The 72,089-nt window shown below is 36.6% G+C and overlaps 1 protein-coding gene across 4 annotated transcripts; it reads left to right on the forward strand.

The window, feature by feature from the left end:
- The first annotated feature begins 2,820 nt into the window (after nt 1-2,820).
- Nucleotides 2,821-54,686, forward strand: EIF4E (eukaryotic translation initiation factor 4E). Of its 4 annotated transcripts, XM_047855778.1 has the most exons (8): nt 2,821-2,909; nt 3,882-3,928; nt 28,468-28,574; nt 39,559-39,654; nt 42,836-42,899; nt 43,609-43,722; nt 45,064-45,203; nt 48,017-54,686. In XM_047855778.1, exons 2-8 carry the CDS (start codon nt 3,911-3,913, stop codon nt 48,129-48,131), a joined length of 654 nt encoding a protein of 217 aa, XP_047711734.1. In that variant the 5' UTR covers nt 2,821-2,909; nt 3,882-3,910; the 3' UTR covers nt 48,132-54,686. The 4 variants fall into 4 exon arrangements, with proteins under 4 accessions (XP_047711734.1, XP_047711733.1, XP_047711730.1 ...); XM_047855777.1 differs by lacking the exon at nt 2,821-2,909 and having other exon boundaries at nt 3,032-3,928; XM_047855774.1 differs by lacking the exons at nt 2,821-2,909; nt 3,882-3,928 and adding an exon at nt 4,545-4,616.
- Nucleotides 54,687-72,089: the final 17,403 nt, after the last annotated feature.

Raw genomic sequence — 72,089 nt, forward strand, 5'->3', positions numbered from 1 at the left:
TTTAATTCACCTAATTGTTGTAAAGGTCAAATGAAATAATTGATATGAAAAATACTTGGTATGCAATAGGAAATCAGTAAATGTTACTTGACTTTGAAAACTCGGAGTATCCTTAAAGATAATGGGCTGTGGTTGTTTTTCTGCATAAAATAATTCTTAAGCATATTACACTAAACTAAAAAGTATAAATAAGAAATTTATGTAACTATAAAATTGTAGTTAACATTGAATTCTTACTATGTTCTAAGAACTATTCTAAGCATGTTACATGGGTTAATTTGATTATTTCTCACACTGATCAAACAAGATAAGTACTATTATTCTGCACATTTAACTCATGACAAAAATAAGGCACAAAGATGGGGATCCTGGCTAATTCAGTTGGTAGAGCATGCAACTCTCAATCTCAGGTCATGAGTTCAAGCCCCACATTGGGCGTGGAGCCCACTTAAAAAATGAGGCACAAAGAGACTAAATAATCTGCATACTGTCATACAGTAAGTGGTGGAATTGGGATAATAAACTAATAAATGCGATAATTAAAAGATTACTTATCCTGTCCCAAGCCATCACCTAGGTCTTTCCTTTTTAAAAAAAATAAACTTTTTTTTTATTTTTTAAAGTTTATTTATCTTGAGAGACAGAGAGAGGGAGGGAGAGAGACAGGGGGCGTGCAGAAGGGAGAGAGAGAATCCCCATGCTAATGGTGCAGAGCCTAAACCCAGGAACTGGGAGATCATGCCCTGAGCTCAAATACAGGAATTGCGAGATCATGACCTGAGTTGAAATCAAGAGTCAGATGCTTAACCAACTGAACCACCCAGGCATCCCACCTAGGTCTTTCCTAAAGGAACATACCTGTAGAAAGTGACAGTAACAAAAAAAATAGAACTTAAGGCACGATCAAGTTTAAAGAGGGTGAATAAGTTAAAAAAAAAAAAAACTCACTGTTAATGTTAATTAAAGGTTGCTTTAGATTATATCTAAAGCTAATAAATAGCCAACCCTGTAATATTAAGGATCATTTATTATGCAATTTCATATCTTCTTTCATCTTCTGAAGATCTACTCATTTTAAGAAAAACGGTTGCTTAATATTGATCAGAGACTAAGAAAGACTAAAAAAGGCACCTAATAAGAACAGATTACCTAAAATTCCAAGGCTTTTAGAAAAAAATCCTAGAGAGTGCAGCAATAATATTTTTGAGGGATTGATTGTAACAAATGTGATGGGTTTGAACCATAGTTGAACAATGCCCAGCAAAACAATGACTCTGGTTATCTAGAAACTGAAAATTACAATGACAAAGAGGTAAATAAATGATAAAAACAACCTATGTGTTCTATCAAATTATTTAAAATCTTTTACCATGAGTTAAATCTATAAAGGCTAGTAGTAATATGCCAGCTTGAGAAATATATTATGCAGGGAAAAGATCATGACTATACATGCTAAATGATAACCAATCATCACAGGCTTACAAATAATAATTACCATGATACTATACTGAACCATTAGTTATATATTAACTAACTAAATGAAGTAGAATATATTTCAATACCATATCCCATTTCATATATCTTTTTATTGCCCTTTTCCTTAAGAATAAGCATGAATATGGCAGTAAGATGACAAATGGAATTTTCTGTAGATTAACAGAAAAATAAAGTATAACATTTCTTCTCCGCATATTTCAAGCCGGAAAAAACAAAACCACATAAACACATGGATAAAAACTTAACCACCAAATCAGAATCTAATGGAGATGTATTAGGTGGAGACCCATCAATGTGCCATAAAAACACATGCAACAAAGTGTATACAAAAAGGAGAGAAATTAAGCTACAAAGAATAGAAGCATATACAAGTATTATAGAAGTATTAGGTTGACTGACAAAAGTGGGTAGTTTTTTAATCAAGAGAAAAGTTAATAAAACAGAAGCTATCATTAAAAAAAGTTTTAAGAACATCACTGGATTTCAGTCCCATATGGGGACTGAAATTTCCTTAATTCTTTGCTGTTTTCTAGCAACACTGTGAAAATACATCTATGTTATCTCCTCAAAGAAGATAACCAGACACTACAAGAAGATACACTGAGATCAACTGTAATTACTTTGGATAGTTTAACAGTAGATCGTCTTTGTAAGTAGAAATTCATTTACCCTGTTTTTGTTTTGTTTTGTTTGTTTTAGAATTCCATCTACTTTTAAGCCTACTAGAACTAAGCTGACTGGAAAAAAGCTTTCATTAATCACCTCTGACATCCAGGGAAACCAAAACATATGAACAGGCAATGGTTTTGAGTTCTTATACAGTCTCAATTATGTGTTAGTCAACTCAAGCAACCATTATGTACTCAATAATAGGTATGACACAGGTCTGGACATCAGCAACACAATAAGTGGGCAGGCACAGGCAGCCTACTTATACTGATATTTTAGTATTAACATTCTTAAGAAGTATGGAAGATAGTAATAATATGTCTTCCTAACTAGAACTTTATAGTAGTGCTCTACTAGATTTCTATTTTATTAACATCAAGACTGCAGAATAACACTGTCTTAAGAAATAACAGCGTAGTGTCACAGAGGGAAAGGAAATGTAGGATGCCAATGTGGGGATAAATTTCTAATTGCCAATGATTGTTGTGAATATAGTGATATTTTCCTGAACATTAAAGCTTCTGTTGTAGGTAGCTACAGTAATAAAGAAAAAAGTTGTCTTGAAACTTTAAAATGTCATTGTTGTACACGATAATACGACAAAGTAAACAAAAGAAAAATTTTAAATATTGTTTTAAAAAACATTAGGGGAGAGGCACGAGGTTGCTTATTATTAAGTGCTTACAGAGTCGGATGCATTTTCAAAGCTGGTTACAATCATTACCACAGCACACCCTTGTGAGGTAAGTGTATTATCATCTGTGGTTCATAAATGAAAATGCCAGGCACTGAATCACTTGCCTAAGGAGAATGAGTCAACGTCAAGAGTCATAGTTGACCGACCTAACTTCTGACGGTCAGTCCAGGGCTTAGTCAGCGGGGCCCGGAGTGGCTTCCCTGGCTGGCACCTGGACTTAGGCTATTTCCGTTCACGTTAAAGCAGAATAGTGGAACTGAGAAGACAGAACTTTCAAATAATTTTTACTTCTACTCAAGATTTAGCCCTGTGCTCTTAATCTCAGGATTTAGGACAGGAAAAGCTGTCGGGTGCACTCCCCCTCCCCCAACCTGTGGCAACTGGGAACTGTGGACGGTTCTGCCACCCCCTTTCGCAGTGATGGCAATGAGTGACCACCAGCGGTAGCAGAGCCGGGGGACGGGGGAGGGTGGATTGCTTTAAACTACGACTCTCCATCGCCGCCTCTTTCGGAAATCAAGAGAAAATGGTGGGAAGTCAAACAAAATTTAAATAAACAGACAACTTGTCCTAGGACCTCAACTAAGCAGATGAAACCTCATTGTGCGCGCTGAGCCTGCAGTTCCCAACTTTCCGGGGAAAATGGGAGGACGGGGCAACAAAGGGCACGGCAGCAATGTCTGGCAGTAAACGCTACAGCACCTATCCAGGCGGAAGAGCACAGGACTAAAAACCACGCACCGACTCGCTAGGGTCCGCAGCCGAGAACCGTGCACCCAGCTCACCAACCACGTGACAAGTCCTTTTTTTTTTTTTTTTTTAAACTTCTTTTCCCTTAAAAAAAAGAGAGGGAGAGTGAGTGAGCGAGAGAGACTCCACTTCCCAGAAGCCTCTTGTTACCCACGCAGCCGCAGTCTTGCGCAGGCGCCGCCAGGGCCAAACGGACACGTCGGTCACGTGAACAGTAGCCGGCCAATCCGGTTTGAATCTCATTTTTTTCTTCTCACCCCCCCTTCAGGAGCGGTTGTGCGATCAGATCGATCTAAGATGGCGACTGTGGAACCGGTGAGTATTGCCTTTGGCCCCCACCCCCACCGGTCCCCGCGCTCCGTCTCCCTTCGGACTAGGGGACCCCGCGGGACGGCGTTCCCGGCGCGCACGCTGCCTCTTGCTGCCCCCTCCCCCTCTTCTTGGGTCTGACCTCTCCGCGGGCAACTGGGGGCGCCCCGGCGGCTGGCCGCGGCGGCGTGTAGCGCACACGTTCTGGTGGGGGCCCAAGAGCTGGGGGAGAGAGGTGGGGGAGGGGCGGCACGGCGCCTCCTGTGAAGCCGCGAGGTGGTCTACAAGGGTGGAGGGTGATCGGTGCCCTGGGCTAGGTGTGTGGGGCTTGTGTCTTCGGGATAGAAGGGTGCAGGACTGGCTCCGAGCGGGCGCCGGGATCCGCAGGGAGGGTGGGCGGCAAGACGGCCTGGAATGAGATGGAGGAGGGAGCCCGGGAGTAGAATATCCCTCCCTCTTTCCCTCCCGAGCTCCAGCCTGGGGGTTCGGGTGCCGGACGCGCGCGGGTCTTCCTTAGACCGGTGGGCCAGGGAGCCGGTGGGCGCGCGTTGCCAAAGGGTGGGTTGGGCGGGAGTGGTGCCGCCGCACGCGCGGAGAAGCTTCGACCTCGCCGAGGGGAGCCAAGAGGGGCAAGCGCATGTTACTCCAGCGCGCTCAAGAGTTGCCGGGGTTGGCGGCTGGGGAGGCGAGAAAGGTTTGGGGCGGGAAGGAGAACCTCGTGTAGCGCGGTAAAGCTCTCAGAGTAGGATGAAGGGTGGTGGTGGTGAGAAACGGGGATCACATTGTCCTCTCCCCTCCATGCTTGATACTGGGCTGTCATGGAGGAGGGAAGGGGGAGGAGCGAGGCCTACTGATCGCTGCTGCTGGTCTAGTTGCCGGCCGGACCTGCTGCGTTTCACACGCGCCTGTCTTCCATTCATTCATCCTTTTCGCTCTGCGCACGTCTCCAAGAATGCGGATGGGTCTTGATCTGTCTGTCCTTACGAGCCTTTGTCGTCTGAAAGATTTCTAAGGCACAGTTTATTGGAAATAGGAACTTAACTTTAAAAATTGGTTTTCCATACATTTTTTTTTTTTTTTTTACCCGTTCTACCGGCTTTCCTTTCAGTTTAGGCACCATCTTAAACTTAGTTGAAGCAAGCCGATCCCAGTACTTTGGTAGTTACCGCCCAAAGGAGAGAGGATATCTTTGTCGTAGTTTGGTTTGCCGGCACTGGCTCATTTACAGGCCTGGGTTGCTGTTGTAGGAATGTCACATCTAAGTGAAATTGTTTTAGAGGCATAATATGGAGTATTTTTAACAACTAGAAGACCTGTGACACTCGAACCAGTTCTAGACCTTGGTTGCTAGATATTTGTGTGTATCTTTAATGGTAGTTTGTGATTTTTGATAATGACTTACCAGTTTGCTTTGACTTTTTAGACTTTCATAGCTAGGTCAAAAATTAGCCATGGAAAGGCTTATAGAATACAAAAAGACTTATTTTTCATTACATTGATGTAAACTATCCTTAGCTTGTTGCCAGAATTTAAGGCAGTTCTTCTGTTTGGTTACTTGTTTTTTATTGGTACCAGTTTTCATTTGTTTCTGAAAATTAGGTTGGCTGCAAAACTGTCTCTTAATTTTCTGACACAGTTAACTGACTTTGGAACACTCATGTTCCAAATAAAGGTATAGGATGAATATGAAAATACTCCCTTTTAACAAGTTTCCATATTCGCTTTTTACTGGATCTGCTTTCCTACCCACGGTAGTAGCATCATTAAAAAACATTACAGCTGATAATAGGAACAAGGCTAACATATCTGAGCTGTTAAATAATGTATTCTATGAAGTTTATCAGTAACATTTCAGTCTTTTGGATTTTGCAGAGCTATGCAGTTTTGTTTCAACAGCACAGAACTACAGAGTGTTGAAGGACTATTTTGAGTCAGTAAATATTTATAGCCTCTGTTATGTTTAGGAGGTTATACCAAATGTTCTTTAGGATACAGAGTTATACAAAATGTGATTCTATACCTTGTTCAGTGTAAACTCTTAAGGAACTTAATTCCCAGTGATGTGGTCAATGATAACAGTATAGTATTCATTCTGGTGCTGACCCAGGGAAATTTAGATACTGCATTTAAATTTGGGGAGTAGGGAACCTAAAAACCTAAAGTGTGTGAAAAGTGGAGAAAGCCAGTAGTAGTTTGAGGATGTTTGTAAAGTAGACTGATATATTCATTTTTAGTGAGAATGGCAAATTTTTAGTACTTTATTTTTTGTTAAAAATTTTTTTAATGTTTATTTTTGAGAAAGAGACCATGGGGGGGGGGGGCAGAGAGAGGGAGACACAGAATCTGAAGTAGGCTCCAGGCTCTGAGCTGTCAGAACAGAGACCAACGCAGAGCTTGAACCCACAAACTGCGAGATCATGACCTGAGTTGAAGTCAGTTGCTTAACCGACTGAGCTACCCAGGCACCCCAAATTTTTAGTACTTCTAATGCACCCTTTTCACAGGTTAGTCTCTTAGAATTCTTTGACAATTTTGAATAGTGGGTGTTTTTTTTTTTTTTTAAAGCAGCCTATTAGTATCGATTACGATTGAGGTATTCCTGCTGAAGCCTCCAGAAACCGTATTTGTTCACTGCTACTTTAACTAGCTTGTGAGTTTCCTTATTGGTTTTCATTTGGACATAATCATAAGCACTTAAAGAGCTATGGGCTTTTCTTGGTTGTCCCACCTTTCATAGGCATTTGGGGAATTTTTATCTGTGGAAATTAACACAAAATATCAGTCATTTTTCAGTTTGCTATTACTTGATTTTACTCAAGTGTGTGTAAGAGATCTTTTACATTAAGATGTAGCTTACAAATATTAAATTTGTTGAGAAGCTTGATAGGGCAAATTAATGGAAGCATTTTACCTCTTTACAGGTAATATGGCAAAATTTTGAACGTTGGGATCAATAGTGCATTCCTGTTATTCTGTTGGCACTTGAATTGTGACTAGGTCAAAATTAGACTCAATATTAGTCATGAACATGGCAAGCAATTTCCCCGGGCCATTTTGCTTCCAGTGGGTCATGTTTCTTTGTAGCTTTATCTTCATTCCGCATTCTTAATTATTGGGCTGTTTTTTGACTTGTAGTTCTTTTTAAGGTAAGAGGTTGTTTTGTTTTGGTTTTGTTTTAGTTGAAAGGGTATATAGTTTTACATGGTTTTTACATTTTTTAGATTTTTAAAACTACATTAATTTCATCAGTGGAATTAACTTGAACAGCTAATCCAATGTTTCCATTTTTATCCTTCAGAAACATGTATTGTACTGCGAAGAGTTTATTAAAAGTAAATAAGGCTTACACATGTATTGACAAATATGTTGTATATAATTCAGTGGTTTTGGTTAATCAGAGACTGATTGACAAGCAGACCTTGCAAATTAATATGCTTTTTAAAAATGTTCATTTTTGAGAGAGTGCTTGATTTTGAGGGAGGGGCCGAGAGAAGAGACAGAAGCAGGTTCCAGGCCCTCAGTGCAGACAGAGCCCCATGTGGGGCTTGAGCTCATGAATTATGACCTGAGCCAAAGTTGGTCACTTAACCAACTGAGCTGCCCAGGTACCCCCCCCATACATATTTTTGCCTTAATCAAAAAACCCACTACATGTATCAAAGTTCATTCATGAACCAAATAAATTTGGTTCTGTTTATATTTCAAATTTCACTTTATTTTATACTTTGAATTAATACTGTGCATAATTATTTGACTTAGAGAAATCCAATTTAGAAGGCAGACATAGTCCATACACTGAAGTTGCAGAGAATACAATGTTAAATGAATTAGGTAAGCCTAATCCAATTTAGACAGCAAATTCTAGGCAAAATTTAAAAATATGTAGTTTAACTAAGGTAAAGAATGTACAAGTACCTGGATGTAACAAGGACCTTGTGAAGTGGTTATTCTAGCAATGGTAACTTCTACTTTTCGGTCTCTGCTACTACTACTGGAAATTTCCTAACCCTTCTGGTACCTGTGAGTTTTTCCATCTTTGTAATAGAGGCTTTCTGGAGAAATGGAAATGAGCATGGGTTGTAGTCTAATTTTAATATCTGTGTGACCTTGACTGGGATTTCTAAGTCTAGTTGAAAGAATGGGAATACGAAGATATCTTCCAATGATTTTGATTTTCAAATGCAGTATTCAGAGGTTATGAAGTTATGTCAAGTTCATAATGTCAGTTATGAAGAACTGGATAAAGTTAATATTCCATGAATGTGTTGTATGCAAGTGTATCCATGCATAATGTATATACTCACCTTTCTCTTTCTGTGCTAAGAAATTCACATAGCTCCCTTTTGATTAGCAATCTTTGGCCAATAGCAAGAAATGCAAAGCTTATGATCTACAACCCTCAGATACTCTTCCTACTCCTATCTCTATCGTAAAAATCACTAGTGTTCCTTCAAAAGTTCTATTTGGAGAAAAAAGAAAGGATCACTTTTGACTTTCAGGTACGTGGGAATGTGGTTGGAAAATAAGTTTTTTTTTCCCAGTTGGAATGTTTGATACATTATTCCATAGAAACAGTGGGAAGCTGTAATTTAGTCACATTGTTCAGTAAATTTCTGTGGAATTAGGACAAATGTGACTAACGTTGAATTTCCAGGGATACGGATTTAGAGTTCTAAGCAACTGACCATAAAAATGACCTATAAACACAACCTATTTGTGTGATTTTTAATGTAGGCAGATTTTTATTTCTTAATAATAGCTAACATACAGCACTAATATATATCAGGCACCACACTATGTGCTTTGCATATATTAATTCATTTAATCCTACAGCAACCCTATGAGGTAGATATTATTCTTAATTCAGATGAGGAAACCAAGGCACAAAGAGATTAGGTAACTTTGTGTGACTAACTTGGTGAAGATCACACAGCTAATAAATGGTGGGGTGGAGTTCAAACTAAAGCAGCCGGATTCCAGAGTATGCATTCTTAACCATGACACTGTCTCTCCGTGTTATGTGCTTTCCTTATTTGACCTGGGAAAATTAATTTGAGAAACTTACTAGATATTTTGCTGCAGCTGTAAAAGAAGATGTGCGGATATTTTAGGCCCTTTTGTGCAGTGTTTGGTAACTGATGACCGAAGTACAGAATCATAAGGAAATAGCACTGTGGTTTCTGAATGCAAGGACTAAACAAGTAGTTATACATAAGGTTATATTTTAGTAACTGGTCCAGAACATTTTGGATAGATTTCTGAAGAAAGCAAATGGACATTTCCCTCCTCCCCCTTTTCATTTGATTTCTGGACCTTGTCAATTCAAATGATTTGCCAGTTAAAATATTTTGCTAGTGAAAACAGTATTAGTAAGTTTTTAAAAATTTGTGAATATGGAATTTACTCTTAACTACTTTTGTACTGTTAGTAATTTTGGTGAATGGTCTGGCCAAGAGTTAAGCGGTTGTTTTGAAAAACTTTGAGTGTATGTTGCTAGTCTTAAAAGCTAAATTGTTTGAGGAAGGTAGTAGGAAGACCATAAGATTTCTCTGAAACTCATGGCTTTGCAGTAATTGTTAAAGACTTCATTTTATTAAAAAGTTTATTTTTTATTTTTATTTTTTTTAACATTTATTTATTTTTGAGACAGAGAGAGACAGAGCATGAACGGGGGAGGGTCAGAGAGAGGGAGACACAGAATCTGAAACAGGCTCCAGGCTCTGAGCTGTCAGCACAGAGCCCAGCGCAGGGCTCTAACTCACGGACCGCAAGATCATGACCTGAGCCGAAGTCGGCCGCTTGCCGACTGAGCCACCCAGGCGCCCCAAAAAAGTTTTTTTTTTAAATGTTTATTCATTTTTGAATGGGGGGAGGGACAAAGAGAGAGAGACAGAATCCGAAGCAGGCTCCAGGCTCTGAGCTAACAGTGCAGAGCCCGATGTGGGGCTCAAACTCACGGACTGAGAGATCATGACCCAAGCCCAAGTCCGATGCTTAATCTACTGAGCCACCCAGGTGCCCCTATTTTAATTTTTTTTTAAAAGAGAGCAGGGGAGGTATGGGGGGGGGGCGAGAGAATCTCAAACAGGCTCCACACTGAATGTGGATTGGGGACTTTATCTCACAACCTTGAGATCAGGACCTGAGCCAAAATCCAGAGTCGGACAGACGGACACTCCATCAGTTGAGCCACCCAGGTGCCCCTGCAGTAATTGTTAAGAGTTAAACATGTATTTGCATGTTTTTAGCTATTTTAAACTGGTTACTGTAAAGTGCTATACAGAAATTAAGTATAATCTTTCTGTGCTCTTATTATAGTGACAGTCAATAAGATTTTTATATTTATGTGAATTAATGTTAGTATTGCTATGAAGAATTTTTGTGAGGTTTTACATGGTCATCTTAGGGCAGCACCTTATGCAGCCACAAAGTCCGATAACTTCCAACTATTAACTAAGGGAAGAAAATTTGATATTTTAATGGAAAGATGAAATGTACATCTTTTTCTTGTAGTTTTTTTCCTAATGCTCTCAATATTTTGGGATAAATAATAGGTGGGAAATTCATATTTCAATAATATTTGTTTGTTTTTCTGCCAAGGTCACATAGTTCCTAAGTGAGGGAACTTGAACTCAAACCCAGGTCCTGGCCCCAAGCTGTATTACTTTCCTGTTCAAAAAAAGAAACAAATTCAACCAAGACTAGAAAGTCCCAACTCTTTACCTTCAGTAAAACTCCTACCTTAAGCATAAAATAGTTGCACAGATCATCCTTATGCACAAATAAATATAAAATCCTGTTTTTGAAATGATGTACCAGATGATTCATGGGTTATGGCATGGAGTAATGTGGTTTTGTTTTGTTTTTCATTTGAATTGGTACATTGTATTTTTAAATAACATTTAGGATTGTAAAATCTCTTTTGGATGTTGGTTTATAGATAATTGCATTTAGTTTTATTTTTTTATAACTTTTTTCTTGAATTAGTAATACATGCTCATGGTCCAAAATTCAGATGGGTCCCTTTAGCAGTGAAGCCTATGACCTCATTGTCAGAATAATGTTTTTAAATGCCTTAAAGAAAATATGTAGAGGGGCGCCTGGGTGGCGCAGTCGGTTAAGCGTCCGACTTCAGCCAGGTCACGATCTCGCGGTCCGTGAGTTCGAGCCCCACGTCGGGCTCTGGGCCGATGGCTCAGAGCCTGGAGCCTGTTTCCGATTCTGTGTCTCCCTCTCTCTGCCCCTCCCCCGTTCATGCTCTGTCTCTCTCTGTCCCAAAAATAAATAAACGTTGAAAAAAAAATTAAAAAAAAAAAAAAAGAAAATATGTAGAATTATAGGGGAAACTGATTATATTGAATTACAGTAAGGATTAAGTGAGTTAAAATGAAACATTAAGGATGATGCCTGGCACAGGCTAAGTCCTGTCTTTTTTATTGCAGAAAACCTATGTTCTACCTATATTCTCCAGCCACCTAGTTTCCCTTCCCAAAGCATTCACACTGTTGGTCGGTTTTTATTTTATTTATTTTTTTAACTTAATTTTTTTTTTTTTTTTACATTTTATTTATTTTTGAGAGAGAGAGAGAGAGACTGAGCACAAGTGGGGGAGGGGCAGAGAAAGAGAGACATGCACATACACGGAATCCGAAGCAGGCTTCAGGCTCTAAGCTATCAGCACAGAGCCCGACGTAGGGCTCAAACTCACAAACCATGAGATCAAGACCTGAGCTGAAGTCGGACACTTAACCGACTGAGCCCCCCACGGGCCCCAATCAGTTTTTATTTTTTGAGGATTCTTCTAGATATGGGCTGTCCAAGAGAACTTTCCATGATGGTGGAAATGTTCTCTCTCTCTGAGCTGTTCAGTACGGTAGCCACTAGCCCCACATGCCTGTTGAGCACTTGAAATGTGACTAATTCAACCAAGGAAGTGAATTTTATGTTATTTTTTAAATGTTTATTGAGAGAGAGAGAGAGAGAGAGATAGCATGAGCCAGGGGAGGTGCAGAGAGAGGGTGGGGAAGAGCATCCCAAGCAAGCTATGCACTGTCAGCATAGAGCCCGATGTGGGCTAGATTCCATGAACTGTGAGATCATGACCTGAGCCAAAAGCAAGAGTTAGACGCTTGACCAACTGAGCCACCAGACACCCCTAAACCAAGGAAGTGAATTTTAAACTTCATTCAACTTTAAATGTAATTTTAATTACTTGAAATTTAATTTCATATATAGTTAGTGGCTACCAAATTGGACAGTATAGCTCTAGTCTAGATACACCTGATGTATACATACACATATGCATATTGTAATTGGCTTAACTTTGTAAGGTTCAACTGGATATGACTAGTTTGGTAAAAGAAATTATTTAGTTTTATCCTAGGGAAACTTCTGTCTGTATTTAAACTTTCAAAGGCAATTATTTGCTCTTGTATAGATAATTAAAATTGTCCCGTAGCCTTTTTTTGCTGTTTAAAAAAATGTGTGTGAGTAGACAGTACTTTATGTTCAAAATTCACATTTTGTACAAAAGAGTATATGATGAAGTCTGTTTTCTCTAGTTGATCCCATCCAGGTGAATCACCTCTAGAGGCAGCCAGCATTGTCATTTCCTGACTTTCCATAGAGATTTGTGTGTGTGTGTGTGTGTGTGTGTGTGTGTGTGTATGTAAGTAAACAGGATGTATATATATATATTTTAAATAACAGTAGTCAACTACGCTATTCTGGCACATTATGTTTTTCACTTAATAACTGGTGTTTTAGAGTGTTGTATATCAGCACATAAAGCTTTCACTTTTTTTTTCTGATGGTGTGTATTGCATAATTTGGTCTTAAACATAGTTATTTCTTTATTGATCAATATTTGGGTTGTTTCCAGCAATTTGTGAAATTTCCAACAGTCCGTGGTGAATAGCCTTTTATCTGTATCATTTCCATGCATGAGGTAGTATAGTTGCAAGGTAAATGTTTTGGCAATAAATTGAAATTTTAAAAACTCTACTGGTTAGGGGTGCCTGGATGGCTCAATCAGTAGAGTGTTTGACTTCTGCTCAGGTCATGATCTCAACGGTTTGTGGGTTCAAGCCCTGTGTCTGTGCTGACAGCTCAGAGGTTGGAGCCTGCTTTGGATTCTGTGTCTCCCTCCCTCTCTGCCCCTCCCCGCCGCTCTTGCTTTGCCTTTCTGTCTCAAAAATAAATGAACATAAAAAAAAAACAAAACTGGTTAGATAAAACAGTTTGTGACTGTAGTTGGGCTATCTATATATATTTTTAGAGCCACCCTCCCTTTCTATTTGTGAACGGTTTATTTGTAGAAAACAAAAGATACACATCCGTATAAGTTTTAGAGTAATAAACTGAAGACCTATATACTCATTACCTAAGGCATCATCATGTCTTTATGATGGCTTCAGCTTCCTGGAATCTCTACAAAAGCCTCTCTTGGGGAAACCAGTGGGCCAGGCAGAGAACTCTCAGTTAGGAGAGTGGTTGTATGTTGTTTTAAAAGTAGATTAAAGGTGAACTCCTGGTGTGAAATTTGTAGCTGTTCTAAGGAGCAGTGCACAAAGGAGGGAAAAGGAGCTTTGTTAACACATGGTTAAGGTGAGTTAAGTATAGATAAAAGTCTGGGCCAGACAAACCATGGCAATCAGTGCTTTGTTTGTTGTTGTTTTTTAAGGGTAGAATAATAAGCATTTTTATCATTATAGCCATCAAATGAAGAATGTAGCCTGAATTGCATTGCTCCAATCTGGATGTTGCTCTCTATATCTGGTGCACACCTGTCTTTGACTGTGCTCGTGACTCCTCTCATCTGACTTCCTTGGTGTGCCTCTCCATTTGCCATGTTCCTTGTTGTCTTATTTGGATTCTTATTTCATTTTGGTAGATCAAATCTCCACTAATTTTTTGAGAAAATATACATGAGAAAGATTTTTGAGACCTTGCATACTAAGCAATATCATGTCTGTAGTTTGGGTGTATGTAGAATTCTTTTCTTCAGAATTTTAGTCATTCCAGGTCATCTGTTGTGACCGTTAAGTCAGAAATTATTCTGATGACTACTTTTTTTTCTTTTTTCTTTTGTACGTGTGTGTGCATGTGTGTGACCATTTCCCCTACTTTTTTTTTTGTCCCCATTTCACAATGACATGCTTTATTAGTATGAGTGTTTTCATCCATTGTACTAGGTACGCATTGTACTTTTTTAATGTGGCAACTCCTGTCCATCACTTCAAATTTATTTGTGATTCTCCTCTTCCCAGTTTCTCTTTGAAACAGTTATTCATTCAGATATTGGATCTCCTAGCCTGGTTCTCTGACTTTTTTTTTTTTTTTTCCAGTTTAAATCCTGCTTTCATTTTCTCTTTGTATTTTCTGGGAAGTTTATTTTCCAACATTTTCTGTGTCATAATTTTAATTTCTAGATGTTCTTTCTGGTTTTCTGAATGTTCACTTTTATAGCTTCCTGTAATTGTGATGCAACATTTTAACCTTTTGAGGATATAATAGGTATGTATTTTTAAAGACATTTTCTTTTCTCTGCCTGCTTCCTCCAAGTTGCTTAATTTTCTTTTTTGTTTTTGAACTCATGGCAGCAGTCCTAGTAAGGTAGAGAGAGGGAATTGAGGGATCTAGTTATTTTTCAAATAGCTTTCACCAAATTCTCCTTAATTTACTTCATCTCCTACTTAACTCCTAGTTCTAAAGGTGCTGCCAGCTTTTGAGACTTAAGGATCTAGCTGTGTACGTTGCTAAGTAATCACTTGTCCATTCTGTGTTCCAGTTCTTTTCCTTTTTTCCTTGCACTTTCTATAGTTGTGGACTTAGAGAAAAAAATGTCATCATTTTAGTGAGATTTTGAGAAGGAACAAAATTCAAATCCTATAGATGGATTACTGAATATTGACAGATCACTGGAATAGACTGAACAGTCCAGAAGTAGACTCAAGTATATATTTTGTTGTAGTAAATTTGGAACATTTAGATCTGGGCGGGGGGAATAAAAGTCATCTGTAATGGCAACTAGGGTTTCTTTGGTATTATTTTGGTTTACTTGTTTGTGGATTCTTTTCTTCTCACTACATCTCTTTGTACCTCTTTCTTCCTTTTTTGTTGATTTACTTTTGAGAGAATGCATACATGAGAGGGGCAGAGAGAGGAGTAGCCTGAGGATTCCAAGGGGGCTTTGCACAGACAGCAGCAACCCCAATGCTGGGCTTGAACCCACAAACTGCGAGATCATGACCTGAGCTGACGTTGGACACTCAACCGAGCCACCCAGGAGCCCCTTTTCTTTTCCTTTTAAATAGAGTATTTTTAGAGCAGTTTTTAGGTTCACCACAAAATTGAGAAGGTACAGAGAGTTCTGGTGTATCTCCTGCTTCCATATGCACAGCCTCCCCCACTATCAACATCCCACACCAGAGCAGCACATTTGTTACACCAGATGACCTGTGTGGACACATCATTGTCCCCTCAAGTCTTTAGTTTACATTAGGGTTCATTCTTGGTGTTATACAATTGTTGGGTTTAGAAAAATACGTAATGACATGTATTTATCATTATAGTGTCACACAGAAGTAGTTTCACTGACTAAAATACTGTGTTCTTTGCTTTTTCAACCCTCCCTCCTAATACCTGGCAACCACTAATCTTTTTACTGCCTCCATAGTTTTTTTGCCTTTTCTAGAATGTCCTATAGTTGGAATCATATCTTTTCAGATTGGCTTCTTTCACTTAGTAATGTACATTTATGGTTCCTCCATGTCTTTTCACAGTTTTTGATAGCCCATTTTTTGTGTGTGCAGAACCAATACTGCATTGTCTGGATGTACCACAGTTTATTTAGGACTTCTTAAATTAAAAAGTGTGTCCCCTCCACCAATAAAGTGCTCCTTGTTTATACACTTCTGTAATCTACCTTTTCCCACATTTACGTTAGCATTTTAAAATCATTTTCTCAGCATCACTTTTAGTGCCTACGTCGTAAACACCATGATGTATCTGTTACCTTTTGGTTGTATCTTTTGTTTTATGTTGTCTCTACTTTTTATTTGCTAACATAAGAATATATAAAACTGTTAGTGTTCTGATACTTTGAAGAAATCTTTTAGACGTATAAAGAATATAGCTCTTTTTATATTTGAAAGCTTGATAGTTCACAAGCTCAGTAAGTGGAAGGATATACTCTATAAACCTGGGGACATTTGAAAACTGTCCCTATGGTTTTCTAATTTTTTGAAAGAAATATAAGTTGATTTCTTTTGGAAGATAATTTAAATATTAAGTCTAGTTTTCTTACTAAAATTATAGTTGGTGTGCCTGGATGGCTCAGTTGGTAGAGCATGTGCGTGTTGATCTCAGGGTTATGAGTTCAAGCTCCCTATTGGCAGTAGAGCTTACCTTAAAAAAAAAAAAGCTATAATTATATTACATATATACATATATATGTATATACGTATATATGTGTCTGTAATATAATATTAATCTTTAACTTTTAACATAGGTGAGGCTCAGACTTATGAACCATGAGATCATGACCTGAGCCAAAATCAGTGCTCAACTGACTGAGCCACCCAGGCACCCCAAAGTTTATTTATTTATTTTGAGAGAGAGAGGAAATCCCAAGCAGGCTTCGTGCTGTCAGTGTGGAGCCTGACATGGGGCTTGAACCCAAGAACCATGAGATCATGACCTGAACTAAAACCAAGAGTTGTGCACTTAACTGATGAGACACAGGTGCCCCAAGATTGATTTGTAAACTAACATTTAGTGTCATTACGTTTTGTTATAGTTTTAAAAGCAATAAACTTAAAAAGAAGCAGCAGTTAAATTCTTTAAAACGTTTGCCTTTCAGATTGTAATTTTAAGCTTTAAAGAATAATTGAAATAGAAACTGTCATGCTACTGGAACCAGTGTAATTTTGTGCAGTGAAAATGCTTGTCCTAACATCATTTTAATGTTATTTGAAGTACTTTTTAATTTTGTGTAATGTTTAACTTCTATAAATTTCCTTAGTTATTGTAAAGTAGGAGTCTCTGGTAGCCTTTGGTTTAAATAGCACTGACATTTAAATTTTATCATTAGCCTGTTGTCATTCTAGATCACACATGTTTATTTATGTCTCTATCATCACGCTTTCGTTTCTGAATTTGAGATCTTGTCCTAAGCAACATAAGATGTGCAGAGTAATTTGGGTGTCAGGTTATCTTAAATGAAACAAGGTGCCTACAACTCTTTCTAGTGAAGAGTTAAAGACATATGCATCCCGGGCGCCTGGGTGGCTCAGTCGGTTAAGCGTCTGACTTGGGCTCAGGTCATGATCTCGCGGTTTGTGAGTTCGAGCCCCGCGTCGGGCTCTGTGCTGACAGCTCAGAGCCTGGGCCTGTTTCCGATTCTGTGTCTCCCTCTCTCTCTGACCCTCCCCCGTTCATGCTCTGTCTCTCTCTGTCTCAAAAATAAAAGTTAAAAAAAAAAAAAGACATATGCATCCAAGTTTTGAAATTGTATTCCAGAAGATCAGAAATTCAAGTGTGGCCTGTAGGGATTTTTTTTTTAATATGCGTAAAATGTGGCTAAGTATACCTTAGTGTCTATTCAGAGATAGGCCTTTTTTTTTTTTTTTTAAGCTGTAGAGCAGCAAACTTAATCAACTCTGTTCACTGAAAAGTTTAGTGCTAGTCATGTCATTAATTTTAATGAGGTAACTAGGTTATTGTTACTCAAATAGATTGAACACCTATTAAATTTTGCAGCACTTTTAGATACGACACAATTTGTACAAATCATTACAGCTCTTCCCGTCTGTACCTCTGCTTCAAGTATTTTTTGTTGTGTAGATGTCATTTTACATCAATTGAGAAGAATATTAAAATAAGTAATGTCTTTTGAATTGGAATTGATATATGGGCTTTCACAGTCCTTTACATGGAAAAATTTTCTCCCATTTGAGCAGTGCTTTAAACTTAAAAGGTTTGTATTTTGCTAAATCTGCATATGTTGTTTTTCTGCTTCAGCTTTTTATTTTAGAGCACAAAGATCACTATTTTGATCCTTTATTATGACAAGGAGGAAGATCTGCAAAATCCACAGCCTCCATTTTTGTGATGTGGGATGCTGGATTAGCTGGTATCACTTTAACAACCAAAACAATTGATTTAAACTATTTGTGATGCATTTCAGTGTTTACACCAAGTTATATACCTTACAAGGCAAGTGGTAAAACCACTTGTTCTTGTGTATTTGTTAATTAATTATAGTAATTTACTTATGGGAGAGTGCTCGGGGAGTTGTATTGTTTGCAAGAGACCTAGGAACTGAATGTTTGGAGACGAGAAGGAAGAGTAGAGTATCTTGAAGTCTGTTTACATATCATACTTGTAGGAAATGATTTTCCCCTTCCAGTTATTTATATCCATAAAGAGAGGATTTTATTTCTACTTGCCTGTATTTCTGAGGTATTTGACCACATAGGCAATTCGTATGCTGTCTTGTATAACAATATAAACCACTGTGATTAATCATTGGCATTTTCTTGCTTTTTATCCTAGTGGGATTTTGTGTGTGTTGGGAGTGTGAGGTGCACCATTTATGCCTTTTTTTTTTTCTAGCTTATTGGCAGTGGCATGTGTTTGCAAGATAGTGAAGGTGTTGAGCCTGAGGCTGTGGCACTAAGTATAGTGTGTGTGTGTGTGTGTGTGTGTGTGTGTGTGTGTGTGTGTGTGTGTAGTATATAGTGTATAGTAGATATATAGTATATATTATATATAGTATAGTATATACAGCACAGGGGTATGCTGCCTGGAAGGAGTACCTTAGTACCATATGTAATTTATTCTCCAACTCTGGGGCACTTTTGAGAGTGAACAAAGGTTCTAATAGCTGAAACAACAAACAGGTAAAACCAGGACATACAGTATTCCTATCCATGAACCCTGACAGTCTTGAATTCAATGTAGAGTACAACTAGGCCATAGTAACTTCTCAGCACTTAAATTTGAAAAGCAGAGAGAACAGTAGTTTCACAGTATTGTGCAGATTAAATATATTGACTGAGTTTATATAAATGTTGAAATAACGTATATAAAAATATGTAGCACATTATTTGATAGTAACTGCTTTGTGTTACCTATGATGAAGTGTGAGGATGGGTGTTACCACTTTAAAAGTCATAAAACACCATCCTTTTCTGTTCTTATTTGCTTACTCTTCTCATTATTTCATATCTTTAATGTATGTAGTGCCTTCAGTTTACTGAAATGTGGAGTAATTTGTAGAGATAATTGCAGTTATCTTTGCCATAATAGCATTTATATTTCTGTTAATTCTGCAACTGGTCTTTTCTAATTCTGCTAAGAAAAGTAGTGAAGCAAGGAAGGGAGAATATGAGAAAGTGCTACTGAAAATGGGTTACCAATAATATCATTATCCATTATTTGTTGTTCTGTTGAATTTGCCTGCAATTATACAACTGTGAATGGCAGAGCTGGGATTCTAATCTGGGTAACATGGCTCAAGAGTATGTGACCTAAACCAGTGCTTCTCATACTCTAGCAGAACATGAATTTGTTTTCTATTTTGTTTTTAAACAGTTTTAATGTAATGTTTTTGTAAATCATGGAAATAGGATAAAAGTGAAAAAAAATGCACAAAAATGTAAGCCTGAATTTGCTATTTTTAGTGTGACCAGGTACAAAAATACTGTCAGATTTCTATGAAGTATTCTAAGTGTTTATGTTCCATATTATTTATTTATTTTGAGAGAGCGCACACATGCACGTGCTGGAGGCGGTAGGAGGGGCAGAAAGAAAATTCCAAGCAGGCTCCACACTGTCAGCACAGAGCCCCATGTGGGCCTGGATCTCACAAACTGTGAGATCATACCTGAGCCAAAATCAAGAGTCTGATACTTAACCGACTGAGCCACCCAGGCGCCCCTACTTTCTATTTCTATACCTAACCTCATTGTAGACTATAACCAGCAGAAGTCTGTGGACCACACTTTGTTGTAAAACCTAACTTATTAGTGCCAAGGGAACTATTGATTTTTGCTTACTTCAAATTAAGGTTTAGGGGATGCCCCAAAGGTGTGGGGGGTTGGGAGACTCTGGAAGTTCTTAGTAGTAATATTTGTTCATTGAAGTAATATTTGTTCATTTGTTCATGGAAGACACTAATTGGGTGTTCTGAGGGTAAGGCTCATTGTTATTTCTAAGGAGAGATAGTTTGTGTGTTTGGGTTGAGTTAATGAAAAATCTTGAATGTTCATAACCATGAAAAAGCACACCATGGTTTTGGAATTAAAGCAGTGTAGAATTGAACATGGCTAGAAGGAAGAATCTAAACTTTAGTCAGATTAGAGAGATAATACTATATCTATGGAGTATCTAGCTTTATAATATTAGGATTGACCCACAAAGTTAATATTGTGTTTGATACATGTGCTGGTTTTTGCAGAATGTTACTACATTCTACCATGCTGTAGCAACATTCAAAAGTTGCTGGAGATTTCTTTGCGGCTAATTGTTAGACTTGTCCCACCCTTGCTCTACTCCCCCCCCCCCCCCCCCCCCCCCCCGCCCCGACTTTCTTCTCTTGCTATGACACCTATTGAGCCTGGGACCACTGAATTATAAGACAGCTTGTTTATTTGAATCTCATTAACTCAGCAAATCCAAAACCAGTTTTAATATTTTGCACTTCAACTCGTTGTCTTTTCTATTCCCTTACTTGTCATCAGTATTTAATCATTTTGATCTGTCAGTGAATGGCTTCCATTGCTCACAAGATGAAAGGTAACACTTTTAGCCTGACCTTTGAGGCCTTTCACAATCTCCCTTCAGCCCACTGTTCTAGTGTGTCTTTGGTTTCATGAACTCTTTAAGTCTCATTGGTTCTTTACCATCTTCTAGTTAAGCACTGCACTATCTCATGGCTTTGTGGCTCTCATGGCTTTGAGAATGGCTCTCCATTCTCACCACCTGAAATGTCTTATACAATAGTTTTTCAAGTATAGTTTGTCTTTTAAGTTAAAAATGTATTTGATTACTTGGAACAAAATTAACAACACAGGAAGCAACAGGTGTTGTCGAGGATGTGGAGTAAGGGGAACCCTCTTACACTGTTGATGGGAATACAAACTGGTGCAGCTGCTCTGGAAAACTATGGAAGTTCCTCAGAGAGTTAAAAATAGAACTACCTTGGGGCTCCTGGGTGTCTCAGTCAGCTCAGGTCATGATCTCACAGTTGATGAGTTCGAGCCCTGCAATGGGCTGTGCTGACAGCTCAGAGCCTGGAGCCTGCTTTGGATTCTGTGCCTCCCTCTCTCTCTGCCCCTCCCCAGCTCATACTCTCTCTCTCAATAATAAATAAAACATTAAAAAAATTTCTTTAAAAAAAAAAATAGAACTACCCTACAATCCAGCAATTGTAGTACTAGGTATTTACCCAAAGGATACAGAAATACTAATTTGAAGGGATACATGCACCCCAATGTTAATAGCAGCAATATCAACAATAGCTAAATTATGGAAACAACCAAGCGTCCATTGGTGAATGGATGAAGATGTGGTGTGTGTGTGTGTGTGTGTGTGTGTACACACTGGATAATTAGCCATAAAAAATGAAAGAAATCTTGCCGTTTGCAATGGCATGGATGGAGCTAGAGAGTATTATGCTAAGCTGAGTAAGTCAAGTCAGAGAAAAACATGATTTACTCATATGTGGAATTTAAGAAATCAAATAGGGGTTTAAAAAAAGAGGCAGACCAAGAAACAGGCTCTAAACTATAGAGAACAAACTGATCATTACTGGAGGGGAGGTCTGTGGAGGGAAGGGTTTAAGGAGGGCATTGGGCTGTGATGAGCACCCAGTGTTGTATGTTAAGTGTTGAATCACTAAATTCTATACCTGAAACTACTGCTACACTGTATGTTAATTGGAACTTAAATAACAACTTGGAAAGAATGTATTTGATTACTTTGAGAGTAGCTATAATCTGTTAAATTAGCCTTTTGTGTTTTTGCATAATTTTAAAATTTAGAAATACTGGTAAAGCATGGGTATTTTAGATGTAATTTCTAATGAAATTTGCTTACAGAGGAGACTATAAAGCTGAGAGAGTAGATACAGGAATGTTGTGGAACTTTGCGGTGAAGAATTTTGTTTTTAAATTGAATGTAAATTTGAAACTATTTTATTATTTGCTCTATATGTGAAGCAACAATAAAAATGACAGGTTATAAAATGTTTTTTAGTTCTTCTACAATCATACAATAATTTTGGTTCCTTGCTGATTTGATGATCTTCCACATTTAAAAATAACTGATTGAATCAGTTGTTAAACATACCATGAAAACCCCTGCTATGGAGTTTTCAGAGAGAATTTTGTGAAATTGCTGTTGACAAATACCACATAGCCCTCCAATACCTATTTCATGGTAATCTTAAGTCTCAGAAACCTTCGTAGTTAATAACTTTACAAATAGTTTTAAGAGGAGATAAAATTTTAAGATAATTTTATTTTCAAATTCAGTTTATATTAGAAGTACTTAGCAAATTAGGACAAAAAATGGATAATTTGGAGATTTGTTACAGGCTTATGCTTAAGAGTGGAACTGAAAGTGTGGTTTTTTTGTTTCAGTCCCTTAGGAAAATAAATTGTAGGGGCGCCTGGGTGGCGCAGTCGGTTAAGCGTCCGACTTCAGCCAGGTCACGATCTCGCGGTCCGTGAGTTCGAGCCCCGCGTCAGGCTCTGGGCTGATGGCTCAGAGCCTGGAGCCTGTTTCTGATTCTGTGTCTCCCTCTCTCTCTGCCCTTCCCCCGTTCATGCTCTGTCTCTCTCTGTCCCAAAAATAAATAAATGTTGAAAAAAAAATTAAAAAAAAAAAAAAAGAAAAAGAAATTGTATTTCTTTGTTCTGGTTTGGCATATGGTGGTAATTATAAATCATTTTTTGATCAAAGAGTTTAATATAGTATGGCCATCATTCTGGACATCGTTTCTCATTGTATATGTTGCCATAGATTCAAGAGGTTGTTTAGAAATTGGAATTTCCCCGTAGAATGGACTACCCCCACTGAATTAGCCTGAAAGTTTTAAATAGCCTACATTGATATTATTTTTCTAATGTTTTATCTCAGTTAAAAAAAAATTCCGATTATGTGAATCAAACTTAAGAGGTTTTATAACAACAAAATAATAAGTTGAAAGAAATTAGCAGGAAATGATTTTAATGAGGCATGCCTCAATAATCCCAAGTTTTGTTTGTTTTTTTTTTTTCCTTTGCAATAATTTACAACATAACTGCAAGAAACTTAGAAGGTGACTGTTTGATAGTAAGCTTTTTGGTTTAAATTTCTGCTGATTAAGAATGGATTGGTGAGGGGCTCCTGGGTGGCTCAGTCAGTTAAGCCTCTAACTCTTGAATTTGGTTCAGGTCATGATCTCACAGTTCCTGAGACTGAGCCCCGTGTCTGGCTGTGTGCTGGCATCACGGAGCCCTCTGGGATTCTCTCTTTCCTGCTCTCTCAGCCCCTCTCCTGCTTGTGTGTGCCTGTTCCTCTCTTTATCTCAAAATAAACATTAAAAAAATAAAAAGAATGGACTGCTAAGAAAAGTAGATGGTCATAACAAAATATGACCTAAATGAAAAAATGTATGCCAAGAAAATATGCCCTTTTTTCTTTTTTTTTGAAAATGTGCCCTGTATAATGTTAATGTTTTCATAGGTAATTTCTATCATGAAGTGGTTTCTAAATCTTATTAGATTTGGTTTGTGCCATATGGATATTTTCATAGAGTATTTTGTATTCCATCTTGAAAATAATTGGCTATTAAAACCATTTTTGCTTTATTAGAAGAGTTTGAGAAATCCTTAAGTTAAAATTTTAAACAGAAGACTATTAAACTGCACATAGTAACTTAAAAGGCTAAATAAAAGAAACATCAATATTGCTTACGTTATGAAAAAAGAGGTTTTAACTACTGAAAAGATGAATGTCTGTGGTTAAGATATTTTTTAGAGTATTTGTCTTAACACCTAGCATATTTCTATATTAAAAGTGAATACTGAAAGATTTTAAATTATACTTATTCATATATCCACAGACACATTTTTTAAAGTTGAGTATTTTGGTTATAAGAAAAATCTAAAATTATATATTCTTAGTATAAAGACTAAAACATCAAGTAAGGTAGGACTTTTAAATTTTAAAAGAAACTTTTTTTAAATTCTAGGAACTGAATATACTTTTTCCTGTTATTAACTGCTTTCAATTCCTATGTGTCCAGAGACTTTTTATACCATCTGAGTCTTTCATCATTCCCCTAATTGTGAGAAGAGTTGAGTAACCAAAAAGAAAGGAAAATACTGAGTTAGGTGACATTTTGGACCTCATGAAACTTGTAATTACTCATACTCTAATTATTTTTTAGTATGCTGCTGACATAAACTGTTTAAATAAATGTTCTGAAAGTACGGTTTGTATTGAGGATTTGGAACTTATGAGTAAATTTTACTTGTCTTTTAGATAAGAGAATTTACTGAACTTTTGGAGGAAGAATATACTGCATACCCAACCTCACAAATCCATATATATACTCTGTCATTTGCTAGGACCAATCACTAATATTTTAAACTCCCTAAGACATCGTTATTATTGTTCCTTTAAACTGTTTGTAGTTTCTTACATATTTACCCACTGATTTACCTTTTGCAGGGCTTTTCATTCCTTTTTTGCATTTTCATGTTCCTAGTGGGATCTTATTCTTCCCCTAGCCTGAAGACTTTTCCTTTGGTGTTCCCCTTACGTTGGACCTGTGTGTATGTGGGGTGGTGGTGGCGTGGGGTGGGTTGTGAAGGATATTTTTCCTAGGCATTGAATTCTAGGTTGACAGTTTTTCTTTCAGCATGGAGATATTCTGTTGTCTTATGGCTTCCATAGTTGCTGTTGGAAAGTTAGGGTGTGTGTGTGTGTGTGTGTGTGTGTGTGTGTGTGTGTGTGTGTGTGTGTGTGTGTGTTTCCCTCCTAACTGCTTTTATTTTTATTAAAAAAATTTTTTTTAGTATTTATTTTTGAGAGAGAGAGAAGGAGCATGAGTAGGGGAGGGGCAGACACACACACACACACACACACACACACACACACACACACACACACACACACACAAAATTCGAAGCAGGCTCCAGGCTCTGAGCTGTCAACACAGAGCCTAATGTAGGACTTCGGAACTCACAAACTGAGATCATGACCTGAGCCGGAGTCAGATGCTTAACCAACTGAACCACCCATCCGCCCCCGCCCCCAACACCGATTTCCTAGCTGCTTTTAATACGGCTTCTTTATATTTAGTTTTCAGTAGTTTGAATCTGATGTGCCCAGATACAATTTTGTTTGTGTTTTACTGCTTGAAATTCCTTCAGGTTTTTGAGTCTGTGACTTGAGTTTTGGATGAGATACTATATATTTTGGTCATTATTTATGTATTGCTTCGGTCCCATTTTCTCATCTTGTCTTTGAACTTTTTAAACCTCTTCGACAGTGTTTTTTTTTCTTCAAATTTTTATTTAAATTTTAGTTAATGTACAGTGTAATATTGGTTTCAGCAGTAGTATTCAGAGATTCATCACTTACATACAACTCCCAGTGCTCATCATAACAAATGCCCTCCTTAGCACCCATCCCCCATCTAGCCCATCCTCCATCTACCTCCTTCCAACTCCTCAGTTCTCTATCGTCAAGAGTCTCTTATGGTTTGTTTCCCTCTCTTTTTTCTCCCTCCTCCCATATGTTCACCTGTTTTGTTTCTTAAATTTCACATATGAATGAAATCATATGGTGTTTGTCTTTCTCTCACTTATTTCTCTTGGTATAATACACTAGCTCCATCCACGTTGTTGCAAATGGCAAGATTTCATTTTTTTTAACAGCTGAGTAATATTCCGTGTGTGTGTGTGTGTGTGTGTGTGTGTGTATTTACCACATCATTTTTATCCATCGGTTGATGGGCATTTGGGCTCTCTTCATAGTTAGGCTGTCATTGATACCAGTGTTTCTTAGCATCTATTTTCCCCCTCTCCCTATTTGAATATCTTCTGTTGACTTGTCTTTGATTTCACCAGTCTTACATTCTGCTGAGTTGAATTTCTTGTTAATCAAATTAAGAGAGCTCTTAATTTCAGACATTGTACTTGGCAGTTCCATAATTTCCATTTGGTTCCTTTAAAATAGATTTGTTCCCGGGGCGCCTGGGTGGTGCAGTCGGTTTAGCGTCCGACTTCAGCCAGGTCACGATCTCGCGGTCCGTGAGTTCGAGCCCCACGTCAGGCTCTGGGCTGATGGCTCAGAGCCTGGAGCCTGTTTCTGATTCTGTGTCTCCCTCTCTCTCTGCCCCTCCCCCGTTCATGCTCTGTCTCTCTCTGTCCCAAAGATAAAGAAATGTTGAAAAAAAAAATTAAAAAAAAAATAAAATAGATTTGTTCCCTTTTTTTTAAGTTTATTTATTTTGAGAGAGAGAGAGCACGCACAAGGCTGGGAGGAACAGAGAGAGAGGGAAAGAGAATTCTAAGCAGGTTCCACACTGACAGCACAGAGCCCAGTGTAGAACTCAAAATCAGGAACCATGAGATCATGACCTGAGCCTAAACAGAGTCAGATGCTTAACTGACTAAGCCACCTAGGCACTCTCAGTTTCATTTTCAAATACTCTGTTTTTTTCATCTCTCTCCTTATCTTTTCTTCTATTTTACTGTAACAATCTTGATTATTAAGACTTTGCTATTTTCCCATAGTAATCATAGTTATTAATTTCATTATTTGGATCATGCTTGGATGTCTTTCTGTGGACAGGTTAATCTCTTGATGATTAGTGACTTAAATTCTTTACATGTCTAGTAATGTTTGATTGGTAGGGTATTGTAAATAACATTCATAGAGACACAGGATTATGTCTCTCCTGAAGAGTGTAGAGTTTGGTTCTTGGAGGCACTTAATTTATAGGTAGATTACCTTGATATTGTCAAAGGTTGGTTTTAGGTTTTGTTAGATGTGTTTCACCTGATTCCTAGGGCATGGCCTTTCTAGGATTTCATCAGAAAGCTGAGGATTTCACCCACCCACTCTGGCTTGGTCTGAACCCAGTCTTATGTTATTGGCCTCTGAAGTCTTGGCTCAGCTGTTGCTGTACTCTGAATGTCACAGTTTAAACTAGCCAAGGACCTGTGAGGGCTTTTTACATAGATTTTTTGAGGCTCACACCTCTGCAGCCCATTTTTCTCTAGTACTTTGTCTCCCAAAGCCCACCTGCCTTGTTAGTCCCTAACTGTTCCCTGTTTATTCATGGAGACTGCCTGTCTGGAGACTGTCATTAATTTTAAGCTAGTGGGGTAAGGAATAGTTTTTGGTAATTATACGAAGATGTAAATTGACTGTGATGGAAAAATGCAGTAAAAAATGGTGATTTTTAAAGATTGACTATGTAAATTTTAGGGTCTTAATTGCTTTGTAAACATTTAAATTTATTACTTAAGTGATCACGCCAATAAATTCCTATTGAGTATAGCACTTGGCTCATTGGCATTATAATTATGAGCAAAATCAAGACCTAGCTCCTGCTGTGAGCAATTTCTTAGGCCAGTAGAAATTAATTCCTGGACATGTCATGTTATTAAGAAAAATGTGTTTTGTCAGTTGAATATTTACCACCTACCTGCTAGATCTTTTAGATCCTACATAACTGATTTACGTAATCTTGTTAATGTGAACATAATATCTCGAGGGTTTTGCTGGTTTAAATTTGACCCCTAGACTCTTGTGGTGCCCTTTTTGAACAAAATCAGCTTTTCTTTTAGCTTCTGGTGCCTTTCCTTGGCATTCTGTTTTGTTGACCATAATTTATAACAGGGTGAAGAGCTACATGAGCTGTGAACAGAGATCATCCACAAGCTCCTTTTTTCCCTGACATTTTTAGATGACAATATTAATTATGTCTAACCAAGAAGAAGATTTAGTTTAAGCCAGTGTCGAGCTTTTTTGCCTAGGGCTAGTTGAAAATGACAGAAGTTGCAGAACTTTTAGGTTACTATATAACAGTATGACATGAAGGAAAGACCTATATAGTATTGACTTGGTCACTTTATAAAGCTGTTATACTCTCCAACATTAGTTGTATTCCCCCATTCTCCAAATCGTACATAGTACTTTAATGGTATGTTAAGAAAGACAGCTGATTTCCTTAATTTTGTTGCATGGTGTCTAACAATCTTTCTGATACTAAAATGTGTAAGTGAAAGATAACTGTATATAATATTGTTACTGTATTTTTAAACTTGAGAAACCCTTTGCTCTTAGTGCAGAGATGGCTAGAATGGGAGAGTCTGGTGCTTTTCTTAGGGCTTGGTCTGTGGTCTATTTTATGAAATGCTTCTGCTGTAATTCTTTCTCCTTAGAAAGGGAATATTGGCAATATTAGTTCAAGTTGATTTAGAGTATTGTTATCATAGTTAAGACATTTAAAATAATGTTTTATTATTTTCCATTAGGAAACCACCCCTACTCCTAATCCCCCGCCTTCAGAAGAAGAGAAAACAGAATCTAATCAGGAGGTTGCTAACCCAGAACACTATATTAAACATCCTTTACAGAACAGGTAAGCCTTCTGACATACAGGTTTTTCTGACTTAGGCAGTAAGGTAAATGGTGAATGACTGGGTGAGACTAGTTTTAAATATATTAGGTTGAGGATTCCATTTTCATTTGGGTAACCTGTTTCTAGTAAGCAGTTTTATGTGTGAGTCTTGAGCTCAGAAAGAACTGGTTGAGACATTGGGTTTGAAGTTCACCAGTAATTGGTGGTGAGTGAAACTATTAGTACATGAATTCTCTTTAAAGTGAACTTGACTCAAGACAGAGGCTTGGGATACCAGCATGTAAGGGATTTTTTGGAGGGAGAATGCCTATGAAGGGTTTAGACCTATAAACTGTATAAACTAGAATAGAGTGGTGGTCAGAGAAGCAAAGAAAATGGTTTGTTTTAAGGACAGGTATGTGGTCAATAGCGTATGTGCCACAAAAAGGTCACATACCCATTGGATTGAGTAATAAACATTTCAGAATGGCCATTGGATTGAATGGCAAATTCTTTGCTAATGTAGGAGAAAATTTAAATTTTTTTTTTCAACATTTATTTATTTTTGGGACAGAGAGAGACAGAGCATGAACGGGGGAGGGGCAGAGAGAGAGGGAGACACAGAATCAGAAACAGGCTCCAGGCTCTGAGCCATCAGCCCAGAGCCTGATGCGGGGCTCGAACTCACGGACCGCGAGATCGTGACCTGGCTGAAGTCGGACGCTTAACCGACTGCGCCACCCAGGCGCCCCTGTAGGAGAAAATTTAGTAGAATGTAGATGATGGAAAAAGATTGGAGTAGTTTGCATAGTGAATAGAAAGTATACAAATGTGTTGTAGAGAAGATAAGCAACTTAAAGTTGGGGTGTGAAGGAGAAAAAGCTCTAAGGGATGTGGAGTCTGGTGGGTGGTTTTTTTTTGTTTTTTTTTTTAAAGTAGGCTCCACAACCATTGTGGAGCCCAATGTGGAGTTTGAACTCACAACCCTGAGATCAAGACCTGAGCTGAGATCAAGAGTCGGACACTTAGCTGAGCACTCTGGTTAGTTTGTATTTAAGCCAAGTTAGAAGAAAAGAGGAGAGGTTAAGATGAGTTAAGCTTTGGGGCACCTGGGTGGCTCAGTTGGTAGAGCATGTGATTCTTGATCTCAGGGGTTGTGAGTTTAAGCCCCATGTTGGGTGCAGAGCCTACTTAAAAAAAAAAAAAAGATGAATTGAGTTTCATAGTTACAGTTGACTATAGCTCATTAACACCACCCCACCACTTCCCAGTATGTTTGTATTTTTATGGTTTATATGATGAAAATTAAAATGAATGTACTGAGAGCTAATGGTGAGAAGAAAAAGGCAATGCAGAAACATTGTAAGAATCTGGAGGAAAGTAAATTGGAATTAATTTCTGGGGATATATAAGTGTTCAAGTTCCTTTCATTCTCCTACCCCAAGACTTTTAAAGATCCTATAAGCCTATGTATGTTTCACAGCATACTTTGTTTTATCGGATTTTGCAGATACTGCATTTTTTTTTCAAATTGAAGGTTTGTGGCAACCCTGCATTGAACAAGTCTGTTGGTGCTATTTTTCCAACAGCATTTGCTCATTTTGTGTCTCTCACATTTTGGCAATTCTGACAATATCTCAAACTTTTTCACTGTGTTTGTTATGGTGATCTGTAATCAGTGATCTTTGATTTGTTACTATTATAGTTGTGTTGGGGCACCATGAACTGTGCCCATATAAAATGGCAAACTTAATAAATGTTGTCTGTGTTCTGACTGCTTTCCTGACCAGTTGTTCCCCCATCTCTCTCCCTCTCCTCTGTTCTCCCTATTCTCTGAGGCACAATATTGAAATTAAGTCAATAAGTAACCCTACAGTGGCCTCTAAGTGCTCAGGTGAAAGGAAGAGTCCCACACATCTCACTTTAACTCAAGAGCTAGAAATGATTAAGCTGAGTGAGGAAGGCATGTTGAAAGCCAAGAGAGGCCAAAAACTAAACCTGTTGTTCAACAGCCAAGTTGTGAATGCAAAGGAAAAGTTCTTGAAGGAAATTAGTGCTACTCCAGCAAGCACATGAATGATAAGAAAGTGAAACAGACTTACTGTTGAAATGGAGAAAGTTTGAGTGATCTGGATAGAAGATCAAACCAACCTTAACACTCCCCTAAGCCAAAACCTGATCCAGAGCAAGGGCCTAATTCTCTTCAATTCTGTGATGGCTGAAAAAGGTGAGGCAGCTGCAGAAGAAAAGGTTAAAGCTAACACAGGTTTGGTTTGTGAGGCTTAAGGAAAGAAGCCATCTCCATAACATAAAAGAGCAAGATGAAGCAACAAGTGCTGATGTAGATGCTGCTGTAAGTATCCAGAAGATGTAGCTAAGATCATTATGAAGCTGGCTTCGCTAAACAATAGATTTTCAGTGAAGATGAAACAGCCTTTTGGTGGAAGAAGATTTAGTCCATATAGATGGACTTCCATAGCTAGAGAGGAGAGGTCAGTGCCTGGCTTTAAAGCTTCAAAAGACAGGCTGACTTTCCTGTTAGAGTCTAATACAACTGGTGGCTTTAGGTTGAAGCCAGTGCTCATTTACCATCCTGAAAATCCTAGGGCCCTAAAGAATAATGCTATATCTACTCTCCTGTGCTTTATAAATGGAGCAATAAAGTGGATAACAGCACTTCTGTTTACAACATGGTTTACTGAATATTTTAAGCCCAGTGTTGAAACTTGCTCAGAGCAAAAAGATTCCTTTCAAAATACTACTCATTGAAAATGATTCTGGTCACCCAAGAGTTCTGGTTGGGATGTACAAGGTTCATGTTATTTTCATGCCTGCTAATACAACATCCATTTTGCAGCTTAGGAGTAATTTTGACTTCCAAGTCTTACTATTTAAGAACTACATTTTATAGGACTATAGCTGCCATAGATAGTCATTCCTCTGGATGATCTGGGCAAAGTACATTGAAAACCTTCTGGAAAGGATTCACTGTTGTTTTTTGTTTTGTTTTTTTTAATGTTTATTTTTGAGAGAGGGAGAGAGTGCGTGGGTGGAGGAAAGGCAGGGAGAGAGGGGGACAGAGGATCTAAAGCAGGCTCTGCAGAGAGCCAGATGAGGGGCTCCAACTCAGACTGTGAGATCATGACCTGAACCCAAATCAAAGTCAGACACTTAATCAACTGGGCCACTCAGGTGCCCCTGGAAAGGATTCACCATTCTGAGATGCCATTAAGAACATGGTGATTCATGGGTAGAGCTCAAAATGTCAACATGAACAAGCATTTGGAAGAAGTTGATTCCAGTGCTCCTGGATGACTTTGAAGGGTTCAAAACTTTGATGGAAGAAGTAACTACAAATGTGGTAGAAATAGCAAGAGAACTAGAATTAGAATTGGAGCCTGAAGGTGTGACTGAATTGCTATAATCTCATCATAAAACTGAATGGGTAAGGAGTTGCTTATTATGGATAAGCACAGAAAATAGTTTCTTGAGATGGTACCTACTCCTGGTGAAGATGCTGTGCAGATTGTTGAAATGACAACAGAAGATTTAGAATATTACATAAACTTAGTTGGATAAAGCAGCAGCAGAGTTTGAGAGGATTGACTCCAATTTTGAAAGAAGCTCTGTGGGTAAAATACCAAATAGCATTGCATGCTATGGAGAAATCGTTTGTCCAAGGAAGAATCAATCAATGTTGACAGCAAATTTTCATTGTTGTCTTACTTTAAGAAATTACCACAGCCACCCCATCCTTCAGTAACCACCCACTGGTCAGGCAGCAGCCAGCAACACCAAGGCAAGACCTTCCATGAACAAAAAGGTGACTCACTAAAAGCTTGGATAATGGTTAGCATTTTAAGTTTATTTATTTTGAGAGAGAAGTCCTCAAGCAGGGCTCAGACTCATGAACTGTGAGATCGTGACCTGAGCCAAAATCAAGAGTCAGATGCTTAACTGACTGAGCCATCCAGGCACCCCCAGCAATAAAATATTTTTAAATTGGAACATACACATTTTTAAATACATAATCCTATTGTATCCTTACTATACTACAGTATTGTATAAACATAACTTTTATGTGCAGTGGGAAACCAGAAACTTCAATTGACATTATTGCAATATTTGCTTTATTATGGTGGTCTGTAACTGAATCTGCAGTACCTCTTATCGTTTCTCATAAACGATTCAGTTTCTCACTGAAATAAAAGTCCAAATGTGTTTTATGTAGTTTTTTCATAGGAGACCTGTAGTTCAGCATATCCTGTAGTGAGGAAGAAATTAATGCTCTGGACAGTGAAGATTGTCAGCTAGTGAGTGAGTTATCGAAGATCAGATAGTCCATAGAGGTATAATCTATCCTCAAGAAAGCATTATACCAAAGTTGAACTATTGATTAGCAGCAATTTCATATAATTCCACCCAACAGCACCAAACCCCTTAAGGTATTTTTTCATCTTTTTAGTATTATCTTATAAAAAGCCACTCTGTATGCCTTCTGTCTGTGCTAAGCCCAGTTTTTAGTGTTGTCGTTGGGAGAGTAATCAAGACATAATCCCTCACAGTTTGAATAAAATCTGAGGAGTCCTGAAAAGTGTCATACGGGGGCCCCTGGGTGGCTCAGTTGGTTAAGCAACTGACTTCAGCTCAGGTCATGCTCTCATGGTTTTGGTTTTGGGGTTCCAGCCCCACATCGGGCTCAGAGCCTGGAACCTGCTTCAGATTCTGTGCCTCCCTTTCTCTCTGTACCCCCCCCCTCTCAAAAAGTAAGTAAACATAAAAAAATTTTTTTTTTTAAAGTGTCATCAGTAGGGGTGCCTGGGTGGCTCAGTCAGTTGAGCGTCCAGCTTCGGCTCAGGTCCTGATAATCATGGTTTGTGAGTTTGAGCCCTACGTCGGGCTGTGTGCTGACAGCTCAGAACCTGGAGCCTGCTTTGGATTCTGTGTCTCCCTTTCTTTCTGCCCCTCCCCCGCTCATGCTTGCGCTCTCTCTCTCTCTCTCTCTCTCTCTCTCAAAAATAAACATTAAAAAAAAATTTTTTTTTAAAGTGTCATCAGTAGACAAACTAATTAATCCTGAAATGGCCTGTGAGGATTTCAGTTTCTCTATGATTGCACTTCTTGTGTAAAATAGCATCATTTAGAAAAATATTCCAGGATGGTTTATGTTCACATTTTGGTAGTTTCCTCATTATTTACTTAATCTATAATAATTATAAGAAAGCAAATCGTCAGAGTACAAGTATATAAAGTAAATGTTCTCTGATTTTCCTCAGATATTCTCTTCTCCATTTTACTTTTCTTCACTCTGTGGAGTAGTCAGTGCTAAATTTGGTTTGTAGTTTTCCAGAGCTTTTCTTTTTTTTCTTTTAAAATTTTTAATGTTTATTTACTTTTGAGAGACAGGGAGACAGCACAAGCAGGGGAGGGACAGGGATAGAGAGAGAGGGAGACACAGAATCGGAAGCAGGCTCCAGGCTCTGAGCTGTCAGCACAGAGCCTGATGCGGGGCTTGACCTCATGGAGCGCGAGATCATGACCTGAGCCCAAAGTCAGACGCTCAACCAACTGAGCCACCCAGGTGCCCCTCCAGAGCTTTTCAATGTACATATCTTTTTTTTTATACAGGTGACCTTTTTTGTTTGTGCAGATTTGGGCTCATTATTTTAAACTACTGCCTTATAGTAAATGAATATATAGTCATATTAAGCTTATATTAATGAGTATATAGATTTTGTTTTCTATTTACAGTGTCGTAGTGTACACATTCCTATATGTTTTTGTGCACTTGTGTGAATATATTTATAGAAGTTTCAGATTTCTTAGGTTAAAGACTAACTTTTGTAGGTAATTGCCAAATTATTCTCCTTTTATCAGTTTAGGCTCTTAGCAGTTTGAGAGTTCCTGGTTTCTACATCTTTGCCAATTGGTGCCATCAGTCTTTTCAGGACCAGATGAACTGGTCCTATTCTGATTTATAAAACCAATGTCTTGTCATTTTGTTTGCATTTCTTTTATTGAAGTTCCAAAGCAGTTTCATATTTATTGATCATTTTTGTTTTTATCTGTGGACAGTCTGCTCATTTCTTTTGTCTGTTGAGGTGGAGGGGTGGTATCTTTTAAAGTTTAATTCCAAGCACTATAATTAGGGATGCTAACTCATCCAGGTGGGGCATTAGGTTGAAAATGAATTACCAAATCATTTGTCTTAGAGCATTGTCTGTGGAATTATGTTTTTTACAGGTCTTTTTTTTTTTGGTGGGGGAGGGAGGGGCAGAGGGAGAGAAAATCTCAAACAGGCCTCCATGCCCAGTGCTGGGGGGAGCGTTGGCAGGTGGGAGACTTGATCTCATGATTTCATGACTGTGAGCCAAAATCAAGAGTTGGATGATTCTTAACTCAGGCGCCCCACAGGTTTTTGATATTTATGTAGTCCGGTATCACCTTTCCTCCATGGCTCTGGGTTTCATGTCCAACGTCTTAGGGATAACTTTACCCACATAATTATCCCCCCCTTTTTTTGAAAGTTTATTTGTTTTGAGAGAGAATGTGCATGCAAGTGGGGGAGGGGTAGAGAGAGAGGGAGAGAGGGGGAGGGGGGAGAGAGAGAGATTGAGAGAGAGAGAAAGAGAGAGAGAGAGAGAGAGAGAGAGAGAGAGAGAGAGAGAGAGAGAATCCCAAGCAGGCTCCATGCTGAACACGCAGGGCTCTTCTCACAGCCGAGAAAGATCATGACCTGCACTGAAACCAAGAGTCAGTCAGTCAACCAACTGAGCCACCCAGGCACCCCTACCCACATAATTATTCTATTAAATAACTGCATGGTAGTCTCTTTTATGTATGTATATGTTATTTAAGTCAGCAGTTCTCAAACTTTTTGGTCTCATGACCTTTTTATACTCTTAAAAAAGGGCTCCTGGGTGGGCTCAGTAGGTTAAGCGCCAGACTTCGGCTCAGGTGATGATCTCACGGTTCGCGGGTTTGAGCCCCTTGTCGGGCTCTGTGCTAACAGCTCAGAGCTTGGAGCCTGCTTTGGTTTTGTCTCTCCCTCTCTCGCTCTCTCTCTCTGCCCCTCCCCTGCTTGCTCTCTGTCTCTCTGTCTCTCTTTCAAAAATAAACATTAAAAATTTTTTTTTTAAGTTATTGAAGACTTCACAAAGCTTTGGTTATATAGATTTTTATCTATTTCCATTTATTATGTTAGAAAAAGCCGAGAATATGTAAAATTAAATACTCATTTAGAAAATCCATTGTATGTTAATATAAGTATTTATATTTTATTTATTTATTTTGAGAGAGAGAGAGAGAGGGAGGGAGGGAGAAAGGGGCAGAGACAGAGGAAGAGAGAAAATCTCAAGCAGTCTCCACACTGTCATTGCAGAGCCCTGTGCTGGGCTCAAACTCATGAACTGTGAGATCGTGATCTGAGCTGAAGTCGGATGCTTAACCGACTGAGCTACTCAGGCACCCCAACATAAATATTTTATATGAAAAAATATTTAAAAAATATAATGGGAAGTATAGCATCTTTGCATTTTTATAAATCTCTTCAAGTGCCTGACTTAATAGAAGTTAGTTGTATTTTTATAGCTGCTTCTGCATTCAGTCTATGGAGGAGATAACTTGTTTTATATTAAGTATGAGAAAATGTGAAGTCACACAAATTCATGGTTGGAAAATGGAAGAGGGTGTTTAGCCTTTTAAGCTAATGATAGCCATTCTTCTTTGATACTAGGTTTCTTATAGGTCACCTGCAATGTAAAATCTGAAACCATATCCAAGAACCTTTCTTTCTTTCTTTCTTTCTTTTCTTTTCTTTTCTTTTCTTTTCTTTTCTTTTCTTTTCTTTTCTTTTCTTTTCTTTTCCAGTATTTTATTTGTTTTTGAGAGAGAGACAGAGCATGAGTCAGGGAGGTGCAGAGAGAGGGAGACAATCTGAAGCAGGCTCTAGGGTCTGAGCTGTCCGCACAGAGCCCAACACGAGCTTGAACTCTTGAGCAGTTAAGATCATGACCTGAGCCAAAGTTGGACACTTAACTGACTGAGCCACCCAGGTGCCCCTCCAAGAACTTTTCCTACTCTGTTATGTTAAAAAGATCTATTGGTTTGTCTTGCATGTGGAATGGATCTTTTACTCATGCATGATTTTGCAACATCACTGGTCATTTGGAAAACAGTGAGTTATACAGATCTTCTGGATATTGATACTTTTCATTATATAGTATCAAAACAGTAATATTTATATCACTAGTAAACTCACTAAACTTTAGTAAGTTTGTCAAGCTCAACAGGGGCACATGCAGGATTTCCAAAATTCTGATTTTTCTCCTGAAAGCCCACAGTAAAGCATCAGGCTCACTACTTCATTTTCAAGAAATAACCATGGTTTGTCTGTCAGTCATGGTTAAAGTGGTGTGCCATGAAAAAAGTGGCTAATTCATTTCACAGTTCAGTTTTTTAAGCATTGTTCTTTGGTGTGCAGAAGTGTTTTTTTGTCGTTTTTGATTTTTTTGCGGAGTATGAAAAAGACTGTATACAGATTGAAATTTAATGAAACCAATAATTACTGCTTCATCAGTTGTATTCTTAGCTAAAACGTTGTTACTGTGAGAGGTGGTGATAATAAAGGGTATAGTGACTACTAATACAGTTCGGTCCCACTGTATGAAACTTTGTAAGACACCAGCAGATTCACTGCACCATTGCTTTTGTACCATTAGTATAGATGTTAACAGTGAAAAGTAAAAGAATGCCTTAGCATTATTATGAAAATAGTTTTTACTTATCACATCTTCTGATAAGGGTCTGGGGGTCCCCTAAGTGTCTTACAAACCACATTTTGATAACTGATTTAAATGATCCCTTGTTGAAGGCACGTAAGATGTTTCCAAATTTTCCAGTATTAAGAACATTCTTGTACAACGTTTTTGCCTAGTCATCTAATTATTAGGATAAATTTTTGCATGTTTAATGGCTGAGTGCAGTAAAAAAGACAAAAAGACAATTTTGGTATCATGTTTAATTGAGATATAATTGACCTATTATATTAGTTTCAGGTGTAGCACATAACTCAGTATTTATGCATATTGTGAAATGATCACTATAGAAAGTGTACTTAACATCTGCCATGATAGAGTTACAAAGTTTTTTTCCTTGTGATGAGAACTTTTATTGTTTCTTAGCAACTTTCATACACATAATACATTGTTATTAACTGTAGTCACCATGTTGTATGTTACATAGTTAGGAGTTATTTATTTTATAACTGGAAGTTTGTTACCTTTTGACTGCTTTCACCCTTTTTCACCCTACCCCTACGTCTAGCAACCAGTCTGTTCTCTGTGTCTATGAGGTTGGTTTTTTTGTTTTTTAAGATTCCACATATAAATGAGATCATACGGTATTTGTCTTATTTCTTTGTTTCACTTAGTTAGCATAATGCCCTCAAGGTCCATTCAGTGTTGCAAATGACAAGATTTCTTCCCTTTTTGGGGGGGGGGGGTGGGCGAATAAATATCCATGGCGTACATACAACACTTATTTTATCCATTCATTCTTTGATCGACGCTGACGTTGTTTGCACATCTTGACTTTGTAAGTAATGCTGCATGAACATGAGAGTGCATATATTTTTTTTTGTTAGTGTTTTCATTTTATTCCGATAAATAACCCAGAAGTAGAATTGCTAGATGATATGGTAGTTCAATTTTTAATTTTTTGAGGAAAGATTGAATTAATTTTGGAAGACCAAAGTATAGTACTTGACCTTACATTTATGTTTAATAATTTTTATGCCTTTTTTCTTTTTTATCCTCCTTGATAGTGGGTTGGCAAATTCAAATTATCAAGTGGATGTTGAAATGCATCTCATTTTTATGTCAGATTATCCAAACATTAATCATGGAGTTATGAAATATATATATATGTATCTGTTTGGAAACCTATCTTTTGGTAACATTTTTGTCAATGAGAAAATAAAATTCTCCTTTTGAGTTACCTTAGGTATAGTAATTCAGACAATATAATTGTACTAAAGATGTTATCTTGGGATATTTAATTATAACTTTGATGTGACAGGAGTTTATCTTCCAGGTATTAGAATATACTTTTAACAGGTATATACAGATATGGAGAAACTAGTATACATTATTTCAGAATATATCTATGGTAGCATTACTCAATGAATCCCTTTATTTTGTTATTTTCCTATTGGTGTGTTTGAGTAAACAGAATTTATTAATAGTTTCCCCTCTTTTTTAGAAGTCCCATTATCCCCTCTTGGCTAATACCTTTTCATTTCTCTAAAGATCCAGCTTTCTTGTCCCTACTTTCCTTTCTGGTTAAGTACTTCCACTCTTTTTTCTTGAGTAACTGCTTGATATCTTGGTTATAGCACTTAGCACACTGTAATTGTCTCTCTACTACATTTCTGTGAATTACTCTGTGGGATGAGCCTCAATGGGTCTGTAAAGTATAGCAGAGAATCTGTTATGAAGTAGGTATAAAATACATACTTTAAAAATGAAAGAAAACTCATTTTTTGCCAGTGTAATCTACCATTTAAAATTATTCTTAAAACAAATTTTTAATTGTGTTAGAATACACATACCATAAAATTTACCATCTTAACCGTTTTCATCTTACATAACTAAAACTCTGTACTCATTAAACAATTGTGCATTCCCTTTCCTTCTAGCCCCTGCCATTCTACTTTCTGCCTCTGTGAGTTTCATTACTTTAGGTGCCTAATTCAAGTGGAATCATGTTTTGTCTTTTTTGATTGACTTATTTCACTTAATGTCCTCAAGGTTCATTCTCAGAATTTCCTTTTTAAGTCTGATAAGTATTCTACTGTATGTTTGTTTATACCACATTTTGTTTATCTGTTCATCTGTTAGTGAACACTTGGGTTGCTTCCGCCCTTTGGCTATTGTGAAGAATGCTGCTAGGAATGTGAGTGTAATAAAACTACCATTTTTTTTTAATGCTGACTTTTTACTTGTAGATGGGCACTCTGGTTTTTTAAAAATGATAAAAGCAAAACTTGGCAAGCAAACCTTCGGCTGATCTCTAAGTTTGATACTGTTGAAGACTTTTGGGCGTAAGTAACCATTTTAGAATGTTTATTTTATGAATTGTGTAATTTTTCATTTTAAATCACTCATAAAATGAAGGGACGGTGAATAGTTAATAAATATTCATCTGTAGACCTACCTTTTTGTTTTTCCATCTCCTCACAACTGTTTATTTCTCATCATTTAGAAAGCTTCAGTCTCATCATCCTTTCACCCTGTGTATATTCTTTATTCCTTGTCCCAAAAGATTCTTCTTTTGAAAGTCCTTTATTGCTTCTAGAACTTTGACAATTTGTTGGAACATGTCCTTTTCTTGGTTGCCTAGATACATCTGTCCTATACTTCAGAGCTTTGTTAGGTTCCCATTTGTGCAAATTCTTTTTGGTATAACATCTGGGATTTCCTGTAGTAAGGATTCTGAGATTTAAAAAACTGAAGTCCTCAAAATTCAGGTTTGTCCAAGTGTCTTTGATGTTAGTTGATCAACTTCAAGAAGAATAGTTGAAATACCTTTGAGATTTTGTTTCAGATTTAGCAAAAAGTTCAGATTTGGGGGTCAAACCTTTGCTTGACTCAGTATAAAATTGTAAAGTCTTTTCAAGACGTTTTATAATATTGATTCTTTAAAACAAAGTTAATTTAGTATGTAATTTTATTTGGAAAGTAATTTCCATTTCAAAGATAAAACTTGTTTAAAAAGATTTTTAAGAGCTGTAAATTAACTAGCAGTTACCTAAAAATTCTAATTTGTACATCTGGTATATTTTTAGATCATGTATCTGTATTGAATCAATGAGCAGCTCTTCTGTATTAACATAACCATATGCCTGAGTATATTTTGCCCACACTAAGAACAGATTGTCAGAAGATTCATATATGTATACTTCCTCCAGGACAGAAACAGTATTCTTTTGTATCTTTCCAGTGCTTTGCCCATAATAGATATTTAGTATACGTTTGAATCACTGAGGAAAAAAAGCATAGAATAATTAGAGAAAACCGTAAAATTGTGAAGTAGGCAAGTAGGCACTTTAAGAGTGGTCACTTCATATTGCAATCATTGACTTTTTTTTTTTAAAGTAATGAAACTATATTTAAATCCCCAGTTATTCATAGATCTGGTTGTCTAGTTAAACTAGGGTTATTTTGCCCTTCATCAAAACATCAGATGATTTTTTTCCCCCTTAATTGTATTTGAGTCTTCTAAACCAAGTCCCCTATGGAGGAGGAAGAGCAAGAGTCTTGAACCATTTCCCCCACGGAATCAGAGCTGCGTTTATTTAGTTTGGTTAGCTTTCACCATTGTACATAATTAGGTTTCTAAGTGGGCCTCTAATTTAGAATATGGCTGTACACTTTAGTTATGTGTAAGCAATGTCATTGCATAGTGGACTTTTATAGTGTAATTTAGACATATGAAGGAATCCTTTAGCTTTCTGTGAGTATCTAAGCACTTCTTAATTTCTCATTTTTTTTCTGGCAGATGTAGTGGTAAACAACTGTTGAGCCCTTTGGGATTTATGCAGTTTTGTCTATAGTGTTCTGATTCTGTTTAGATTGTGTCATTACAAATTTTCATTACTGTAAACTTGCTAAGAGACCTTAGAGCATCATGAATGAGAAAGGAGGCACATAAAGAAGCATTGGTCATATCTACCTTGAATGCCATTGAAGACAGCTACTCCACCCTGTCCATTAATTTTATAAAGTAGTGGTCCTAATTTTATAGTTACTGTTAGTATCCAGGCCTCTGTTGTTGCCTAGAGGGAGCTGCCAGTGATAATGTAGTTTGGGAAGAGTGACCGTTAAATAGAGTAACTCAACAAGCCTTATTCAGCCTTATGCTACCTTCTACCAAATTGAATTTATATATTACCCTGTGGAATTGATTCAAAGGATGCCAGAATCTTTCTTAAGACTACTTGAAGTATTTCTAGACTTGTTTAAAATAGCATCAAGAGAATCTGACTAAAGATAACAGCATTGTCCATGGTCTGCAGATGTAGTAAAGATCATATTTCTGCATCTGATATTGGAGACAGGCAAAGCATTCTTACTCTGCTGCCAATTTTATAATAATTTTGCTAAAAGAAACTTTAGAAGACCAAATGATTTAGCCTTCTACCTTCAGGCTAGTGAGTATCTAAGTCATCTCAAGTGTTACTCTGTTACATTGATATTTTGAGAGAGAGAGAGAGAGAGAGAGAGTACATTTATTTATTTATTTTGAGAGAGAGTGCCAGTAGGGAAGGGGCAGAGAGAGAAGGAGAGAGAGAATCCCAAGCAGGCTCTGTGCTGTCAGTGCAGAGTCAGATGCGGGGCTTGAGCTCATGATCCGTGAAATCATAACCTGAGTTGAAACCAAGAAGTCAGGCTTAAGCGACTGAGCCACTCAGGTGCCCCTCTACCCTATGTTTAAGGGATTAAAATCACAAGGAGTAGGTCCTGGAACTGTTGTTTTGTTTTGAAAGCTTCCCAAACGATTGCTATGCTGACTGACTATTAATGATTGTGATATTTGAGACCCATTGGTCTGTTCTACTCTTGGATACCTTCATGGATGTTAGTGTTATTTTATTTCAGTCATGCAGTCCTGATAGTTGGGAAATGTATCTTGCTTTCTCTTGGTTTGTCTTATGTGCTGAAAAAAAATTTTTTTTACATTTATTTTTGAGAGAGAGAGACAGAACACAACTGGGGGAGGGGCAGAGAGAGAAGGAGACAGAGAATCTGAGCTGTCAGCACAGAGCCGGACACAGGGCTCGAACTCATAAACTGTGAGATCATGACCTGAGCCGAGGTTGGACGCTTCACCAACTGAGCCACCCAGGCATCCTCTTAAGTGTTTAAAACTACTTGTTAATAGCGCCATAAATTCTTTCACGTATTTAAAGCCACCTCATCCCACCTAGTCTCAGATTCTCATACATACATATGTATACATTGAGTTAACTAATACATCAAAATATACTTTTGTCAAAATAAAATCATTAAAAATATTGCCTTGGAAATCATCAAATGCTGATTCTTGAACTGACCATTATTAAGGTATCTCTTTGGTCCAGTTCAGAAATTGACTCAGTAGAAAAACGAGTAAACATAAACTTTTATCTTTTGATTTTTATCATATTCTCTAAACGTATATGTGAGCACCTAAACTCTGCATTACATATTTTATGTTTATAATTGTCCTTTTGTTTTACCTAGTCTGTACAACCACATCCAGTTGTCTAGTAATTTAATGCCTGGCTGTGACTACTCACTTTTTAAGGTATGTTTAATCGGTGATTTCATATATTTTAAGACTGGACCATTCAGTTATTCATTAAGAACTCTTGTCAGAAACTTAGGAATAGTTAATGCTCTGAGGTTTTCTGAGGTTTGGAGAATAATTAAATTAGTTTTACTAGACTTTAGCATTAACCAATTTTGGCTTATTGCTATAAATAATTGAAATTGAGAGTCTGACTCTGGGTACACACTGTCGTTGATTTTTGCAGAGAGCTTTGATATCCAGTCTAGTCTCTTTATATATTTGAGTAGACCAAAGTAAGTCCAGAGTTTGTCAAGAATTCTTAACTTGGGGTGCATTGGTCCTTGGGATATTTATAAGTGGGTTCTGTCAAGTGGTAGGGGGGTTGGAGGGGCATTCATTAACTCTGAAATTGCATAATTTTTACATAGATTTTTTAGGCATAGAAATGTATGTAATTTTTCAAAGTTATCTGTTACTCAGTGTTTAAGAACCTCCAAATTAAATGAAATCCAAGGTTTGATAGCTAGAAGTGTCTAAGTCAAGTCTCTAATTCTCCAATCCCATGCTTCTGGCTTTAATTCTTGTATGCTTTTCCCCCCACTACATCAGTAAGTTTTATGGAGAATAAAGTAAAAAGTTGACAGAGTTGTTGCTTGCTCTTTCTAGTGATCTCTTCAGTTAAAGTAACAATTTTGTCTGATATTGTTATCTACTAACCTTTTAGGATGGTATTGAGCCTATGTGGGAAGATGAGAAAAACAAACGAGGAGGACGATGGTTAATTACATTGAACAAACAGCAGAGGCGAAGTGATCTGGATCGCTTTTGGCTAGAGACAGTAAGGTTTTAAAATTATGAAGTAGTTTTGGCATATTAAAACTTACTTTGCATTGCATTTTACATTGATTACCTAATTGAAAAGATAAGAATGCCCACCCTATAAAATCTAAGCCAGCAATTAGTTTTGTTCTATCATGTGAATACTGTATATTTTACATACTGGTACAGTGAAACCGTGTACCACATTACAGATCAGATAGAAGGTGATTGGCAGTTGACTCTCACCTTCCACAGTAAGCTCATCCTGGTCATTTCATTAACTTCAAAATTATAGAGCCTCACATTTTGTATGATGTAAGTTTTTACAACCCTGTTAGAGTATTACTTTGTATACTAAATTTTTTATATCAGTGAAGCAAACAGTGAAATTGTAGCTTGGTATTATGCATCTTCTATGTTGTGATATAATCTGGAAATTTGGCTTTATAAGATGTAAATTAAATAAGAAATAATTGACATTTTGTATAGTGAGAAGTCCTAAACCCCAAGCTGTCAGGAATAAGGATGATAGTCTCTTGTGTATTTTCAGCATTCGGCACAGTGTCTTGCTTATAGTTAGCACTTACTAAATTAAGCAGTTAGTGAATATTTGAATGAATAGGAGGATTTTTTTGGTAAATGGAGAAACTTAATTTTGCTTTTGTGGGAGATTATCAGTAAATACCATTTTAGAATTCCACGTTAAAGTTTTGTAAGATGACAAAAGTTCTGGAGATGGATGGTTGTGATAGTTGTGAATATACTTACACCACTGAACCGTTCCCTTAAAAATGGTTAAAGTGGTTTAATGTCATGTGTCATCTATACTCAAAAAAATTTTTTTAAGGGTTAAAATGGTAAATTTTTAAAAATTCTTTATTAAATGGTAAATTTTATATATATTTGCCACAATAAAAAAAATTAGAAAATGGCTCTGAAAAACCGCAAGAACAAGAGGCAGTTAATCTAACCATGAGTAACTATTTGGTTATTTTTAATATAATGACAACTCTTCAGTCATTCTATTATATTAATATTTGTTTGCTGACAAGTGTAAGCAGCAGCAGAGCAAATGAATATTAAGATAATTTGCCTTTTATATGTCCCCTGATATCAATTGCCCCATTTGCTGAAAAAGTTAAAACAACTGTTAGTGTTCTTGTTATTAAATAAAGAAACATGTGAATTCTTAAAAAGTCAGGACAAAGAGCTATAAACATAAATATAATTTAGACATTCAAGAAGTCAACTTGATTTAGAAACTTTCTTAATTTTGTATGTATACACATACATAAGGGACATTTGCAGTTTAATAAGCAGTATATAATCTATTTAATTTGGGATTAACTTTTTTTTTAAGCTGCTGTGCCTTATTGGAGAATCTTTTGATGACTACAGTGATGATGTATGTGGAGCTGTTGTTAATGTTAGAGCTAAAGGTGATAAGATAGCAATATGGACTACTGAATGTGAAAACAGAGAGGCTGTTACACATATAGGGTAAGTTTTGCTGTTTGTACACTTCCTTTAAAATATTAAGATAACTAAAAGCAGAAGTACTGTTATTTATAGCTTTAAAAATACTTGGATTCGTAGATCATTATTTTCCTTGTGTTTTCATAAACACTTTAATAATCTTGAACTACTCTAGTGGTTTTTAGTGTCTTGTTCATATTTTTTTTTAATTTTTGTAAAATTCTTTTTCCTAGCAATGGAGTATATAATCACCAGAACCCTGAATTCTGGTGTGTGGCATTTTGTTCATTTATCAAATGAGAATATTAAGTCTTTTTTCTATTTTAAAACCATAACATAACATGAATATGTAACACCCATAATAGTTCAGTGAGCATTGACAAGTGGTATATGTGTATCCTGTGCATGTTTTGTAATCACTGTACATAACATTTTCAGTGAAATTTAAGTGATAGTATCTTAATTTTGTCCATATTTAAAACCCACATGTATATGTTTTGACACTTTTTTTGGTAAATACTGTTCCTTGCAAAAATTGCCTGTTGTTTTCCCCTCAAAATGTTGTCAGTGTTAACTGGGAATTTCTTTTCACTACATTTAAATTAGAAAAATTTGGGGCGCCTGGGTGGCGCAGTCGGTTGAGCGTCCGACTTCAGCCAGGTCACGATCTCGCGGTCCGTGAGTTCGAGCCCCGCGTCAGGCTCTGGGCTGATGGCTTAGAGCCTGGAGCCTGTTTCCGATTCTGTGTCTCCCTCTCTCTCTGCCCCTCCCCCGTTCATGCTCTGTCTCTCTCTGTCCCCCCAAAAAAATTAACTTTGAAAAAAAAATTAAAAAAAAAATTAGTAAAATTTGACTTTAAATTTTGTATTAAAATTATGTATTGGTCATAGGTCACAGAATGTTCGGTTTACCCTTTGTGATTTCTTTTTTTTTTTTCAAACATTATGAATTCTCCTATGAACATAATTCCTTTCTTTATTAAAAAAAAGTATGGGGATTTTCCAGGTTTTGTTCTACAGAGGTTTTCAGTAAAAGAAGTTGACTGTTAATTTGTCATCACGTTCTTTTTTTTTTTTTTTTTTTAATACTTATTTTGAGAGAAAGCATGAGCAGGGGAGGGGAGAGAGAGGGAGAAAGAGAATCTCAAGCAGGCTTTGCCCTGTCCTGTCAGCGCAGAGCCCCATGCATGCCTCGATCCCACGAACTGTGAGATCATGACCTGAGCCGAAGTCAAGAGTCAGATGCTTAACTGACTGAGCCCCCCAGTGCCCCAATTTGTCATCATATTCTTAATCTTTCTGTCAGCATCAAAACTTAATAGTTGTGGGGATTTCATGTTGGAAATCAATTAAAAAAATGAGCATGAATTTTCTTTCCTGTGAAAATCTTGTATTTGTGTCAATATTAAAAATTATTGAAATCTTTGTAAAACATTTGACTTCAGTTTTTCAAGGGAAGATTATTAATTAATTTATTTATTTTGAGTGAGACCAAGAACACGAGCAGGGAAGGGTCAGGGAGAGAGGGAGAATCCCAAGCAGGCTCCACGTGGTCAGTGTACAGAGTGAGACTGGGGGCTCAAACTCAGGAGCTGCAAGATCATGACGACCTGAGCCGAAATCAAGTCAGTCCTTCACTTAACCTCATGAGCCACTCAGGTGCCCTGGGAAGATTTTTTAAAAATTTTTTTATTTTTTTATTCTTCCAAGTTATATGGCTCAGTGCAGTGCTCTGGCTTTCTGGCATTTTTAATGATTATGTATAATGGAAAAGAATACATTGTTTCATAATATACATCTGATAATGGTTATAATTTTAGTTATGAAATTATTTTTAGAACCTTTATTTGAAGGAAGGTAGAATCTTCTGGAAGGTGGAGTATGAATAAAATTGCCCTAGTATCCTATTGGAGAATTTAGCTCCATGAAAATATATATCCCTTTTATTTTATTTTGGTGTTTATTTTTGAAGTTTTGCTATTTTTTCTTTAGAATAAATATCTATATTCCTAACTTTACCTGTCATGCTCTCTATGATCTGTCCCCAATTTTACCTTGTCAGCCTTTTTGCTCATATTTTCTTCCTTAAGGACTGTCGCCACACAGCCTTAGTTTTGTTCCCCAGCCTTCAGATGTGTTTCATTTTCTCAGCATTTTACTTTTAACCTCGTGACTTTTAAAGGGGAACTTTCTCTAATTTCAAAGATGAGATTAGATCATCTTTGTTAGTATCACAACCCCTATACTTACTCACTTTTGGCACTCATCATAGTTTATTCTTAAAATAGAGTCACATGTTATTTGGAAAGTAGGTTGCAGAGTTAGTATATAAGGCAGAAATCATGTATATAAATTACCCTCAAAATGCCATAAAGTAATAAGTATGATAAATGTAATTTGCAGTATCATACAATATTTATTATGTGTTATATGAAAAATATAATTGTAGCATTTTAGAGAGAATTAAAGTAGACCTATGTAGGCATTAATTTTATATAAATTATGCATGTGATATAGCTCTACCCTATGTATGTGGGATTATTTGTTTATAAATAATCAAATACTATAAACACCCAGGAACTGTCCATACTTTGCTTATTATTGATTTATTAATAATTACAATGCCTGATAACATCCTGATAACACAGTAGAATCTCAAATATTGTTTAAGTGATTAGCCAAGATTGTTGTGGAAATGAAGAGTATATTTTTTTGAAAGGAAAAGTGCATGCAATGTCCTGTTTCACTCTCTAGATATTTTTTATATATAAAGAATAATCTGAATTTGGTGTGTGTGAATAAAAATTAACAGCTCCTTTTTTCTTTTGCTTCTTCTAGGAGGGTATACAAAGAAAGGTTAGGACTTCCTCCAAAGATAGTGATTGGTTATCAGTCCCATGCAGACACAGCTACTAAGAGCGGCTCCACCACTAAAAATAGGTTTGTTGTTTAAGAAGACACCTTCTGAGTATTCTCATAGGAGACTGCGTCAAGCAATCGAGATTTGGGAGCTGAACCAAAGCCTCTTCCAAAGCAGAGTGGACTGCATTTAAATTTGATTTCCATCTAAATGTTGCTAAGATATAAGAGAAGTCTCATTCGCCTTTGTCTTGTACTTCTGTGTTCACTTTTTTTTTTTTTTTGGCTAGAGTGTCCATTATCCCAATCAAAGAATTACAGTACACATCATCCCCAGAATCCATGAATGTGTTCCTGGCCCACTCTGTAATAGCTTAGTAGAATTACCATTATAAACACATTTTACCCATCCACAATATTCAAAAAAGAACTTGCATTTCTATACCTTAAAGGAAAAAATTCTGTTTATGTTCCATTGTATGCAGGAGCATATTTTGCTGGTTTGAAAGAGTATGATGCATACAGTTTTCTAGCAATTTTCTTTGTTTCTTTTTACAGCATTGTCTTTGCTGTACTCTTGCTGATGGCTGCTAGATTTTAATTTATTTGTTTCCCTACTTGATAACATTAGTGATTCTGATTTCAGTTTTTCATTTGTTTTGCTTTTGTTTTTTTCCTCATGTAACATTGGTGAAGGATCCAGGAATATGACACAAAGGTGGAATAAACATTAATTTTGTGCATTCTTTGGTAATTTTTTTGTTTTTTTGTAACTACAAAGCTTTGCTACAAATTTATGCATTTCATTCAAATCAGTGATCTATGTTTGTGTGATTTCCTAAACATAATTGTGGATTATAAAAAAAAAATGTAACATCATAATTACATTCCTAATTAGAATTAGTATGTTTTTGTATCTTTATGCTGTATTTTAACACTTTGTATTACTTAGGTTGTTTTGCTTTGGTTAAAAAATGGCTCAAGTAGAAAAGCGGTCCCATTCATATTAAGACAGTGTACAAAACTGTAAATAAAATGTGTACAGTGAATTGTCTTTTAGACAACTAGATTTGTCCTTTTATTTCTCCATCTCTATAGAAGGAATTTGTATTTCTATTGCCAGGCAGTCTCTATTGTGTCTTATAGTGTCTTCCACGTGAACAGCATAAGTTTGGAGCACTAGTTTATTATGTTTATTATAATTTTTAATAAATTGAATAGGTAGCATCATATATATGGAATTAAATTGATGTGACTATCTTTGTTTTTTTTTTATAAAGGAAGGCATAGTCCTTCAGTCATAGGTAAATAATGTACTCTTAATGTATTAAAACACAAGAGAATTGTTATCTTGGTGCATTACCATTTGATTGGTAGGAATGGTAGTTGTAAAACTTGGTTGCTGAATTGAGATGTTCTTTTGTAAGTGTCAAAATGATAGCATAGGGAAAGAGTACAGGTGGTGGGGGCATATACATTAAGAATTTTGTTAGTGTTGCTGTCTAAATAGAATGGAATAAACAGGTACGAAGACTTATATTTATATTGGTAAATTGGTGTAGTATGGTTTTATGTAAATTTGAAACGTGATCTACTCTTTGTAGGCATTTGAAAGCACATTTGAAAAATTTTGTATATAGTTGTGTATTTCAGATGCAGTAAAATGAAATGGCTATTCTAGATAGAATGAAAATGATTAGATGAGAGGAAAATTTGTGTTTAAATAGTCATTATGAATTAATCATTTAAGAACTGAAAAGTTTGACAAAACTCATATAAAGTAAACATGAAATTAATAGTATTGACTTCATTGAAGAATTTTAAAACTTCAGTTTAAAGGGTGCCACAGGCTACCATCTGAGTACTCTCAATACCACAGACACCTCTTGTTCAGTATTCTAGAAACACTGAATCTCTTGTGTTTATAATCTTACTAGACTATAGCTAATATCTGCTGCTTAAGCTTGGGTGCTTGGTTAAGTGATTTATTGTCTGTGTTGATATGTGTAGTTGTGAGCACTTCAAGAGCTTGCTTATAAGTGATGGTGGTGTGTTGGCAATGGGTGGGATTGGAGTAGTATATCTATTAGAAATTAATGCTCTAGTTCCTTAATTCTAAGATGCAGTCCATTTGAAGAAGCATCAGCTTTCAGGAGTGGAGGAGGAATAATGCATTAAATGTACACATTTCTGAATTTTAAAAAACCTGGTTTATAACAAGCATTTGATTATCCTTATCATTACCATTTTAGAATCATAATCAGTTTTATTTTAAGTCTTTTCCCAGTGGGTGGGGAGGATGATAAATTACTGAGTCACTTTTGGCAGATGCCACCTAAGTATTACAGTGACTTGCAACTTTTCATAATTTCATTAGCGTCTTTTCTAAATATAAGATTAGACTATATGATTTTTCTAACTTTTTTCTCCCTGTCCAACAGGATATTATAAATAAATATATTTTCATAATAGAGAATTAAAATCTTTTAACAGAAGAATTGTAATTAATTGTAGGGTGTGACATATTTAACCAATTTAATTGTTAATCCAGTTCTACAGAAGGATTTGAGACATACTGTATAAGAATTAAGTAATTACAATACTTATGTAATGCTTACTTTGTGCCAGACAGTGTTCTAAGCACTTTACATGCACTTTAACCTGCACAGTAATTATTTGATGTAGGTGCTGTTATCCCTATTTTATAGATGAAACAGAAGCAGTGAGGATGTAAGTCACTGTACAGCTTATAAATTGCAAAGTGTGGATTTCATTCCAGAGACCCTGTAAATCACATCATACTCTTAATCTTAATAGTGTAGAGCCTATCTTAAAGTCTGTGGTAAATCACATCAGATTGTAGTCATTTTATAGGCAAGGCATTTTACTTACATTTTATTTCCTTTGGTAATGAAAACGTAAGATAGTCCCCCTAGGCTCACTCTGTTAGCAATCAACTAAATTAATCATCTGGAGGAGTTTTGAGAATGTGGAGAAAAAGATACAGGAGTTCACAGATACTGTTCAGTTGTATCAGTTAAGTGGATATTTTCATATACAACTTTTAAGTGTCTATATCCTGTTATCTTCTAAAATAAATGGTAAAATAAAGCAAAATTTTCAAGTTGATAGGAGTAAAGGTTCTTAAATACCATAGTTTGCATTTAAAAGGATAATTTTCTAAGGCAGTGTGATAATGCGATGTTTTACATTTTAAAATTAAAACAAGTTAATAACAAGTCTCTGTGCTACTTTTTATCTCTAATTGTTACGGAGTGTCTTCATTATTTAGGAGGGGGAAAAAACAACTGAGTTTTCTCACTCAAGAGTCAGATTCTAGACAAATGCAAGATTTTAGATCAGATAGACATTAAAAAACAAAACACTGGGTCATTGCAATCCAGTGTCTCTGTGCACCAGTTAGAAATTGAGAATGTATAGAAATTTCTACAGCAATTTGATATTGCTGTTCCATTAAAGTTTATCATTTTTCTAGTAATTTTTGAAAACGTGTTTTACAAAAATGTTTTTGACAGCAATTTAGGCGTTGAAACTGGTCCTTCACATATAATTTGAGAAACACTACTCTTAGGTGGTTTTCCTCAGGAGCCAAGGCCAGCTCATTTGCCCATCCTTCCCTAAAACAACTAGGTTTGTTATTCATCTCCTCACAACTATTGGACTTGGTGTCAAAATTTCATTTCTAAACTGTAGCATCTTTAAATAATACTGTGTGGTATCCTGCTTACTATGAATTCCAAAGTAGACATTAGGCAGCCTTCCTAGTTACCTTGGGTAGTTTATACTTCAGTGTTCCTGTTGCTATTCCATTGCTAGAAGCAAGAAATGAAATTGCAGGCATGCGATCACATGTGGTACTAGGTTTTTCTTTTTAATTGAGAGGAACCAATTTTCACATTTTAATCTTGTCCTGTTTCTTTTAATTCAGAACTTGTAATTCCTCATAGTTTTGCACAGAGGTTCCCCCTCCCCCTCCCCCCCCAAGATATGTATTGAGTGGTTACATTTGTTGTGTTCTAGGTGAGGGGCCTAACAGCAGAAAACAGAATGAACTAGACTCTGCTTCAAACTTTTAAAAGCAGACATGTCTTAAAAATAAACATCTCTCCATAAGGTTCTACAGTTTTTGTTATTGAAATAGAACACCTAGGGTCTCTGTTACTAGGGATTAGTAGTATGGAGGTACATAGAAGGTGAGGTGGTTTAACCATGAGTGAACATCACACTAGGTAGGACTAAACCCTCGCAGGCAAAGAACAGCTTTTGCAAGACTTAATTTTTATATTACTGAAATCTATGATTGTCCAAGAAAAATTTGGTTCTTTTTTGGTTATGTGATTTTACTTTTTAATAATTACAACTTTCATTTAACATACTGAGTATTGTGAAACATTTTAAATGTGATTGTGTCTACATTGGCATGGTTGTATAGGTCCTCTAGCCACCTCCCCAAAATACCTAAAGTGTTTTTTCCTTTCACATTTGACCAAACAATGCATGCTTATTGTATTTTGACTACAGAAAGGTAGAAGGTGAAAATTTCCTTTCTTGTTCAAACCCACTCTTTTTTCAAGGTACCTCTCAAATTTCTAGTAAATGTCTAAATTTCTGTGCACACACCAGACACATGTGTGTGCACATGTGTGTAACTTTTCTTTGGACACAGATCATTTTGGTAGCATTTTCTCATTTAATAATTTTGGACATTTTTACCTTGAATTGCACATATAGAACATTGTTTTTATTCTTTGTCTAGTGATCCATTGTGTGAATGTATGCCTTATTGGAGGACTGCTTGCCTGCTTTCCTTCCTTGTAATTTTTGCCTTTATAGTCCCCACTGTAAATTGTCTTATCTTGTATACTGTGTTTTTTTGCTGTGTGTAAAGAAAACAGTTTTCTGTTCTTTAGCTAAGTGGCACTTACTCTTTCCCTCTTCCACACCAGACTGTTTGAAACTACATACATGAATTATCATCAGTTTTGTAATTGTCCTGTAGTGCTTCTTTGCAAGTTTTCAGTTTTGGTCCTCATGATATCTTTCTGATTCGTTTTTAATTGCATTACTTTCTTCTAATGAGCCAACATTGTTATAATTACAAGTAGTTTTTCCCAAAGACAAGCAATAAGCTAGTAATTCTATTTTAGACCTGTAAACGTTGAAAGAGCTTGAATCAAATACATTGATATTGGACCCTGTTTTATTTTTAAGCAGTGTAATGAATTTAACTCCATAATTTTTAAAATGAGAGCATTTCCCGAACACATCTATATATTTTTATAACCTTTTCCCCTTGGCATTTGGTTTTGTTTTTAAGGGCTTTTTTTTTTCCCTTTATATTTGTTTTCAATCTTTGACTCTGTTTTAAGTAAATGGTTTCCGTGAAATGCCTGTGTGTTTTGTTTTGGTACAGGATACACTATAAAATACATGAGGCATAAGATATTGTTCCAACTTGACCCTGCTCTGCGTTGTCTCATGTCAAGGCATTAAGTGTATTACATACACATTTGGGGCTTTTTCTGTGTTCTGGCACTGCCTTTCAGATAATGACTATGGTTAAATACTGCAGTGTCCTGTGCTTTTTCAAGCATGAGGAATTTGTAATTGAGCCAGAATGACCTTTAAGGGAATCACGAGTTTTCATTTCACATGCTTTTTCTTCTTTCAGGAAACCACTAATTATTGACCTCCTCCTCATGCTTTTTTTAAAGTGCTGCTCTTTATAAAGTTTCTGTCTATAAATATTAATGCGTTCCATTTCTTCTTAGGTTATCCATTCTGTCACTTTATTTGTGACAGTGACTTCAAGTATTTGTCCTTAGGTATAACCTTCCTCTTGTGCTTCAGATCTGTGTCTCCCTGCCTACTGGACCTCTTATGTTGGGGTCAGCAAACTACAACTCATAGGCTATATTTGGTCTGCATTCTGTTTTGTAAATAAAGTTTTATTAAAACATAGCCTCATCCATTTGTTGATGTATGTCTGTGGCTGTTTTTGTGCTACAATGGCGGAGTTGGCTAGTTGTGACAGACTGTGTAGCCTGCGAAGCCTAAGATATTTACTGAATTGAATTAGAGATTTCTAATCTTAATTGAAAAAGATTTTTTTTTTTTAAGTTTGATCCTTACCCTTACCCTAAATGTTTTGTGGTGATGATGTTACTGGCAGAAACCAAATATCTTATCCTCTTTCAACTTCCTTTTCACCTCTAGCAAACCTCTAGCTCCATCCCCACTTGATCAAAGCTTTGTTATCAACACAATTAAATGTGATTTGCGTTGTTACTTTCTTTCACCTTCCACTCACACAATTTCTGAGTCTACTGCTGTTTTCTCTAATTGTCCCTTTGGGTTTTTATACTAAAAGACATCCCAACTGACCTCCCTACTTTTTGTCCATGGCTTCACTTACTGTTTTATCTGCATATTAAGACTTACTGCTCTTTTGAAAGCAAAGTAACCGGAGTTTTCTCCAACTGGAAAATGCTGGAGCTTATGTACTCACTATCAAAGTGATAGTTGGTGTTTTTAATTGTAAAAATGATTGCAAAGTGGTTTTGAATTATCTAAGAAAACTTGTACTCTGTGGGACTATCTTACTAATATACTTACTGTATTATCTAAAGCAGCACGTGTGTGCATTTGTTTGTTCCTTGTTTTATTACAGGAAGTAGAAGAATGAAGAAAGGAGGGAAATGGAAGAAAAAATTAAGCCAAAAGTAAAGTTAGCAATGTAAAATGCATTCATCCCATAAAGTCAATCTAGTGACCAAATAAAAGGGAGAAGCAAGTAACTCGGAGATGCTAATATGCTTGGGCAACTCCCATTTGTGGCCACAATATGTGCTGTAAGTAATTTAACAGGCTATGCCAAAGGAAGACAGGAGCCAGTACATACTCCATAAAATGATTAAAGGAAAAAAACAGCTACCTGCTCCAGAAAAGCACACACATGCTTTGGAGTCTGACAGCCTGAGTTCAGATTCTAGTTCTGCCATCTATTAGATACCTAAAACTAGTCAAGTTTGTTGAGCTCTCGAAGTCCATTTTCTCATCTGCGATACAAGTAATCCCTGTATCAGAGGGCGGTTGTAAGACAGTTGTGTGATCAGTGTATAGTGCAGTGCCTGGTTCATTGTGAATGTGGAAGGGATGAACAGTAACCTTCTTCCGTGGGTCTTCATAAAAGAATACCTGTAGTGTACATCATGTAGTGACTGACCTACCATAGTAATTCTTTTATGGGATTTGTTTGTCAATGTAAGCTGATGAAGTGATGCAAATTGTAGTTGCATAAATGTAATTGGGTAGGGGCCTCAACCACATTTGAGAGCCAAGTTTATATAACCCAGCCCAAGACATAAGAGTCTCAGGGTGTAAAGTAATGGTTCTTAATGTAACGGTGTTTGATGGAGCAAAGTTATGTGTTACCATCCCAGAGTAGCTATACGTACATATCAAATCGTATGTAGTATTTGGGAGTCCTGTTGACCTGAAGCCACTCCATGGATTAATTAGCCTGAGTGTCCTTATATCTCCAAATTAAGGGCTCTTGATTTAGGAAGATGGTATTGGGTGCATAAATCATTAAGTCAGTGGTTCTTAATTTTTTTTTTTTAAGTTTTATTTATTTGAGAGCGCAAGCAGGAAAGGGGCAGATGGGGAGAGCATCTCAAGCAGGCTCCTCACTGCCAGTGTAGACCCGATGTGGGGCTCCAACCCATGAAACTGTGAGATCATAATCTGAGTTGAAATTAAGAGTCTGACACTTAACTGACTGAGCCACCCAGGCACCCCAAGTCAGTGGTTCATAAATCTGTCAGACATAAAGAAAAGAAAATGTATCCTTGTACGTTCTTATCCTGAAGTGAAATTGCTGGGTAATATAACTTGCTTATCCCCTTTTAAAGAAAAATTAATAAATACCCTAAACAGAGAATAAAAGAAGTAATAATAGAATAATTAGGGAAATTAGAGGGAAGTAATTTTTAGAAAAATTATTTTAGCCCAAATGGAACTACATAATGAAGTCTGATAATTGAACTTCTACCTAGTATCAGTGGGAATGCAACAATTCTAAATGTAAGCTATTAAGTTACTCTGAAATGAACAATGCTTAGGACAGTTTTGGACTAAAACTATCTTTTTTCAATTTACATGTAGTTTTGGAAAACTCAGTATATTAAAATTGTGCAAAAATTGGTTAAATGTCAATGTCTGGCAGGATATTTGAATGTTGTTTGGGATACTAGCTCTTAGGTTTGTAGATCTGCTCTGTGTATTGCTTATCTGTAAAGCCAGCATTACTCTACCTGTAATTGCTATAACCAAAGTATCCCATAAACTTCCACTAGGATGCTAGTGCTCAGTGGTAATGTGCCCATTGATAGCTAGTCCTTTAGATTGTTTGCATTGTACACCTGAATTGGCAGGTCATTCTGATTCATTATACCTGGAGTCAGACCTATGATTCTGCATTTCTAAGAAATCCCCACGTGATTCAGACGATTATTGAGATCTATGGGCCATGCTTTAAGGCATAATGCTCTATATCTGTATTGTCCAAAAGGGTAGCTTGGACATTTCTATTGCAGAAAGTTCTGTTAGGGAGTTGTGGTGAATACTGTTTCTCAAGTCATCTTTTAATAGGTTTTAAATACCAATGAGTTTTACTTCTGGACATTTATCTGAAGAACTAGTTAATGTGTGTGATCATATGCTTTAGGAGCCGTGTTTGGAATAAGATTGTCATTCTTTTTGTGAAAGTTGAACTTGGTAAAGACATGTACCACAATGGAATGTCCCCAAATCTGCAGAGATGGATCTAGATTCTACGGAAAGCATGAAACAGCATTTTTCAAAATGTTTCTTACTACAACCTACAATCAGAAATACATTTTATATTGTGACTCAGTTTGTGTGTATTTTTATATCCCAAAACAAAAGTTTCACTAAGCTGTACTCAACTTTACCATAGGGATCCATTCTGAGATTTTTCTGTGCTAGTCTGTTTGTTTTTTTATGCTGGTCTCGATCTTCATCTAGTTAGGCAAAATCTGCAGTTTGAAAAAATACCATAGGAAATATCCCTGGTAATGTGAGCCTATTAAAATCATAAAGCAGTTTATACCATTTGGCCATATCAGCCATGAAAAAGTATCTGTAAAGCCTTCATTGTTTGTTTACACTTGGTTAGTTTAACTTTTTTTTTTTTTTTTTTTAATTTCGTGTAAGTAATCTCTACACCCTGTGTGGGGCTTGACTTCACAACCCTGAGATCAAGAGTCTTTTCGACTGAGCCAGCCAGGCGCCACCAGTTTAACATTTTTTTTTTTTTATTGAAGTAAAGTTGGTATATAACAATTTGAAGTGTATGACATAATTTGATATTTGTATACACTACAAAGTGATCAGTCAGCAGAATTCAGTCTAGTTACCATCCGTCACCATACAGTTGGCTCCCTTCACTTATTTTGCCCACCCCCCAATCCTCTTCATTTCTGATAACTGTCAATCTGTTCTCTGTACCTATGAGTTTTGTTTGTTCATTTGTTTCACATTCTACATATAAACAAAATCATACATTACTTGTTTTTCTCTGTCTGGCTTATTTCACTTAGCATAATATGTTTAAGGCTCATCCATGCCACAAATGGCAAGATGACTTTTTTTTTAATGCCTGAGTAGTATTCCATTGTGTATATATACACCACATCTTGATTCATTCATGCATTGATGGACATTTAGGTTGTTTTCATATCTTGAAATATCTTGACTATTGTAAAGAATGCTGCAATGAACATAATGGGGTACATGTGTCTTTTTGAATTAATGTTTTTTATTTCTTTGGATAAATATACCCAGAAATGGAATAGATGGATCATATGGTACTTCTGTTTTTAATTTATTGAGGAACCTGCATACTGTTTCCCATAGTGGCTGTGCCAATTTATATTCCCACCAACAGCACATGAGGGATCTTTTCTCTACATCCTCACCAATACTTGTTATTTCTTATCCTTTTGATACTAGCCATTCTGGCTGAAGTGAGGTGACATCTCATTCTGGTTTTGATTTACATTTCCCTGATAATTAATGATGTTGAACATCTTTTCTTGTGTCTGTTGGCTATCTATATGTCTTCCTTGGAAAAATGTCTGCTTAGGTTCTCTGCCCATTTTTTACTGGGATTTTTTTTTTCCTATTGAGTTGTTTGATTTTTTGAAATTTTATTTTAATGTTTATTTATTTTTGAGAGAGAAAGAGCATGAGCGGGATAGGGGCAGAGAGAGAGAGAGGGAGACACAGAATCTGAAGCAGGCTCCAGGCTCTCAGCTGTCAGCACAGATCCCAACTTGGGGCCTGAACCCATGAACCGTGAGATCATGACCTGAGCCGAAGTTGGACACTTAACCAACTGAAGGCACCCAGGCGCCCCAGTTTGAGTTCTTTTAATTAGACTTTAACATAAATACAAAATATATTCCTAGGTAACTAAATGAGTGGGCACTCAAAAGTCTTAATCAGTTAAATAGTTACCACATTGTAAGAAGTGATAGTGCTGGTTTTAGATAGGTATTCTGTAGATTTTTGGGAGGGAGGGGAGGAGGTGGGGAAAGCAATAATTACATTGCAAACTACTTGCCTATTTAAGGTCACAGTGACAGTAAACCCATGTGATCTGCATTAACATGAATACTTATCTTTGTATAGCAAAAGAGCCTATATTCATCTTATCCAAGTATGGTATTAATATACGAAGTTAAAGTATAGGAAATATACACATTAATTGTTTCTCCCATTGGAATTCTGATCTGTTAAAGATGTTTCTTACTACTCAGTTTCCCACAAGTATTAATGAGCAGGCTTAGTATTTAGCCATTCAACAAATATTGAGTACCTATTATATACTAGCCATTGCTAAGTGTTGAATAGACAGTGGAGAATAAGTGAGACATAGTAACCCTTGATGATGAATATAGTCTGTAAGTTTATATAATGTAAATGAAAATAAATTTATTCAATGGTTACTGTATGCCAAGGTAGTTTATACTAACAACAAAGCAGAACAAAAATCTCTCAGCTAATAAATCTTGTTTTAGATTTGTAGATGTGTTCATTTTCCCTTTGTGTTTGTAACAGTTTTTGCCTTCCACAGTTCAGTGCAGTTATTTGATGTTAACAGATGACATTTTGTTGTTAATTGTATGCTTTATCATACAAACAAATGGCTAATATTTCTCCATTGCAGTAGATAGCACTGAACCCTGAACGCCTCCTCTAACTCCCTGAAGTCCATGTGGTTTTACTATAGGTTAGAATCTTAAATAGGTAGTTTTATTCCTGGGCAATAATTAGTTATCTATGTGTGAACTCCAGAAAATATTTTTTTAACTTTTAATTTTGGTATAGTTTCACAGTTACAGAAAAATTGGAACAATACAAAGAATTTCTATATACCCTTCACCCAGATTTATCAAATGTTAGCATTTTATAACATTTACTTTATTCTAAATTTTTTTCTGGACCATTTGAGAATAAGCTGATAACCTCTTTTGCCCTAGATACTTCAGTACGTTTCTTAAAATATATGCTGCATATTTTCTAGAAGCCAAGACATTCTCTTACATAAGCATAATACGGTGATCAAAATCAGGAAATTAGCATTAATACAGTGGTAAAATTTATAGATTTTATTCGATTATCATCTGTCCCAATAATTTCCTTGATAACAAATCAAAAGTTTCATTTCTGTGTTGCATTCAGTTGTGCTATCCCTTTAGTCTCCTTTAATCTGCAACAGGTCCTCAGCCCTTTGGTTTAATGACATTAACATTTTTGAAGAGAACATGGCAGCTACTTTGTAGTATATTTCTCAGTTTTTGTTTGAATATGTTTCCTCATGATTAGAATCAGGCTATGAACTTTTGGCAAATATATAACCTAAGTTATGTGGTTTTCTCAGGGCATCCTGCGAGGAACACATGATGACAATTTGTTCCATTACTGATGTTAATTTTGATCACTTGATTAAGATGATATCTATGGTTTTGTCCACTGTAAACTTACTGATTTTCTCTTTGTAGTTAATAATAGTATCTTGTAGGGGAACTTCCTGTTTCTCCACAAATTTTGCCCGCAAAATTTTAGTACTCAGTGATGTTGTTGCCTTCAGTTAGGACTGACAAGTGGTGATTTTTCTACTTCCATCAGTCTTCTGTATTTATTACTTGGCTTCCCATTGTTAGAGCTTTCCCTTATTATTTAAGTGCAGACTCATGGTTTCTATCCAATTGATAATAATCTTTTACCATCATTAGTTTGGTGTTCATATTGTCCCAGATTTGGCCAGTGGGTGCTCCTCCAAGCCGGCTCCTTGTCATTTTGACACATTCATATTATTCTTTGAGTGGAATTTACTTTTGGGTACAAAGAATGTCCCAGGTTTATCTTGATTCATCTTGTACCTTCTCTGCTTCAGTTCTGAAGTTGGTGATTTCTCCATGGAGCCCTGATCCCTTTAATGGAGAATGTCATTTATAGCCAAGATCTAGCAGTTGGTATACTCATTGCTACCAAGGTGTCATTGCTTAAAAGTTCTCACGGTTGACAGAGCTAAGAAATAGAAGTATGTATGTGTTTATACACATATCTTTCTCTTTTTTTTTGCATTTTATTTTATTTTTTTATTTTATTTATTTTTTTTTTAGTATGTGAAATTTATTGTCAAATTGGTTTCCATACAACCCCCAGTGCTCATACCAAAAGATGCCCTCCTCAATGCCCATCACCTACCCTTCCCTCCCTCCCACCCCCCCATCAACCCTCAGTTCTCAGTTTTCAAGAGTCTCTTATGCTTTGGCTCTCTCCCACTCTAACCTCATTTTTTTCCCCTTCCCCTCCCCCATGGGTTTCTGTCAAGTTTCTCAGGATCCACATAAGAGTGAAAAAATATGGTATCTGTCTTTCTCTGTATGGCTTATTTCACTTAGCATCACACTCTCCAGTTCCATCCACGTTGCTACAAAGGGCCATATTTCATTCTTTCTCATTGCCACGTAGTACTCCATTGTGTATATAAACCACAATTTCTTTATCCATTCATCAGTTGATGGACATTTAGGCTTGTTCCACAATTTGGCTATTGTTGAGAGTGCTGCTATAAACATTGGGGTACAAGTGCCCCTATGCATCAGTACTCCTGTATCCCTTGGGTAAATTCCTAGCAGTGCTATTGCTGGGTCATAGGGTAGGTCTATTTTTAAATTTTTGAGGAACCTCCACACTGTTTTCCAGAACGGCTGCACCAGTTTGCATTCCCAACAACAGTGCAAGAGGGTTCCCGTTTCTCCACATCCTCTCCAGCATCTATAGTCTCCTGATTTGTTCATTTTGGCCACTCTGACTGGCGTGAGATGATATCTGAGTATGGTTTCGATTTGTATTTCCCTGATGAGGAGCGACGTTGAACATCTTTTCATGTGCCTGTTGGCCATCGGATGTCTTCTTTAGAGAAGTGTCTATTCATGTTTTCTGCCCATTTCTTCACTGGATTGTTTGTTTTTCGGGTGTGGAGTTTGGTGAGCTCTTTATAGATTTTGGATACTAGCCCTTTGTCCGATATGTCATTTGCAAATATCTTTTCCCATTCCGTTGGTTGCCTTTTAGTTTTGTTGGTTGTTTCCTTTGCTGTGCAGAAGCTTTTTATCTTCATAAGGTCCCAATAGTTCATTTTTGCTTTTAATTCCCTTGCCTTTGGGGATGTATACACATATCTTTCTATAATCTTTTGTAAAATCCCTGAGTTTATCCAATACCTCTAATTCCAACCCAATATAACACAGGAGTTTTTGTGTCCTCTCTTTTCATACATGTAGCTTTGTCTGTGTACAGTGAAAAAGCAGTTTATCATCCCCAATATATTTACTTACTTGTTCAATCCTAGAATAGAAAATAGTTGCATAATTGCTAGCCTTTGTCTTTACAAGAAAGAACTCTAATAATTCAAGATATGTTTAGAGTTCATTTGATCTTTAGATGTAGGACATTTAGTTCAAATACTGTGTTCAAACTTCAGTTCTCCCTCCTACCCACCTTTCCTTCGTTGTGGCCATGTTATTATTTGAAAGGTCACTTTGTTCTTTGGTTTCTGTTGTATTCCATTTTAGGTTCCCCTGCCCCATCATTTCTGGTTTCTCTCCTTTCTTACCCTTTCTTTTTCCTTTCCTTTTTTTTCTCTTTCCCTTCCCTCCTTTTCTTCCCTTCCCTTTCTTTTTCTTTCCCTCCTTATTTTCTTCCTCCTCTCTCCCCTTTACCTTCTTCCCTTTTGTCTTTCCTGAACGTGTAAACCATAAATGTGATTCCAAAAGGCAGGATGATTTATGAAGCTATACTCAGAAAAATGACCTCTTCCTCTCCCCCCTAATTTATTTTGTTCTTTCTACCCCAGTCCACCTTGCCTCCTGTAGGTAACCGAATTCATGAATCTCTGGGTTATCTGTCCTTTACTTCTCTTTGCACAAAGGAGTAGATCCATGTATATTTTACTTCCTCTTATTTCTTACGCAAAGGGTAAGATACTACAGATATCTTTTGTACTTTGCTTATTTCACCTGACAGTATATCCTGGAAATTATTTCACATCTATTCATAGAGATCTTATTTAAGCTACATTGTCTGTCTCATAGTTTATTTAACCACGCTCCTATGTATGACTATGTGTTCCAAAATATGCAGTTACAAACCATGCTGCAGTGGATAATCTTGTGCAGTTAAATTTTCATGTATCTCCAGGTTAAACTCCTTGAAACAGGATTGTTTAGTTAAAAGATAAATATTTATGTAGTTTCTGTTAGTCTCTTGAAGTTGCATCAGTGTGCATTGCCACCTGCAGTATGAGACTGCCTGTTTTCCCATGACTTCAACCAACAGTATGTTGTTCATAATTTTACGTTTGCCAGTGGAACGTGGAGAAATTGTATTTTGGTAGAGTTTTAATATTCTCTTGTTTTGGGTGATGTTGAATATATTTTGAAGGCTGAGTGTGTATGTGTTTAAAAATTGTCTTTGCCTTTTACTCATAATTATTCTGGTGTTTTTAACAGCTCCTCAGGTAGTCACCAGGTAATCAGATGTATAGCCAAGATTGAAAATTGCTGCTCTGTTCTTAAAAAACTTCTCCACACTGGCCAAGTTTATACTCCTTTCTCAAGATGGTGTGTGTGTGTATGTGTGTGTGTGTGTGTGTGTGCGCGCGCGTGCGCGCACGTTTGTGCATACCCTAGAATAAATAAGGGTAGTGTGAGAACTGGTGGTTTTGGGTTGCTAGTTCCAGCTGTTCCTGAAGCGCATATATTTCCCTATTCTATTTCTGTTCAGTAATTTCTGCATTCAGTGTGCAAATAAATACCCCCTGCCTTTTACTTAAGTTAATTATATTTCAGTTGTTATCAGAATTGCCTGGAGAAAACCATTTTGTTGTCCTTCCACAATAATTTTTCATATTCTCCGGAGGAGTACTCATTTTTCGTCAGTTTTGTTGTTATTTCATTTTATTACTGATCATATCTTTGATGTGTCCATTTAGGAAAGTTATTTCAGGGCACCTGGGTGGCTCAGTTGGTTAAGTGTCTCACTTCAGCTCAGGTCACGGTCTCATGGTCAGTGAGTTCAAGCCCCACATCAGGCTCTCTGTTGTCAGCTCGGAGCCTGCTTTGGATCCTCTGTCCCCTTCTCTGTCTGCTTGCTCTGTCTCTCTCAAAATAAATAAACTTAAAAAAGTTTAAAAAGTTATTTAGTGAATTGCAATTGAAGTGTACTTTTTTATTTTTTTAAGTTTAAAAAAAATATTCTTTAAATGTTTGTATTTATTTTTGAAAGAGAGAGAGAGCGTGTGAGCAGGTGAGGCAGAGAGAGAGACAGAGAGAGACAGAATCCTAAGTAGACTCCAGGCTTTGAGCTGTCAGCACAGACTTTACTGGCATTTCTCACATTTTCTGTTGCTTGGCCTTTTTGATACCATCTAAGCTTTCCACTCCCCTTTGTCTGTGACAACCTGCACTTTAGTTCTTGTGCTGGTTATAAAGAAGGCCATGCGTTTTAGGATGAAAGTATATTTTTGCTGGTGCTCTCTGAAACCTGCCACCACTGGGCTGTCTCTGTTTACTTCTATGTAATGTCAGGTGCTTTTGGCAGTAGTTATCTATGTTTTGGTGTCTGAGGATTATACTTTTCCTATGTTTCATTGGGAAAGGTCACAGGGTTTCCCTCCTCCCTGTATTCTGGTTTTTGTACAGTTTCCAAGAGGAAAAGGAAAAGATGCTGATTTCTAGCTCTTTTGCATTAGAAGTCCTTATTTCTTTCCATTGTTACTTCATTGTGATTATGGGAAGGAAGGGAGGTAAATGTATCCGGAGTCTATTATTTTTCAATTAGAAACCAGATTTTGGTCATTTTTAACCCTTTCTGAGATTATCTGTCATTATTTTTATTTTTAAAGTAATTTCTACACCCAATGTAGGGCTAAAACTTGCAATCCAAGATCAAGAGTCATATGCTGTGCTGACTGAGCCAGCCAGGCTCCCCTCATCTGCCTTTAATACAGATGATTAATTTATTCTTATAATTAATGTGTTTGATGATAGTCATCTTTTTCATTTTTTAAAAATGCTTGATTGCTGTTTCTTTTTTCAGTGCTTTGGTTTAAACTATTTTCTTTGCTTTTATCTTCCTAAAATGTATTTTATTTTTGATTCTTGTGGTTGGTATTTTAAGTTTTCAAAGGATTCTTTAACTTGTGTTCTTTGTTAGTATTAATGATTCTATGACATGTAATATTTTTAGCCCCTTTTGTTTAAGAAAATGCTTCAATTCTTACAATTCTGAGTCTTTTTGTATTGTGTTTTATGACAACATTTACAGCATTAAAAGTTATCTCTGTTTTATCTTATTTACTACCTGACCCTGAAGTCATGATTTTTTAGAATAATGAAATCTGCTTAATTATTTTGATATCTAAATGATATTTGCTCATAAAAAATTCAAATAATTTTTTATGAAAGTCTGAGGACTACTGTTAATATTTTGGTGGTCAAATTTTCATGCATTCATAATACCCAGATACATGCAGGGCTAGTTAAGATGTTGAGTTACAATTGACCCAAATATTTGACTGAAAGCAATACCAACAATAGAGATTTGTTAATTAAATGTATAACATAAAATAAGAATACAGGTTGATAGCAGCTTAGCAAAGTTAGGGGCTTTGGATTGGCTTCTCTTGATTTTCTTGGCCTTCCTCTCTTAATCACAAGACGGCTCTCACAATTCCAGCCATAACATACTCAGATAACTGTTCAAAATCAGGAAGCAAGGAAATAAACTGCTTCTCCTTGTGTCTTTTTAAAGAAAAAATAAATCTTTCCTAGGAGATGCTAGCAAATATTTACTATCCTTTGGTCAGGTTACATGGTTGCACCTCAGCTGCAAGGGAGGCTGGGAAAGAGTGCCTCAGGCATTTTCTGCTTCTATATTGACAGGTTAGACTTTGATAGCAAGAAAGAATGGTAGGGAATGGCTACGTTTGTTGCACGTGAAATTGTACACAATGGGGCCATATATTGTGTTTATTTTGGTGTGGATTTTTTCAAAAGAGAATTCTTTCTTACCACACCCAAGCCCCATATAGCCGTTATTAAAAATCTGTTTGCTCACATTTCACTATGCTTTTACATGCACGTAAGTACAGAGTGGAGGTTTAGTCACTGGTTTATAAAATGGGCTCATGTTCTATACATTTATCTGACTCTTCTTTTTCTTGCCTACTATATGGTACAAATTTTCCTAAGTCAATAGGCAGAGATCTAATTTCAGTTATTTTAGAGGCTGCATGACCTGTGCTGTGTATCTACCACATTTTATTCACCCATATCCTGCTTGGTGAACATTCATTCATGTTGCTAGTTTTTTCCCTCTACAAGTATTGCCATTATGGATATCTTTCCTATGCTTGTTTCTGCAGATTTTGGAGCTAGCTTATTTGGATTATGAGGATGGTAACCCATTGCTGGGTTAAAGGGAATGTTGTCATACACAGGCATAATTTTACATAAATTCAAAAATGCTGTTACAAATTCACATATCCCCCACAAGTGTAGAAGACTTTCATTTTATTAGTACTCTTACTAGTGGTAGGTGTTTGCTCATTGTACGTTTGTTCAGTAAGCAAACATTTATTATCTTGGCCATGTGTCTGGCATTATTCCAGGCATGAGGGTGAAAAAGTTCCTGCCCTCATGGAGTTTACAGCCTATTGAGGAAGACAGGTAATAAACAAGTAATGAATGCAATCTAATAAAATAAATATTGTACACATATAATATACAATAAAACAATCAGTTACTCTAGGCAACTGAAAAGTGCTGTAAAGGGAAATAAAGTAGGATAGGTATTATGGGAAGGGGATTCTCTATTAGGGAGATCAGAACAAATTTCTGAGCAGTTGGTTTTTGGGCAAAGACTTAAGTGAAGGAGCAAGGAGGAAATATTTCAGGCAGAAGGGACACTGTTTTTTATTTGAGGATCACTAGTTGGACAGCGTAGCCGGGTGGAGTGATAGGGGAAGAGTAGAAAGAAATGAAGTCAGAAGTGGTGGTCTAGGGCTAGATTACAACAGACCTTGTCAGCCATAGTAAGAATTTTGGTAAAGTGCTGAGGCTCTTAATTCTTGATAATCTGATGGGTGCAAAGTGATATGTCCTTGGTACTTCATTTTTCTCTGTGTAGTAATGTGAAAATATTTTATATGTGTATTTGGATTTACTCTCCTGCTTATTAATATTCACTCTTCTGCATATGTATATCCTTAGTCCATGTTTCTGTCCAGTTACTTTTGCTGTTGTTTTCTAAGAGTTACTGGTTTCACATTATAAATACTTTCATAAGGATATTATTTAATGACTTGAGTTGTTTTCTTATCCACAAATTAAAATTTTTTGACGTCAAACCTATCTATGTATGTTGTTAGTACTTATAAATTTATGACCATTTTATCTGCATGAATTGCTACTTTCTATATAATGCTTCTCTTTATTCTGCTCTAGGCTTTTAATATTATATTGCTGATATTATATGGCTGATATTAGCAAAGAGAAAAGTTTTGCCACTTACCATCCTGTGGCTTTGGGCAAGGTTTTTAATCTCTCTGTACTTTTATTACTCATCCGTAAACTAGGGATTATAAGAGCATCTACCTTTGGGGGAATGGGATGGGGAAGGGAAATGATTGCTTTTCCCTTTTTTTCCCTTTCAGCCTAGAAGGCTATATGATTTTATCTTTGAAAAAGAGAGTTTTATAAAACTAATGAGGTGTGTATATTTTCTCAATCCTAACTGGGCTCCTAACCTCTTTAATCTGCAGACTTCAGTTTTATTAATTAGTTTAATTATTACTTTTCCTTCATCTGTATTTTGTTAACTTGGCACTCCTGTGATTTTTTTATGAGAGATGCCCTTGGATCTGTCCAGGTCAGTTATCTTTTCTCACAAGTCACACTCTTTTGCATGCCTGCTGACTGTTTTGAGATAGGCCTCCTACTTTTAATTTATCAAGGTCTAAACAGAAAATTTCCTGTTTTGATTTATCTACTTAATTTAAGAATTTTCAGTCCATGCTTTGTGATTTATAATTAGATTTCCTTAAACATTTTGATTTTGTGCATTTTAAGGTGGCTTTGTCTTTCAGTAGCTCTGTTTCAGGAGGTGATCTCAGTTCTGGGGGTATTGGGTGTTCTTCCTCATTCTGGCTACTAAGTTGGGGGCTGTGTTATTTGTCTTTGCCTCCACAGGGCTCCCTCCACCCTTGCTCAGGGCTCAAGTGTTACTACTGATACACCTCCAGTGTATGCCTCTAGTTCTGAGAGGCACTGGCATTTTCTGTCTTGCAGCCTGCTAGTACTCCTGCCAGAAGGTTGTTTATCCCCTGCTGAGAATGATCTGCTCCCTTGACTCCTCAGATTTGGAAGCAGGAAAGATTCAGTCAGTTTATCAGTTCCCCACTTATCCCCAAGGGCCAGAGATGTGAGAAGGAATAAGTCATGAGATCTAGTATGATCAGATATCAGTGATTTTCAACCCTCATCCCAGGACTCCTGCTCTTTCTATAGGATCCAATCATTTCATCTGGCCTGGAAGGGAAAGTCCTGAGCTCACTCTCTGAAGAGATCTAAGCACACTTGAAGTTTAGCTCATACATGCTGTCTGCCCAGTTGGGGATGAAAGTGGTATTTGGGCTGGAGTTGAGAAAGCCGAGCAGTAGGAATGCATTCACATTGCCATCTTCCCAGAAATCTTCCAATGTTGAGCTTTAATTTGGGGTCGTTTGGTAGGCATCTTTATGTAACTTGTACAAGAAGGATTTGTGGATGGTGTATTTTCTCAGACTTTGTCTATCTGAAAATGATCTTCTTGTTTCTTTTTACATTTAAAGGAAGCTTGAAGGGGTATATATGGTTTATCATTTTAGGGAGGCAGGATTTTCTCTTTGAAAACTTTATAGATATTGCATAATTATTCTTGACATTTAAAATTGCAGTCAGGCACACCTGGAATGTTCACAGGGCCTGAGGCAAGAGTTCAAATGGAGATCCACATACAATGTATCTAAATATTTAAAATGTTTGAATCAAGCTACCAGAGAAAGCTATATAAATATATACCATTCTCTCACCTTGGCAAATTAACTTTCATTACAATGAAGTTGAAAAAGATATGTAACATTATGGTTTTTCTCTGATGAAAGACAAAATATGAATTTAATTATTGAATGTTTCTGGGATTTCAGCAGCAGTGTTTGGGTGAATGACATAGACCTATGTTTTTGATTAATGCTTCTGTTTCTTTTGTTCAGTCTTCTTCAGGAGCACTGTTTATTTTGATTCTATTTTTTATATTTTTGGCTATTCTTCTGTTGTTTTTATCTCTTCTTGTCTTTTTCGAATCTTTATTCTGAAGAGCTCATTAGTCTTGGCTTCGTTTTAGCAAAATCATTACATTCTTATAAGAAGAATTTTCTTATAATTTCTGTTGGCAGTAATATAAAGTTTAAAAATATATTCCAAGTGTGTAATATTTAAATATATTTCATCAAAAATGAAAATTAAAGGAGCTCCTGGGTGACTCAGTCTAAGTGTCCGCCTTTGGCTCAGGTCATGATCTTGCTGTTCGTGAGTTCGAGCCCCACGTTGGGCTCTGTGCTGAAAGCTCAGAGCCTGGAGCCTGCTTCGGATTCTGTGTCTCCCTCTCTCTCTGCCCCTCCCTGACTCGTGCTGTCTCTGTCTCTCAAAAAGAATTTTTTTTAATGAAAATTAAAGTAAATGCTAGAAATTATTTTTATGTTTTCAAAAAGTTATCTTAAAATATTCATTTATTCCTTAATTTATTAAAACTAAAAGGTAAAATACAAATATAGTATCTCAATTTTAAATAAAAATTAAATTAAAAACAATTTTTTGGAAATTTAATGAAATGTTATTAAATGGTTTATATAAATAAAACTCTTTGCAATTCTAATGGTCAATGTCCATCTTGTTGCCAATGTAAAGAGAGTCAGTAACACGCTTCACACGTTATCTCTGTAACTATTTATACACAAATGTAAGAGTAATAATGAATTGCTTAATATCCTGAAGTGTTGTACTTTGTGTACCTGATGTGAATACATTTCTATTTGTGTCATTGTGACTTTTTACAATCTAGTTTCATTTAGTCTCTTTTCACCTAGAAGCAGCTTCTCCCCCTGGATGTTCATTGACTATTAGAAGAAATCGGATCTTGTAGGATGGCCCACAATCTAGGTTTGTCTGATCATTTAATGTGTTCTTCTGTCTTCGATATTCCCATTAATTGGAAGTTTAGCCTAACGGTTTGGCTAGAATGATGTTAAACCTTTTTGGCGAGAGTGCTTCATGGTTAATGCTCTGTATTTCATACTGGATCCCATCAGTGAGCACATAATGTCAGGTTTGATCACTTGGCTAGGATAGTAATGCCCAGGCTCTTGGTTGTACAATATGTTTCTCCTTTGCAGTAAAAAAGTTATCTGTGGGTGATACTTTGGTTCTGTGCCAATATCATCATCTTCAACAAGCTTTTACCCAATGGCTTTAACATCCTTGTCTGAATTAATTATTTCATTAAGATTTGCAGAAAAGTTTTCCAATTAAATAATTCCTTCTACATTTATTATCTGACATTTTTCTATAAAGAAGAAATTTCTCTCATCAACAGGAGTTAAGTTCCAGTTCTTCCCCAAAGGCAGGATAAATGTTTAATTCTTTCCGTTCCAAACTAAAGAATGGTTGCCTATAAGGGATGAAGAAGGCATGGGGAGAGAAGGATGGAACCATGACTTTTATATGACTTTGATTTTCTTTTGCCAATGAGTTTTACCAATTGAAAGAAAAATTTAGATGGAGTGTAAAATGTAAACTCCAATTTAACTCCAATAATTAGAAAGCCTATTTAAAAAAAATTTTTTTTAATGTTTATTTATTTTTGAGAGAGCAATAAACAGCATGGGCGGGGTAGGGGCAGAGAGAGAGAGGGAGACACAGAATATGAAGCAGGCTCCAGGCTCTGAGCTGACAGCATGGAGCCTGACATGGGGCTCGAACCCACAGACCATGAGATCATGACCTGAACTGAAGTCAGATGCTTAACCAACTGAGCCACCCAGGCACCCCTAGAAAGCATAATTTTACTTCATGTTGGTAGAATCCATACAGAGAAAATAATGATTCCAAGTGAATGTTGAATATCATACTCCATGTGCACATTCAAAATGGGATATATTGTAAGAACAAAAAGAACTGCAAAGAAATCTTTAAACTACATAGTTTTATTGCCGATAGTAATATGGTAGTAGAATTATCAGGCCCCAAGATTTTCACTGCCAGAGAAAAGAGAAACAAATGTAAAATCAGAAGTTCAGAAATATCTTTATAACAGTAAGTATGAATTATAAATAATAATATGAAGTTATTTAAAAATATTTAAGAATACATCCTAATTTTGCCCATGGAAAGAGCCTAGAGCGAATGATGCCCCAACTGGTAAAAATAAGATTCTATGATCTCTCTCACAAAATCTGCACTAACACTTACTCTAAAACTGCAAAGCTGGTTAAATCCAACCCTCCACCTCTCAGGTAACTGGAGAAAAACACAACCACACTAACTTAATTCATCACCCTAGCCCTAAGTAATTCTCAGTGCTACCTCATGGTTGTGGTATAGCGACATGGTCCATTTTACTGTGCTACTCTCTTGGTTATTTCACTCTAATCTTTTCTTCCACTTCCAAGCCACTTGCTCTGTCCTGTGATGGCTTTTGCTTCGTAATTCCCTGAGAAAATGGAAACAATCTGAAAATGACTTTTTAGGTTCCCATCACTGTATCTAACCACGTATACAATTTCATGTATTTTGGCTCACTTGCTGCTATAGAACCCCCTCTCCACATAGGCAGAATATTTCATGCTCAGGGACATTACTCCATCATTCTGTCTCCTCCTCCTCATATGTCTCACTACTTAATTCTTCTTATCAGTATATAAATATGTTATCTATTCTCTAAAAAACTTTTCCCACTTCTCCGCCAGCTACTGCCCCAATTCTCTCCTCAAGAGTTACTTGTCTATAGGATCCATGAAACCACCATCCATATAAATTTGTAGAACATTCTGTCTAGAAGTTTTCCTCATGTCCCTTCCTGGAAATACCCATCCTCAAAAGGTAATCACGATTCTAACTTCTTTTACTACTCATTAGTTTTGTCTGATATTAAACTGCATATAAACACATCATCATCGTGTACTGTTGTGACTGCTTTCACTTGATATGATGTCTGTAATATGCATCTATTTTGTTGCAAGTATCAATAGTTTTAAAACAATTACCGTATAGCATTCCATTGTGAAACTATACCTTAACTGAATCATCCTTCTATTGAACATTTGGGTGGATCCCAGTTT

The sequence above is a fragment of the Prionailurus viverrinus genome, chromosome B1, assembly GCF_022837055.1.
Source record: "Prionailurus viverrinus isolate Anna chromosome B1, UM_Priviv_1.0, whole genome shotgun sequence".
Taxonomy (NCBI): Eukaryota; Metazoa; Chordata; class Mammalia; order Carnivora; family Felidae; genus Prionailurus; species Prionailurus viverrinus.

Coding starts and splice junctions, on each gene's coding strand:
- EIF4E (XM_047855774.1), top strand. CDS start 4,560: ATGTTACTCCAGCGCGCTCAAGAGTTGCCGGGGTTGGCGGCTGGGGAG. Junction 28,575..39,558: donor AAACATCCTTTACAGAACAG/GTAAGCCTTCTG, acceptor TTTTACTTGTAG/ATGGGCACTCTGGTTTTTTA. Junction 45,204..48,016: donor GAGGCTGTTACACATATAGG/GTAAGTTTTGCT, acceptor TGCTTCTTCTAG/GAGGGTATACAAAGAAAGGT.